Genomic DNA, 72,089 nt, shown 5'->3' on the forward strand with positions numbered 1-72,089 from the left:
TGATAGGTGGGGTGTTTTATGCCTCATCACCGTCCACACAATCACTTCTTCGCAGTCCAATGGAAGTGCCTTTTGGAGCCCTGCTTTGAGTCATTGCAGTTCGGCTTCTTGTGCTGACCCTACATAACCATAATACACAGAGGAAGCACAAAAGTTATTGTTATGAATAAGCAAGAAACCCCACCCCCCAGCATTGGATATAGGATCAAGGCTACCATCCGTAATGAGAACCGGTGCATACTGTGACACCAACTGTAAATAATCAACTTTGGAGAGAAGTTGTTGGTTTAATATTACCGGATTCGAGTGGGGTAGGGGAGGCGTATGTGTATCTTGGAAATGAAGGTGTAGGTCGGAAACCCACCGCATAACATTATGCGTGATGCTATTTGGGTCAAGGGCTGTTTCCCTAAAAATAATTTGGTTCCTATGGATCCAAAGAAAGTACAGTGTGATGCATATCATGCCCAAGACAGCAGTAGCGTCAAAAGGCATGGAGATGCATGTGTGAAGAAAATTTTGAATGGTTTCAATGGGGGTGGAGCCAGTGATGGCCTCAGTGCATAGCCCTAAGGGACCTGCAGCCCAGATTCGTTTTGTGATGTTGCATGAAAAAAAGAGATGCTAGGGTGTTTCGGTAGCGCTAAACAAAAGGGACACCGATTGTTCGCCTGATCGGTCCACTAGAGTTTAGACCGAGTGGGTATCCCATCCTGAAGTAGTTTCCAAGTGAAGAGAATAAATTTGGGGGGGATTTTTAGCTTCCATAATGTGCTCCAAAATTTTGGAGATAAAATAGCAGAAGGCACATGTGAATGGGTGGATAAAACAGCAGCAATGGAGCTGAGTTCAAGTTACTTTACCAATGGAGTTGAGATCAATCACATTACTGAATAGTTGCAGAGAGAGATAAGCACATATATACATCAATTTGCAGTGTGAGATGGATTGAGCATTTTTATTAATACAATACCCATAACTCATTGCCGTTTAATTTTAGCCAGAAACGAATTACTTTGAGCACACTAAATATGAATTGACCATCATTATTACTTTAGAGCTGGAAAAAAAGAACTTTACAATATGTGCAAAAAAGGATAACATGTGAAGCAAATTTTATGACCAACAAAACTCTCTTTGATCAGAGATCAAATTCTGAAATACAATCCAAAATGCTCTATAGGAACCTGATTAATCCATAATCAAAGAACAAGTTATCCTTATCAGCAAGCTTTGTCCTCCAACTTTTTTGTTGAAACACTGCCGGTTTGTCATTCCATATAATCCAAACTTCAGCTATTGGAGATCCCATTTCAATATTGCAGGGTGGTCTACGATCAAGTGGTCGTAGATCAGGCAATCAAACTACTGTGCGTTATCACCCAACAAGCAACCAAGCAACGAATGAGCCGACACGCACAAAAAGTTGGTGATAATTAAGAAGAAAAGAGAAGTCCTAATTCCTTCCATGCCGAGTCACCTCTCTCGCCATTCGAAGTACCACCTCTGCCTTCCCTTTCACCTCTTTAGGGATCTGAAGGAGCACCTATGAGTTTTTAAAAGATGGAATTGCTCATTAAGACTGGTGTTAGAGACAGACCTATTCTCCATGTGATTGCTCACACCCTCAGCCTGCTCATGCACACCACCAGTAATCTGACACAACTCTTACAGGTGTAACCGCCTACTATTCGAAGAAGGGTATAATAGGTTTTTTGCCCACCCACATTCATGCCTACTATTAGAAGAAGGGTATATTAGGTTTTTCGCCCATCCACATTCATGCCCGCGGAACTGCAAACAATACCCGTATATAGCATAAGGGAACATTGGTTAGAGTAATTGTCGTTTTCATTCTTATTTACTTCGTGTGAAGTCCATCTTCACCCATCTTCCGTCACACTTCAATAAGAACTTCACCAAGAATCTGCAAAAGATGAAATTATTCATGTAACTCCTAATCCCAAAATCTTTACCTTTTGAAAGTAGGGTTCCATCTCAATCTCCCATCCTCAATTCCCTCAGCCTTCTCAATTTGAATTGGGCACCTTCTCAATCTTCATGGGATCCACCTTTTGGACCTTCTCAACCTTTTCAATAATTTGATGATTTGATGGTTTAATGCAGAAAAAAGGATGGCTCAGTAGCATTAACTCTCCCATGTTCAACATGCAAGTTTTTTGTTTTTTTGTTTGGGTAAAGAATATGCAAATTTAAACTGTCTATAAATAGGGATGGTCTCATTTTACTAAGACATCAACATAAAAAACCCAAAACATTTAAACTTTGTATCTAAGCATTGTAGTACAATAAAGTTTTCATTCTTCCAAACTCTTTTAAGTGTTCTCAAGTTTTCTTCCCTAAACCGTCAAATTGTGGTGATGAGAAACTCACTTAGCGTTAGGAGTATTAAGTGCTAGTGCGGTTGGCTTGATGAAAGACTCTAATAACCTGCCTAGTACGACCAGGTTTCATAACAATGATCCAACCGGCATCTGTCCGCTGTTTACATGACATGTGTCAAGGGAACAAAAAAAAAAATAATAATTAAAAGTGAGACGACCCACATCCCTTGACACATGAAACAGTGTACATAAAGGGATTGAGTTCCTCTTCAGGAAGCCCAACACGTCTAGGGGGCATCCAACCGTTGAACTGTACCGCACACATGCTTAGGTGTGCATCGAAATATGTGTGACAGAGCCCAACCCTTGGATACCCCTAGGCACCACCCCCTGGGCGCTGAGCTCCCTGCTCCTTGAAGAAGAGCCGGATCCGCTAATCCGTACATTAAAGTGATTTAATCACTTCACGTATCGGGAGATTCCCTGGAAGGAACAGGTGAGTATATCGGCACGAGCCGCACGACACGCTCAGCCCAAATAGAATCTCCGATGCGTACGTTACGCTATACTCAATGTGAGGATTCAACGACAAGTCCGATGACTCATTATGTGGGGTCCATCCGATAAATACACTGCGTAAATCTCGTGCTGTGTTTTCCCGAGAGAGTGTTTCCTTCCCTTCCCTTCCCTTCCCTTCCCCTGATCGATCTTATACCTCTACCGTGACACCGTCAAAGGTCAAGCTAAGAAGAGAAAAGCGGGAGAGACCGAGAGAGAAAAGGGTTTTAAAAAAAAAGGAAAAAAAAGAGAGGAAAATCTGTCCCCATCTGAAATATTGTCACCGGTATGATATTCTTTCCGTTTGATGTTTTTTTAGGTCTTTCATCATTAATTCGTTTTTTCATTGTTAATTTATTTGAGTTTATTTTTCTATTGGTGTTTGAACTCCAAAGATCCTGTTTTTTTCTTTCTCTCCCAGGTTTTTAGTTACTCCTTTAACAATTATTTTCGACCTGATAGTATCTTTAGCTATTGTATCCAGAAATTTTCATTACTCTTTCGGAATTTGAGTTTTGAGGCAGGGGAATTGCTATATAGGGGTGCGGGGATGGTACCTAGTTGGCTTTTGGATGTCCCTAATCTTGACCTCTTAAGCAATTATAATTGTGACTGCAATGCGTGCAAATTTTGATTTTGCTAATAAATGCGATTACTGTGCACGAGTGAGATTGATGTATCATGTAACAAAATGTAGTTGGTTTACTTGATTGCTTTTGTTTTCTACTCGAGGGACTTGTATTGCTACATATTGAGGTGAGAGGCTTATTAACATTAGATTGTGGTGTGCAAGTGAAAATGGGGGTGAAGCAAGTTCTGAAGAGCATTGATGCATTTCCTCGAGCTGAAGAGCATTTGTTGCAGAAGACACAGTCTGGAGCAGTGGGTATGTTTCTTTATTTATATATTGTGTTGGTTCTGTGTACCTTAAATTATAAATAATTCAGCAAATCCTTCGTCTGTTCCACAATTATCTGAAATTATCACTTTACACTTTTATGGATTCTTACAGATTTTATGTAGTTGGTTTCACCCACAACCAAGTTTAAGAGTTTCTGTAGGGAGGAAGGTAGTATCTGTTGAAAGGATTGAAATGACGGGAAATATAACCCAATTCAGGCATTTTTGGGAAAAAGAGTTTCTAATGGAACTCCAAGAATTGTTAAAAAGATGCATGCTGCATTGACTCAAAGGACTGCAAAAATGATTAATCTAGTAACTAAGAGCTGTTTGGAGAATGAGAACTCCAACAGCAATAACTCAGCCTTATCCCAACTAAATGGGGTCAGCTACAGGGATCCTTGCCCTCCAATCAGCTCTATTCGAGGCCATACTTGATGCAAGGCCTAAGCTATGCACGTCTTTCCTCATCACTTCTCCTAAGGTCATTTTAGGTCTGCCCCTGGCTCTTTTAGTTCCTTCAGTCTGAATCAAATCACTCATCTGTATTGGTGCATCCAAAGGCCTTTGTTGAACATGACCATGCCACCTCAAATGACTTTCTTGTAGCTTATCATGTATCAGGGCTACTCCCAAACCAGCTCTAATATGATCATTCCTTACTTTATCCTTCGTAGTTTTGTCACTCATCAATCTCAGCGTCCTCATCTCCGCTACACTGAGTTTATTTATCTGATGCTTCTTAATTGCCCAACTCTCTGCACCATACATTATAGCTGGTCGTATACTACAACAACACAACCTTATCCCAACTAAACGGGGTCGAGTATATGGATCCTTTCAAAAACAAAAGAAAGTAAGAGAAACTTAAAAGAAATTGGATAAGCAAGGTAAGTAATGGAAAATGAAAGATGAAAGTAAGAGAAAAAGGACAGCCCATGAATTCAGGAAAATCTCAGCTACATGGTGTTGATAACGTGGATCCTTGCCCTCCAACAAGCTCTATTCGAGGTCCTACTTGGTATAAGACCTAGACTATGCATTTCATTCTTCACAACCTCACCTATGGTCATTTTAGGCCTGCCCCCTTTAGCTCCTTCAATCGACATGAGATTACTTCTCCTTATTGGGGCATTCCCAGGCCTCCGTTGTACATGGCCAAACCACCTCAGCGACATTCTCGGAGCTTATTGCTGATCGGGCCGACTCCCACATTCACTCTAATACGTTCGTTCCTCACTTTATCCTTCCTAGTTTTGCCACACATCCATCTTAACATCCTCATCTCTGCTACACATAGCTTTGCTAGATGACTCTTCTTAACTGCCCACCATTCCGCCCCTTACATCATATCCAGTCGGACAACAATCCTGTATAACTTTCCTTTAAGCTTTAAAGGAATATGTCGGTCACAGTCACATAGAACTCCGGTCGCACTTCTCTACTTCATCCATCTACTTTAATTCTTTGTGAGACATTATCATCAATGTCACCTTCTTTGTGTATGATAGACCCAGATATCTGAAATAGTCACTTGGCGGTATCTTTCGCTCATTGATTTTCACCATGTCATCGTCCCTCATAGTGTTATTAAAGTTACACATCATATATTCCATCTTTGATATACTAATCTTAAAGCCTCTTGTTTCCAAGGTCGATCTCCACAACTCTAACTTAGCGTTAATCACTGCTTTTGTCTCGTCCACCAAAATGATATCATCGGCAAAGAGCATACACCACGGTACCTCGTCTTGGATGTTCTTGGTTAATTCATCCATGATAAGCACAAACAAATAAGGGCTTAGGGCGGATCCTTGATGTAACCTAACCGTTATTGGGAATGCCTTGCCTTGGCCCCCCACAGACCTCATACTAGTCACCACACCCTCATACATATCTTTAATTACATCTATATACTTACTCGACACCCCTCTTCATTGCAAGAACATGCCAGATTAAATCTCTAGTTACTTTGTCATAGGCTTTCTCCAAGTCTATAAAGACCATATGGAGAGATTCTTCCTGCTAACTCTACATCTTTCTATGAGCCTCCTCAATAGGTAGATAGCTTTTGACATGGATCTACCTGGCATAAAACCAAATTGATTCTTTGAGATATGGGTCTCCTTTCTGAGATGGGCTTCAATAACCTTCTCCCAAAGTTTCATAGTATGACTCGTCAGTTTTATGCTTCTATAGTTATTGCAGCTCTGCACATCACCCTTATTTTTGTAGACCGAAACTACAATGCTTCTCTTCCAACCATCAGGCATTTTCCTTGTGATCAAAATCTTGTTAAATAACTTGGTTAACCAACATACCCTACAAACTCCTAGGGCTTTCCACACTTCTATTGGAAGTCGTATGACTGTCCTATAAAATTTTCTTTTAAGTTTTAAAGAAATATGCCGATCACACAATACTCCAGACGCACCTCTCGACTTCATCAATCCTATTTTAGTTACCTGTGAAACATCATCCTCTATATTACTTCTGTTAGAATATTGGACCGTGGGGTTATTTTAGTATTTTTCCCTATCCAATATTACAGTCGGTTGGTGTGGGGTTGTTTATGTAATTTGTCTCATCCTTCTTTTATTATAAATAAAGAGGCTTGGATGTTCATTAATACATCCAAGCATTGAGCTCCAATTCTCACCTGTTAACATGGCATCAGAGCAGATTTGAGTTTGAGTGAGTTCAAATCCCTCTTTATTTTTTCCCACTTCCTTTTTTTCTTCCATTTCTCTCTTTTTTTTCTCTTTTCTCTTCCTGTTTCTCTCCATTGTTACAGGGCATCACTAATGAGGTGATTCATGGATTTAGTTGCGCCTCTCACTACCCCATTTATTAATGACCTAATTTTCACAAGATCGATAGAAGCTGTGCCCCTTCTATCTGCGATTTTTGAAGACTTCAATTTGAGGACCGATTCCTTTTTATCACTGTGGATCAATTTTCCCTTCTTAGAAGATCAAGACTAGCAGGGACTCATTGGACAAGCTTCTATCTTCATCAACAAAATTGCAGCCTCCATCCCTCCATCGATTTCAATACACAGGGTTTTTTCAAAACCTTGACAATTTCGATCTAAGGTTTCTGGCTGGCTGTTGCTGCTGATTTTTGGAGGAATGTCTTCCCAATGTCAAAGGAGAACTCCATCCTATTCTTGGCCTTATCGGCATCAGTTTGGTTTATTTTTCTTCATTGGTAGCTCTCTGCGATTTGGGTTTTCCAAAACCCTGACTATTGTCGATCTCTCTATTGGTTCAATTTTTTTGGGCTGTTCTTTTGAAGACATTCTAATCTGCACAAGAGGACAACTCGACTCTGGTTTGGTGTGTTTCTGCCAGCTGGTTTGTGAGATTTGCTTTCACCTCCATGACTCCATCTGCATCGATTGCTGCAGTCACCATGGCTGGTTCTGATGGACAAGGTTATATTGAGTTTATTCCTTTTGCTGCTAATACTATAAAATTGGATGGATCCAATTATTTGATGTGGTCTAGGTCCACATATCTTGCTATTGCTGGTAGGGCACTTACGCGACACATTACTAGCACTTCTGAGAAGCGGATTGAAATTGGTTCTGCCCAAGATTGATGGATCTCAAATAATTCCTTGGTTATGTCCTATTTACATGGTTCTATACAAGCTGATCTTGCCAGTGGTTATTTACTCTTGGACACTGCTTCTTAAATATGGTCTGCTACAAAAGAAACTTAAGGACAGTTAGGGAATGATGCCCAAGTGTATGAACATCGCAAAAAGATTCATGACACAACTCAGAATGACCTCTGCATTTCTAAGTACTATACTGCCCTCTGCAATTTATGGCAACAGTTAGATCATTACTTGGATTATCAGCCCACCACTGCAACTGACATTGCTGCCTATCAGAAGCATGTGGATAAAATCAGAGTTTATGACTTTTTGGTCAGATTGAATGTTGAATATGACCAGATTCGAGTTCAGGTTCTGAGCAGGGTTCCTTTTCCTACACTGGAGCAGTCCTATGCCTTGGTCCATTCTGAAGAAAATCGTGGGGCTGCAATGTTACACACTCCCACTACTGACCAATCTGCTCTACGGACTGCTGCCGCTGCTGCTCCTAGTGATTCTTCTAAAGAGACTATGAAGTGTGAACACTGTCACAAGCCCTATTACGCCAAAGCCACTTGTTGGAAGCTTCATGGTAAACCGGCTGATTTCGAGGCTAAGCGTGCTGCTCTGGGGTAGTCCAAAAACAAAACCAATCATACTGAGACTATTACCACAGCTTCTACGACTGACACTTGTCTCTCCCAGGAGGAACTTCAGGCATTCAGTCATATGTTACAGGCTTCTGTTGCATCTACTACATCGACTCCTACCAATCTTTCCACCACTTCAGGTTCTAATTTTGCCCATTCAGGTATTTGGTTTGCTGATCATTGTGCTTCGGTAGTATCCACTCCTTGGATCATAGACTCCGGTGCCATTAATCATGTGACTGGATCCTCCTGCCTTGTTCATCGATATTCTTTCACTTATGGGAAAGACAAAGTTCGGGTAGCTGATGGTTCCTCTCCTCTGTCTCTGGGAAAGGCTCTATCAGCTGCTCTCCTTCTATCACTTTATCCTCTGTTTTATATATACTTAATTTCAGTACTAATCTTCTTTCCATTAGTAGTCTTACTCAAGACTTGAATTGTAAAGTGATTATTTTCCCTTTCCACTGTGTTTTTCAAAAGCTGGCAACAAGGGCGACGATTGGGTGTGGTCAAGTACATGGTGGATTGTATCTACTTGATGATAGTTGTCCTCCTCCACCCAAGCCACCATCTCACATTCAACAGAATTCGTTGGTCTCCTCTAAACTTCAACAATGGCATAATCGATTAGGTCACCCCCTTTTAGGAACTTTATCTCATTTATTTCCAGCATTAGTTAAGGAATGTCATGGGGATGACTTCTTTTGTGAGGCTTGTGTTCTGGCCAAATAGACACGTTCAACTTATTCTCTTTTGAATAAAAGAAATATTTCCCTTTTTAGTATGGTTCATACTAATGTGTGGGGTCCTAGTAGTAAACCTTCCCTTTCTGGACATCGTTGGTTTGTTTTGTTTATTAACTGTAACTCTAGGAGTACATGGATGTATTTAATGCACAATAAAATTGATGTTTTCTCATGTTTTCAACATTTTCTTAAGTTGGTTCAGACCCAATTCAATGCCACTCTCAAAATATTAAGGAGTGACAATGACGAAGAGTATATGGAAGGTCAGTTCCAAAATACCTTGCTGCCCATGGGATACTCCACCAAACTAGTTGTGTTGATACACCTGCCTAAAATGGAGTGGCTCAAAGAAAAAACTGCCACCTATTAGAGGTGGCTCGGGCTCTTATGTTTGCCCGTAATGTTCCCCCCTATATTGGGGGGATGCTGTTCTTACTGCAGCTTACCTTATTAATAGGTTGCCTACTTAGGTTCTTGACTCCCGTACCCCAACTAACCTCTTACATGACTCCTCCTTTATGGTTCCCCCTAAAGTTTTTGGCTGTGTTTGTTATGCTCGGGATACTAGCTCCCCTGGTAAACTTGAGCCCCGTAGCATTTATAGCATTTTCTTAGGCTATTCTCCCTGTCAGAAGGGTTACAAATGTTACTATCCACCCACCCGTCGTACTTTGGTGAGTATGAATGTCATTTTCCATGCCCTTTCCTATTATCATACTCACCTCTTTAGGGTGAGAGTTCTAGTGAAGATGTGTTGACCTTTAAGGTTCCTTTTGAGGCTCCAGTGTATAACCAGCATGAACCCAATCCTCTTGTTTCTCACAATCCTTCTACTGGAGAGGATCCCACATAGGGGGGAGACCTTGGATACTGTTAATGATGAAGTTCCTGTTCAGGGGGAGCTCACTCCAACCTAAATAACCATTAGTGAGTTTTAAAGGAGAACTAATGACTCTAATATAAAAATCTATCAGAGCGGATGTTCCAACAACAAGCAGCTTCCATCCACTGCTATACTAGTACCCATCCAGTTGCCTACTCTGGATCCGGATCATCCTTCCACTCCATGTAAGACCCCTTCTTTTGAGTTACCTATTGCTCTTCGCAAAGGTACTAGGACTTGTACTCAACATCCTATATCTCATGTTGTCTCTTATAATTCTCTTTTTCCATCCTTTCGTGCATTTGTTTCTTCTCTTTCTTATGTTTGTATTCCCTAAAATTGGCAGGAAGCTCTTATAGATGGAAAGTGGAAGGTAGTAATGATGATGGAAGAAATGAGAACCTTACAAAAAAATGATACATGGGATCTTGTGGTCTTCCTCCAGGGAAAAGACCAGTTGGATGTAAATGGTGTTTGTGGTCAAACAGAAGGTAGATGGCATTGTGGACCGATATAAGGCACAACTTGTAGCAAAGGGGTTTACTTAGCCATATGGGATCGACTACCAGGAGACCTTTGCACCTGTTGCAAAACTAAACACTATATTGTGTAGTAAATCTGGGGTGGGATTTACAACGGTTGGATGTGAAGAATGCCTTCCTCCATGGAGAGCTTGAAGAGGAGGTATATATGGATATTCCTTCTGGTTTCTTATGTGACAAAACCAACGGCAAGGTTTGCAAATTGAAGCGTGCTTTGCATGGATTAAAGCAGTCACCTCGTGCTTGGTTTAGAAGATTTCACAAGGCTATGGTTTTTGTGGGATATAAGCAGAGTAATGCTGACCATACTCTGCTTATAAAAAGGATTGGTAATAAAGTCACCATTCTCATAGTCTATGTTGATGATGTTGTGGTGATCGAGAATGATGGTGATGAGATCAACAAGTTAAAGACTTTCCTTGACCGTGAATTTGAAATAAAGGATCTCGGGAAGTTGAAGTACTTTCTAGTGATAGAGGTTACTCGATCTTCAAAGGGCATCTTTCTCTCTCAAAGGAAGTATATCCTAGATCTATTATCTAAGACCGGATTGTTAGGGTGTCATCCTTCTAATACACCTATGGAGGCTACTACGACACTCAAGGAAAAGGAGGGTGAACCGATTGACAAAGGTCGCTATTAACGGCTGGTGGAAAAACTTATCTATCTTTCTCATACACTGTCGAACATAGCTATTGCCTTGAGTTTGGTAAGTCAGTTTATGCATGATCCTTATTCCTCTCATATGGATGCTGTTCTTCGTATTCTTCGCTACTTGAAGTCAGCCCCGGGGAAAGGAATTCTTTTATCTCCTCATGGTCATCTCCGAGTGGAAGCGTATACCGATGCTGATCGGGCTGGTTATTTTGATAGAAAGTCCATATCTGGTTATTGCTCCTTTGTAGGTGGAAATCTTACCACTTGGCGTAGCAAAAAGCAGAATGTAGTGGCAAGGTCTAGTGCTGAAGCAGAATTTCGTGCTATGGCACAAGGCATATGTGAGTTGCTATGGCTTAGAGGTTTATTGCAAGATCTTGGTGCTCCTGTCCGTTTCTCAATGATGTTGTATTGTGACAACAAGGCTGCTATTAGTACTGCTCATAATCCTATTCAGCATGGAGTTTGATAGGCATTTTATCAAGGAAAAGCTTGAAGAAGGATAGATCTGTGTTCCCTTTGTGAAGTCTTCTAATCAAGTAGTTGATGTATTCATTATGGTTTTAAGTGGAAAAGTCTTTCATCCTATTTTAGTCAAGTTGGGCATGTTTGATGTTTATGCTCCAACTTGAGGGGGAGTGTTAGAATATTGGACCATGGGGTTATTTTTGTAATTTGTCTCATCCTTCTTTTATTATAAATAAAGAGGTTTGGATGTTCATTAATACATCCAAGCATTGAGCTCTAATTTTCTTCTGTTAATACCTTTATTTATGATTGAGCCAAGATACCTAAAATATTCACTTTGCGGAATCTCCCTCTCATTAATTTTCACCATGTCATTATCCATCCTAGTGTAGCCAAAGTTACACACCATGTACTCTGTCTTCTTTCTACTTTTCTTAAAACCTTTTGATTCCAAGGTTGATCTCCATAACTCTGACTTGGCGTTAATCGCTGCTTTTGTCTCATCCACCAAAACAATATCGTTAGCAAAGAAACATACACTAAGGAACCTCATCTTGAATGTCTTTGGTTAAATCATCCATGATAAGAATAAACAAATAAGGTCTTAAAAAGCTGATCCTTGATGTAACCCAATTGAAATTGGGAATTCACTAGTTTGGCTCCCCACAATTCTTATACTTGTCACCGCAAATCATACATATCTTTACTTATGTCCACATATTTACTTGAAACACTTCTCTTCTTTTGTACTTGCCAAATTATCTCTCGAGGGACTCTATCATAAGCTTTTTCTAGGTCAATAAAGACCATATGGAGATCCTTCTTGCAATCTTTAAATCTTTCCATAAGTCTCCTAATTAGGTTAATAGCTTCCGTTGTGGATCTTCTTGGCAAAAAACCAAATTGGCTCACCGTAATAATAGTTTCTTGTCTCAAATGGGTTTCAATAACCCTCCCATAATTTCATAGTATTACTCATTAATTTTATGCCTGTATAGTTATTGCAACTCTGAATATCACTTTTAAAAGGGCATACTCAGTGCACGAGGCTCGCGCCACTGCGGGGTCTGGGGAGGGTCATAATGTACGCCCTTACCCCTGTTTTCGCAGAGAGGCTGTTTCCAAACTCTGAATATCACCTTTATGTTTGGGAAATAGGAACTAATCTTCCATATTGCGCTTTAAGTGTTAAATGGTCCGCTCTTTCTTTTCCATTTATACTTCAATGGAATAGTATTACTTTTTTGGAGGAAAAATGCTAGCATGATGGTTACAAGACATGATTTATCAACCATTAATTTAATTTTAGTACATCTGATAGTTATTTTCTACAGATACTACATAGTCATGAAAAAAAAAAAAACAATAGATCCAGGAAATTGGTTTATAACTCTTGAATATTATTTCTCAAATAGCATAGGGGGTTCCAAGTCAGCTGAATTTCTTCCTCCGTTTAATATCAACTCATTTAATTTGTGTTTTATTAGTTGTCTTACAATTTGTAATTTCCCCCCTTTATTTCAATCAGTTGCTTGCTTTTATACCTCACTTTTCAACATTTTTAGTTTATTTGTACTCTCTCTCTCTCTCTCTCTCCATCTACCTATCTTGCATGTGCGTGTGGGCATGTGTGCATTCTCCCTCTCACTCTTTGCAAGTCCGTCTAGATTTTGGGGATTGCTATGTTCAACACTTTGTTAATGTTAGCATGTGGCACCTGTGTTTGTGTCCAGATATCATAGACTTCTATTGTTTTCTTTAGCAGTGTTTTTATATACTTTTTGTGAAGAATTGACTAAGTTGTTTCTTCTACCTCTCTTTTTTCCAGATCTATTCAGTTTTTGTCATTGGAGTATAAACTTTCTGTTCTAACAAATGATGAGTTAATAAGATGACCAAATATAATTGCACTAGAACTTATTTGGTGTACTTCCTTGGAAAATTGATTTATTCCAGGAGATTGGTTACAGCAGATGTCCTCAACTTTTATATTCAAAGAGAATTGTTGCTATATGTTCTTGAGTTGGGTGAGAAACTAGGAAACATATTTACTTTGTGGACCAAGAGAGGACTATGTTTTAACCCGCAAGACATAGGGTGTTGCTAGTAATTGTTCCTCTCTTGCACATTGATGGGTTTCTAGAAGCCTAAGGGATTTTAGGTTCAGAAACTCAGTTGAAAACCAGAATTGCAGTGAAGGGAAAAGACCAGATTCAAGAGAAATTAAATATCTGACGATCATCAACTCAGATTAAAGTTAAACCATAGTCGAAGGTCTGATTTATGGAGGTGAACAACTCCTTATAAGATGAGTCTGATCAGTAGTTATAAAGATATCCTATTAGGGATAGGATTCTTTAAAACAGAATTTCAGAATTGACTACCGATAGCAGAGCTTAATGGGCTTTAATTAATGGGCTTTAATTAAAACAGTAATCAAAAGTGCTTCAAAACACCAACAGATTTCAGCAATAGTATAAGGATACTAATCTGAAAGAGAGAATCAAATCAAATCTCTTAAAGGAGTAGAACTAGAAATCTAACTAGAAGTAGGATTCTAGGAAAACAACACAAAAAACAGAATAAAATAAGATTTGAAATTCGTATGATAAAAAACTGAAATTCCAACAAGTAGGTAATGTAGTTCTAGATTGGTAGGAGACCAACTAGAAGCCAGACAACCGGTATCTAACTTGAATGGTAGTTTGGCTAGGTCAAAACTAGGTAAAAAAGTGTGAGAATAGAAACCTTTCCCTCAGGCCTCTATCTCTCAGAGTTGGTATTTCAAAGATCGAGAGTGGTGCCTCCATGCATCTCTGGCTTGATCACTAGCACCCGTTGGGGGTACTTCTTCCTCTAGTCACTGCCAGGGTCATCTACAGTTCGGGGCTTCACAAGCAATCCATGTTGGTGGACATCCTTTGCTTTGATGGTTGGGCTCTTTTTCCTTTCCCCCAGTTGGCTGCTATTTGGAATGTCTTACCTTCCATCCCAAGAACTACTGGCTCAGGTGATATTGTTTCTTGGTCTCCTTCCTCTTCGGGGCTGTTTACTTCCAAGTCAGCTTGGGATCTCATCCATGCTTGTGCCCCTATTGTTCCTTGGCGCAAGTTGGTGTGGTTTAGAGGCCATATCCCCCCAGCATAGTTTCACGGATTGGAGGGTCCTCTCTAACTGCCTTCCAACACAGTCTTTCCTCATCCACCGGTAGATCCATGTTCCTCCATCTTATCTGTCTTTGCTGGAATGCCACGGAAGACATTGATCATCTCTACTTCGATTTGGTCTGGCCTTCTTGATAAATGCTTGCTAGAAGAAGAAGAAGGATTTTAGCCTTTGAGAGGGAATGGATTTGGGTAGATATGACCTTCGCTGGGAAGTCTACCTGTGATATGGTGGCTAAGCTCGCTTTTGGAGCAGCTGTCTCTCACATTTGGATGGAGAGCAACCTAAGGAAATGCCGAAATGGTCTATGATTTCTAGAACTGATCAACAGATTTGGGACTCCATTGTCTTTGATGTCAAATGTGAAGTGTTTGGGCTCTCATCTAGATGTTTTTACTCCCCAAGGAACAATCATATTGTTGTATCCTAGGGTCTCTCCTCCTCCTTGATTCATCCCCCTGGTCCCTCCGCTTAAGTAGTGTGGGGTTTGTGCTGTAATTTCTCTTCCCCCCCGCCCCCCCAATTCGGGGAGCCCCTTGTTCCCCCTTTTTTCCTAGGAGGTTCTTTGGTCTCTTTCCTTTTGGTAATGAATTATTATTCATCAAAAAAAAAAAAAAAAAAAAAAAAAAAAAAGAACTTGGTTTGATGGTGGATAAGATGAAGAATGGAAGAAAGATCGATGGATATGAACCAAGCATCTCACCTGGAATTAGGATGAAATCTCATCAGCCCTACCTTAGCATCTTACCAAGGGTTGCACTGCATCCCACAACACTATTTTGAATCTCACAGAATATATGGAGCAAAGCCAAGCTTTATTCAATATTAAAAACCGTGGGGGCTCAATGGCCTTACATCTTTTAAATAGAAACTATAAAGTGTACTTACAATAGGAAAGGAACGTGTATTTGAAATAGGAAAGAGAGAAGTAGGGAACTTTATGTGTAATAGGAATAGATGTCCCTTGTAACAAAATAACTAGTTAGAAGAGGTGTCCCACATGATTAAAAACTCTATCCAAAGTAGGAATAAGAGTTCTATTCAGGCAAGACTCTCCTATCCTTAACAACCAATGAAATAGCAAATTAGCAATAATTTATGAAATAAAATATCTCGAACTAAAAGTAAGCCTGTGTTCCTACTTCCTACCCATGATTTGGGCCCATTAAAGTGGTCTATTACAAGGAAAACCCATTAGACTAAAGGCCCACCACATATATAACCCAACCCTAGGCTTATTTTTGCAAAAATTAGCCCAGTTCTGTGTTTTATCTGCATCACACACCCTTAGGTATTTGAAATCTGGTGACTTCTTAGAGTGTACCCTCCCCCGCACATGGGGGACCCTTTTTATTTACTCAAATAACAAATTGAATTTTTCGAAATGAAATAAAAAGAAATTAAAGTTTTTATATGGACTAAGAGGGTGCCTTATAAAGTTCAATTCTTCCCATTGACTGCAAATCGGATGGGATTGTGGGTCAATCACCTACTCTTGAATTTTGTACCTCCCAATTGTCTATATTATTTGCTTGAGTGATGGAGAAACTGTTCTCCACCTTATTCTTCTCTCTTCTCTTGCTTATAAGGCCTGGACTGAGATTTTTTTTTTTTTGGGGGGGGGGGGGGAAATAGGCATGGGCTGATTTTTCACATGATGAGATTGTGCTGGGCTGGTGTCTTGTTGGAGAAAAAATGCAGTTAGAAGCAATGTAAACAAGTGTCGATGCAGTTAAAAGGTGTTTTTTTTCATCAGGGTGGACCTGCTTAGATGGTGGTTTCTAGGGCTGTGGGTCATCTTTTCTATTAGGTTTCTAATGATAGAGAATTCAGAGGGTTGCAGATTGCTATTGTTTTCTGAAATGGAAAACTTTCCTGGGCTTGTGTAGCACAATAACATACTTAGTCCTGTCTTTTGTGGGGATATCTGATGTCCGTGATAAATTCTTTTACTTGGAGAAAGAGGCAAAAGGGGGGTGGGGGGAAGAGAAATTACTCATAGTGCTTTCTAACTACCTGTATTATTGACGGGAAGCAACATGATCCCTCTCCCCCCTGGCACCCCTGCTCCGCCACCTCTCGCTGCACCCTCTGGCGCCATCTCCGGTAATACCTCCACTCCCCTTCCAGTTTCTATTCCATCTCCCACCTTGTCGCATCCCACTTCCCCCCCTGTTCCTTCATCCAGTGATCATCTCACCACCTCCCACACTGTTTCTACCTCTGGCCCCAAACATTGGTCATCCCTGTTCCATCAAGCATCTACCTCTCCTCTCGATACCTCCCTCCATTACACCAAACACCCCTATAATGGCGAGCCTTTTGCCCTCTGCCCAAACTCCATTCTCTCCCCTGAAATCTCTAAATGGACTTCCTGTCTGGTTGGACACTTCTTGGGTGCCTGCCCCTCCTTCAACATCGTCAAAGCCTCCCTTACCAAGCAATGGAAAGTCGCTGGCTCGCCTGACATCCACCTTCTCGACTCTAGTGTGTTCTTCTTCAAGTTCTTCTCTGACGAAGCAAAGTCTCGAGCACTGGATGGAGCCCCTTGGATGGTAGGTTCCAAACCTATGTTCCTCCGACAATGGCAGCCCCATCTCCTCCTCCATAAGGTCGACCTCAACACCATTCCCTTATGGATTAATCTCCCTGGTCTTCCTCTGCAATACTTGACCCAAGAAAGCCTTAGCCGTATAGGCTCGGTAATTGGCATTCCGCTGCGCACAGACCTTCGCACCCTCAAACAGATTCGTCTCTCCTTCGCCAGGCTTTGCGTGAACATCTCGGTGGATTCACCTCCTCCATCGTCTATCTCCATCAAAGAAAAAGACGACTTCTGGTTCGAATAGCCTGTGAGATATGAATGGATCCCTCCCCACTACCAGCATTGCAAAATTTTTGGACATTCTTCAGTAGACTGCCATGCCATGATGTCCCTTGCCATGGCAACCCTTGACTCTGTTCGGAATCCTCTCAACGATTCAATGGCTTCTACAGCAGCACCGCAGTCGCCACCCTAAGAAGCTCATCTCCCCACATCGACGCTATCGGAGCTGCTTGCTTCTGGCCTCCCCCTCAAAGACTCCGTCATCTCTACCGTGACTAGTTCTGATCCTCCCAGGCAAGAGAGTCGTGGACGAGAGCCCTTGAGACACCCTCGCAATCGACGCCGTCTCAGCCGCCGGCACCAAGGTTCCAACAGAATTGATCCTCGTCTTCCTGCCTCCGGCACCCCTGTTTGTTTGACGATGCAGCCAATCCCTATTACCGAGGCCCCTCAAGCTCTTGCTTCGATACCTGCGCTCGAGTCTGCCTCCTCGATTACTGAGAAGGTCTCCTCAATCGAAGAACTTGAGGCAAAGAACCTCGCCATTAGAGCACTCCCTGACATGGATCCATTGACATCTCTGCACTAGCTTTCTACTACCCCCTCTGAGCTTGGAAAAGTGACTTTTTGCTCACCTACCCCCACTGTGATGTCTTGCAGTTCCCCTTGCCAGCTTGAGCATCCTGCAGGTGCTTTTGTTGCGACCCAGACGAAGAACAGCCATTACCCTTCTCTCGCTTCCCCTCTTTCTTCCTCGCTCATTGCTTTTGTAGCCCTTCCCATTTTGGACCACCCTCCACTTTCGGCCTCTTCTTTGTCCTCTTTACACCCTGCTTTTCCTACCTTACTCCTGTTACCCTCTTCTTTACTTGTTTTACCCCCTGCTCCCCAACCGGCCTTTGCCGTTAACCATTTCAAACGACAACGGCCTTATTACTAAACCCCTATCCATCTCTAGCCTTTTTGGGCCTTCCACCCAAGCCCATGACCCCCCACTTAATACCCTACCCAGCTTCTCAGTCCAATCCATGGCCCCCCTCTTAACCCAGGTTCCAACTCAGTCCTCTCTCCACCCCAGGCCCAGCTTCCCGGCCCAACCCTCTGCACCCCTATTAATACAGCCCATCCCTCCCTAGCCCCTCCTAACCTACCCCCTCCCAGCCCAAGCCCAAGCCCTGCCCTTCTTTACCTATTACCTGCCCATTTATCAACCCCCAGCCCATCTTCTCACTCCCTCACCCGATCCGTTTCCTCCCCATCCCTCTTAGAATTTCCCCCATTGCCCCCCTCCTTCAGATCTGTCCCCCTCTCGGTCTGACCCGCCCACCCCTCCCCCCTGCAAGCCTCTTGTCCGCAGCCCGGTTCTTGTCTTCTCCCATCGTCGCTACCGAAGCACCCCCCGGTGCGCTTACTGCTACCCCCTTTCCAGTGCTCATGTCTGCAGGCTTCATTTGGAATGTCAGGGGTCTCAATTCCCTGGCCAAACATCAGGAGATTAGATCCCTCATCAAGTTCACCTACTCTTCTTTCAGTGCCCTTCTTGAAACTTGAGTTTTGCAAGAAAACGCTTCGCGCATAGTTGCCTCTATAGCCCTCTCTTGGTCCCTTCTTTCAAATTACAATCATTCCCCCATCGGTCGGATTTGGTTCCTATGGGACCCTTCCAAAATGAACATGTCCCTAACCCATTCCTCTTCCCAGTTCGTCCATCTTAGCTTTTCCATTCCTAGCTCCCATTCCACTTTCTTTCTTACGGTTGTCTATGCCTGCAACCAAGCTACTGATTGTACTTCCCTTTGGTATGATCTTTCCCTACTCAAAACCTCCATGGACTCCATTCCTTAGGGTTTAGGTGGTGACTTCAATGTGTTGCTATCCCAAGATGAGAAATTGGGTGGTAGACCCATCGACTCATCCTCCGTCCTTGCTTTCAACGAGTGCTTAGAAGATCTAGCCATCGAGGACCTTCGTTGGACTGGTTCTCCCCTTACTTGGAACAACCGTCGCATTGGCCCTGATCGCATCGCCTGCAAGCTTGACTGATTCCTCTCCAACGAGGCTTGGCTCTCCTCCTTCCCCCACTCTCTTGCCAACTTCCTACTCCAGGGTCTCTCTGATCATTGTCCTAGTCACATCCTTTTCCATCCCTACTCCTCCTTTGGCCCCAAGCCTTTCAAATTCTTTGACATGTGGACCTCCCACCATCTTTTCGTCCCCATGGTTCTTAAGGCTTGGCGCTCTCCAGTCTCCTCCCCTTCTCCCGCTTATTGCCCTTGCCAGGAAGCTCTGCAACACAAAAGCTGCCCTTAAAAACTGGAACCTCTCCACCTTTGGTAACATCAATTCCAGGCTTTCCTCCTGCAAATCCAACCTCTCCTCCATTCAGTCCAGACTTCAATCTGACCCTCTCAACTCTGATCTTGCTACTGAGGAAAATCTCCTCTCTGAGGAGTTGCATTCCCTCTCCTCCCTGGAGGAAAGTTTCTTGCGCCAAAAGTCCCGCATCAAGTGGCTCAAGTTGGGTGACTCAAATTCTGCTTACTTTCACAGGTCTCTGAAAGTTAGACTCAACTCTAACTCCATCACCCTCTTGCATTCTTCTGATGTCTCCCCCCTTACCTCGGTTCATGATATCAAATCTGCTACCATCTCCTTCTTCTCCGACCTGTTCAATCCCCCCCTTATCTGCTCCCTCTATCTCCCCTGATCTCATCAACAAGTTCCTCCCTCCCCTTGTTGCGGAATCCCTCATTAGTATTCCCTCTGATGATTAGATGTCCAAGGCCATCCACTCCCACAAATACAACAAAGCTCCCGGTTCGGATGGTTTCAATATGGTATTCTTCTTGAGTTACTGGGACTCCATCAAGGGTGACCTCTTCAAAGGCATTCACAGTTTCTTCTTCAAGCCTAGTTAGCTGCCCTAGGTCAATCAGACATTCATCTGCCTCATCCCTAAAAAAGAGGGAGCCAGTTCTCTCTCTGACTTCAGGCCTATCTCCCTCTGCAATCTCATCTACAAATTCATTGCCAAAATCCTGGCCAACAAAATCAAGGCCGTGATCCCCTCCCAGGTCAGCCCTAACTAGTCCGCCTTCATTTCTGGCGAAGCATTGCGGATAACATTATCCTTTGTTTGGAAATTGTGCGGAGACTCGACCGCAAATCCCACTCTCCAGCTGCCCTTATGAAAATTGACCTCCACATCTGTGGAGTGCTCTCTCAAATGGGATTCCCCCTGCCTTCGTTCGCTGGATTCATGCTTGCATATCCTCCCCCTCTTTCTCCGTCCTTGCCAATGGATCTGCTGCCGGATTCTTCCACTCTCGAGTGGGCATCTGCCAAGGTTGCCCCCTCTCCCCCTTCCTGTTCTCTCTTCCCCTGGAAGTCCTCTCTTGTAGCCTCCAATCCAAGACTGGCCCCCATCTCATCTCTCCCATTCCTAAATGTAAGCATATCAACCTTACCCATCTGGCTTTTGCAGACGATCTAATGATATTCTCTAAGGCCTCTCACTCCTCCATCTCCGCTATTTTGGATTCCCTCCACCTCTTCGAGACCCTCTCGGGCTTTCGCATTAATCTCCTCAAATCCAAAATCTTCTTTTCTGACATTTCCGATCAGGATAGAGACTCCCATCTGCACCTGACCGGCTTGTCCATTGGCTCCCTCCCGGTTAAATACCTTGGCCTTCCTCTCATTCTGGCCAGACTCTTCTATCATTATTGCACCCCTATGTTGGACAACATCCGCAAACGCCTCCAGCTCTGGAAAAGCAAACTTCTTTCCTACGCTGGTCGTCTTGTTTGCATCCGCTCTGTCCTTCAAGCTTCTAACATCTACTGGAGTGGGATTTTCGGTTTACCCAAAGCCACCATCAAGGCGATGGAGCGCCTTTTCTGCGCGTTCCTCTGGAAAGGGACTGACGCTTCTAGATTCCTTCACCCTGTTAGCTGGAAGTCTATTTGCCTTCCAAAATCAAAGGGTGGTCTTGGGATCTGGCGTATCAAGGACTCCAATACTGTTGGTATTCCTAAGCTGATCTGGAAACTCTCCTCCCGTCATGATTCCATCTGGGTCTACTGGGTCTACTCCCACCTTCTCAAGTCTAACTCCATTTGGACTATTCCCATCCCCTCTGATGCCTCCTGGATCGGGAGAAAGATTCTTGCCCTTCGGCCCCTTTCCCTCCGTGGTATCTCCTCCTCTATTGCTCACGGTTCCTCCACTTCCCTCTGGCTTGACCCTTGGCACTCCCTTGGCATCCTTTACTGTGTCCTTGGCCCCAGGACGAGCTACTCTTCTGGTCTTCCAAAAAATGCCCCCCTCTCCTGCCTCATCTCCTCTGGATCCTGGTCCTCCCCTCACTTCAATCCCTCTATTGTCTCTCGGATTTGGCCTGCTCTCCCCCCCTCCCCCCCACCCTTGTGGACAGAATCCTTTGGTTGCCCTCCCCAAATGGCCTCTTCAGCACCAAATCAGCTTAGAACTTTGTTCGAACCGCTGCCCCCATTGTACCCTGGCGCAACCTAGTCTGGTTCAAAGGCCATATACCCCGCCACAGTATTACAACCTGGAGATCCCTTCGTCTTTGCCTTCCCACACAAGCCTTCCTCATTTACCGTCACATCCTTGTTTCCTCTGCCTGCTCCCTTTGCTGGAATGGTCTTGAAGACATCCCCCACCCCTCTTCTTTGATTGCCCTTTTACCTCTACCATCTGGAAAAAAGCCTTTTCCTCCATCTGGCACTGCAACAGGAGACCCCTCCCCTTTGACAGAGAATGGCTTTGGGTGGCTAATTCCTTCTCTGGGTCATCGATATGTGACACCATTGGAAAGCTAGTTTTTGGAGCTGCTATTTATCACATTTGGATGGAGCGAAACCTAAGGAGATGGACTTCCAAATCTCGATCTTTTGATCTGATTTGGAAAGCCATCTCCTTTGATGTCTCTTCCAAGCTCAGCCGTGCCCGCCTTCGTGTTGTCAGGGACTCCCCAAGGAATAGGCATATTGCAGTCTATTGGGGTCTTGATTTGTCCTCTCTTTTTTCTTCCACCTCTGCGTAGGTTGGTTTGTTGTTTCGTTGTTGTTCCCCCCCCTTCTCATTCACTTGTATATTCCTTTCTCTTTCCTTCCCCCTCCTGGGGAATGGTAATACATATTTATTCACTGAAAAAAAACTACCTGTATTATTTTTGGTTCCTTTAATTGGTCAGCAAGATAGTACAATGTGTCCTTCTCTTTGTCTGGTAGGACTTCATCCTTTCTATCTGGGGATTAATAGAGAGCTGGAAGGCTTATTATAATCATCAGATTCATCTCCTTGATATTTGAGTGTGGTATATTTTAAGAAGCCTGAGAAGTTTGTTGGAAATGATTTTTCTATTCTGAAAGTGATACTTTATTGGACAGGATTGTTGTCCCTACTTTTGATGTCACTTCAATGTTTTCTTGTTATGGAAATTTACTGAAAGCTTGATTACCAAGCCACAAACAGTATCCAAACCAGAAACAAAGTTGGAGAACAAAGTTAACCAGCAGATTTCATTTGCATTTTAACTTTTTCGTCATGAAAGGAAAGGCTGTTTGGCTTTGCTACCTAGTTCAAATCCTCCCTCCTTAACCAGACATGCTCATATTTTATGCATGTTGAATGGCTGCTTGAAAATATTTTCCCAACCTCAGTAAATTTATTTCTTCATTTTTATTGCTTAATAGGATTAGATTTGCTTTTCTGTTACTTGAACTTATTGCCTTAAATTTCTTCCTCTTCCGTTTTGTAGTGTCCATTGTTGGTTTAATCATCATGGCTACATTGTTTTTTCATGAGCTGAAGTACTATCTTACAACATATACAGTACATCAGGTTTGAGTCTAACTTTTTCTTTTTGCTCTTTATGTATTATGCTTCACCATTGTTAGATATTCATGGGTTGTAGATGATAAACTTCTCTAGAAGCATAATTCTGCTTGCATCTGGTTGTAGTTAGCAAGTCTGGTTCCTTAGATCATCTGAGTTATCTTTGTGGTTTGCATGTTATGTTTCAGATGTCTGTCGATTTGAAACGTGGAGAGACTCTTCCAATCAATATAAATGTGTCATTCCCTTCTCTACCTTGTGATGGTTAGCATTTCTGATTCTACTTTCAATTTTCATAGTGAGGATTGTGTTTCTTGCTGATTCTGTTGACTAAATATTTGTGAAAAATCTTTCAGGCATCAAAAGATTAATGCGATTTCTCATATGTTGCAGTTTTAAGTATCGATGCTGTTGATATGTCAGGCAAACATGAAGTGGACATTGATACGAACATTTGGAAGGTATGGAAGTGTTTTATTCTTCCAAGATCTTTGCAAATTGAACTTGATATGTTTTCTTTCTGTTTGCCGATACTTAACAAGACTTCCTATTTCTTGCTCTGTTTGGATTAGTGGTTAAGGCATTCATAAAGGAAGGGATACCTATAATCTGGCAGATAAGGCTGCAAGAGAGGGGTTAGGAGCTTGTGGATATTGAACCATGTTGTCATTTCTATTCCTTAGGGGCTCATGTATTTGTATGATTCTTTTGTGATTGCACTCTTGTTCTCTTAACTTTTGTTCACTATTTTTTTTTTTCAATTGTCAGATTCATTTTAGTAAAGGAGTCTTGTCACTTATGAATTTTTTTTATATAGGCGTCCAACAAATTACTGTGTATTTAATTGCCATTAATCATTGTTCTTTGTTTATCAGTGGTCCTTGACATGTTTTTTCTTCTCTCATGAAGTTCTTGTTCTGCTAATGATTTGATACTCCTTCCAGCTACGCTTGAATCATGATGGCCACATCATTGGCACCGAATACTTATCTGACCTTGTTGAAGGGGGTCATACTCACAAACATGGTAATGCTGTGGTGGCTCAGCCATCCATTCTTATATTTGGACAATTTCTGGTAGAGTTTTTTTTTTAAAAATCTTAGCTTCTATGATCAATTAAGTATTACCTTTCCCATTTGTTATGTATTGGTCTTTACTAAATGGATTAGAAGGCTGTGAGCCTGTCACTTTTTCATTGCACGATATAAGTTATGCGTGTGTGAGGTTCCGTTTTTAAAATGTTTTTTCTGGTTCTGTTTATATTTTTTTATTGTCTAATAGGTTTAAGAATGTATATCTCTTCAATAAAACTTGTGTCTTTGTGGCTGTACTGTAGCTGGACTAATGGTAACTTTTCTAAACCCAGTGCCTGCACTCATGTTTATCTGGGTTCAGGCTAAATCCAAGCTGGGTTATGGTATTCTAGCTGCATGTAAATCGAATTAGGCCTGTGTTGGTTAATCAATTGTCACCGTCGGTCTTCAACACTTCAACTGGTCCCATTGCCATATTTTTATTGGGACCAAGTACTCTTTGGGCGACCTCTTCCTTCCTTCCTATTCTCTGATGAGCATAAGGTCATAGACCTTGGGATTGACCAGATTGGACACTAACAATCGTGAGAAAAATTGGTCAAAGTTGACTTTTCACAGATTGTCAGGGTATAATTGCCCTATTGGCCAGGATCAAGTGGATCAGCATTCTCCAGTCCCAAGAGAAATCAGGGGATAGGAAAAAATGCACCCTATCAATCCTGAGATTTAAAACCATGGATTGGCCGTGGCCAAATGTAATAGCAACTAAACTATTTTCTCTGATGTAATCACTTTTTTTTTTTTTTTTTGATGAAACAGAAGAAAATATATTTCTTAAAGAGAACAGAAAGTTTGTACATCATACAGAAAAGTGGGGATGGGGGTTCTAGTAGTGATTGTAAAGAGAGCCAAAGAGCGTAGGGTTCTAAACCAGAGATTGTTTTTATGCCTGATAATTACATTTGAAAAGTTTGAGGTTAGTTCGGCAAGTTCAATATAGGGGGGTAGGAAGTTCCAGGGGATACACATATCGCCTCGGTGATTCAACAAAACCTGAAGATCATAGTTGTTTATCCAAATTTCTTTTGAGGTGGATTTTATCCCTCAAAGCGTGTTTCGACCCCTGCAAGATTCCAAAAAGCTCAGCCTGCATTTTGTCGGTCGAACAAGAGAATCCTGCAGATGTTAAAACACTCTGACCATCAAGCAAAAAGCAATACGCCCATCCTGTTAGTCCTATGGAGGGTTCAAAAAGACCAGTGCAGCATAGGACAGGTAAGTTCATTTCGTGGTTAGATGGGGAAGTAGAGAGAAAATCATTTCGTGTGCATATAAGTGGATCAATTAAAAAAGTATTTATCTGTGGAGGAGTTAAATTTAGATCCCTCATCCATCTAGATATATTTGAAAGGACTGGGTTGGGGTTAGTCGTAGCTAGACCCCGAATTACTTTGTTTCTTACATGCCAAATGAAATAACATGTTATGGTAACAACAGAGAAAAACCATGATGCAGTTGGTTTACCCAGGGCTTTAGATTGAAGGAGGGAAGCACATGGCTGTGCCATACAAGAGCTGCTTAGGTGCTCTGTTCTCAGTCCGAGGGCTCCACAGGCCCAGATACGCTTAGTCCATTCACAAGATAGAAAGAGATGCCAGTGGGATTCATTACGAGCACCACAGAAAACACATGTAGACTCGATCAACCAAGTGGCCTGGCTTTCAGGCTATTACACATCCAAAGTGGTCCAGATCAATGCATGGGATAGCTATGATTTGATCATTTTGCAGGATTTATTTTTGTCATGGATCCAATGCCTTAAGTTGTTTGCTGTGTGCTTCTGCATTTGTAATGAAATAACTTCTGTTGTTACCTTTCTATTGTAGAATAATAACATCTTTAGTTGGATTTTGCATCGAGGTATATAATTGATTGTTTTCTTGTCTTCAACAGATCATGACAAAGAAGAGGATGCTTCTCAAAAACCTCAGTCTCATGGTTTTGACCAAGATGCTGAAAATAAAGTCAAGAATGTGAAGCAAGCATTGGCCAATGGGGAAGGATGCCGAGTATGTCTTGAATCCTAAGACGCATTAGGGTGGTCAATGCATTTTATATCTTTATTTATGTTTTGCTTACACTTCTGCAGGTTTTTGGGATTTTAAATGTTCAAAGGGTTGCTGGAAACTTTCATATTTCTGTTCATGGGTTAAACATATTTGTTGCCCAACAGGTCAGTTCTTGTTATTAAGGTTTTGGGAAAAGGAACGCTAACCGGTGCTGTGTGTGGGTGTGTATCTGCACCCAGAAACAGCCCGGCACAAAAAGACTGCCGCACCCCTGGACCTTTCCACCTTTCCAGGGCAGTGTGGCGGTCTTTTCGCACCAGGCTGTGTCTGGGCGCAGGTACACGCCCACACACAGCACCGGTTAGTGTTCTTTCACCCTACGGTGTTATATTTAAGAAGTATTTTATTTTTGAAAGGAATACAAATCAAATTTATTTAGTGATTTTGATGGGAATTTTTCCAAAGCCATATAAAAATTACTGTGATGTAAGTAAAGAACACTGAAATTGAAACCTGAATCAGTGAATAGTTTGGTTTCAGCTTTGACTGTTATCAGGAATGGAATTAAGGTTTGATTCGTTGCTTGCATCTCTGCTATTTGTGAAAGTATGCTCTCTTGTTGGTGATTGTACATGGGCAGCATATTGCTGGTCTGCTGTGGTGCACTCCAGAGTTTAGAATAGAATCTAGATGATCATAGAGGTAGGGACCATACTTAGAACCCGGATCCAAAAATTTAAAATTTGAAGGAAAATCAGAGAACTGGACAAAATCTAGAAACTAATGCAATTTGGAAGAAAAACCAGTTATTCTGGTATGTATCAAACACGACCTGAGAGCTGTATTTATGAGTAAATAGGTTACTGACTTCAGAAATCTGAAAGAAGAAGAAACAGTAAACTGAAACTTAAGAGTTAAGAAAGGACTGAACTCTTTAGAAACCAAATAAACCAAGCTCTTACTTTGTTAATGGAGTCGCCCAGACCTGTAGAGCAGTCTAAACCAGGAAAATAATATTCTAATGGACTTTGAATGGTACAACAGTTTTGTTGCAGAGAACTCCCAGAAACGGAGCAGAGTTTGAACTTGCAATGTATAGAAGATCAACCTCAGGTCTGAAACCCGAAATCGATAATCTTAACAACAGAACCTTAACTGCCAAGTCTGAGAGGAAACTAAAAAGTATCGAGAGGAGATATGTTGTAAGGAAGAAGGGTGAAAAGTGATCAGAAAAAGGGTATCCGCCCTTGTGATAAAGAAGAAGAATAGAGGTGAAATAAGGAAGAAATAAAGACTATCCATCTTGGTGTACTGGGAAGCCAACTTAAAGCTTCTCTGTTCCAATGCTTGTGCATCTAGCTGATGGAATGCTTGGTGGCCGACTGGCCGCCTGATGCAATTTATCTTTGAAGGTAAGGAGATTATTGGTGCATTCATATTTAAGAGGAGGTCCACTTGATAATCTCTCAATGATTTGTCGAATAATTTTTTGCAACTCTCAATGAGTCTCAGAGTTGCAAGGGGGGAAGAGGAGTGCACAACTACAGTACCAGTCACATAGGGCATAGCCAACTAAACTTCTATTCAGGTTTGTTCTCTCCAGATGAGCTCTCCACTACCCCCTCCCGCTCGACCTCCCATTTCTCCGTCACCCAACCCCTCCCCAACCATTGTTAGGCCTAAGCCCTGGTCCTCCCTCTAGTTCTGGGCTCTCTCTTCACTATTTCAAACCTTCCATTGACAAGTCTTCCGTTCCGCGTATGCTCTCTGCCCTCAAAATCTTTTTTCTCCAGAAATTTCAAAATGGAAAACTTGCCTTGTCGGCCATTTCCTTGGCTCTAGGCCATCTTTCTGTATTTTTAAATCTTCTCTAACCAAGCAATGGAAAACTCAAGGTTCATTGGATACTTGTCTTCTGGATAATGGTTTGTTTATATTCAAGTTCTTCTCTGATGAAGCCAAAGCTCGAGCTCCTGACAGGGTTCCCTGGCTCGTTGGCACTAAGACAATCTTCCTCTGCCAGTGGGATCCATACATGCAACTCCACAAGATCGACTTCAGCTCTATTCTCCTTTGGGTTGCTCTGCCTGGTCTCCTCCTTCACTGCTGCAGTCCAGATTGCCTCAGCAGAATTCGGTCATAGGATTCCTTTACTTTGGTGCTCGCATTTTGAAGATGGACAAGCTCACCTATGCCCGAATTTGTGTTGATGTCTCAGCAGACTCTCCCCCTCCCTCCTCCATCTCTTGTGGAAGAAGATGGTTATAGCTTTGAACAACCAGTTAGATATGATTGGCTTCCTCCTCATTGTATTCACTACAAGATCTTTGGACATCATTCAAAATCCTGCTTTGGTAAGGCTCTCCTAGCCTCCTCGTCTCTGGTGGTTGACACTTGACTCTGAAGACACTGGTGCTGCCCCAGCTGGTTCGTTTTTTCCTCCAACGGTAGACCCTCCCGCCCCTGCTCCAACTACATCTCCAGTGCTAGCTCCTGTCTTCATTGATCGCTGCCAATACTCTATCTCATCTGCCTCCATCGACCGACGCCAAGACCCAAACTCATTGGACTCGCTTCTGATCCCTTGGTCTGCTCTCTGACCAACACCTCCATCTCACCCTGTCACCTCCCGTGATCCTAGCCATGGCTGAAAGAAGTCTCACCGCCACAATCGTCGTCTTTGGGAACAACCAGCCTCTGGTTCTCCCCTGGTTGGCTCCATTGCTCCTTCCTTGTTCCCGAGATGAGCTCGATTCTCAACACCGTTGAAGTTAATTCTCTGTAACCTTGTCTCCTCGAACCATCGCTCTCCCAAGCTTCTCTTGGTTTGTTGGTAACTTAACAACAGCTCTCATTGCAGTTGCCACCAATGTTGCAATCAAAGTCAACATCGTCGTAGATGCATTCACATCTCCAGGCTTTTGTCTCCTCTCAAGGCCTCGTTGATCCATTGGTCCCAAGTTTTGGAACTGCTGGTTCTACAAGTGGCCCTCGCTCTACTGGTTTGACAAGGTGTTCTGGTTTCCTCCACAACAATGGTCCGTTGGCCACTAAGCTCCCAGCTCGTCAGATCTCACATGTCCTTGCCTCCAGCGCATTAGCTGGCTGTCAGGCGATGCATCGATCTTGCCATAGAAGCCACTCCCTCGAAGGTATACCTTCCCCTACCATTTGCCCTAATCCCCTTCACTTACGATTGTCATTTGTCCCTTCTCCTTTCGCCCCATCAACAAACCATTTCCCTTTTTGGATAAACCGTTCCCTGACCTTCCCCGTTACATCCTCTCCACATCCCCTTCCCCCTTCTACCAATCCCCTTCTTCTCGACCTTCTCCTTTTTCCCATAAACCCAATCCCTCTTTTAACCATGGTCCCCATCCTAACCCCTGCTACATATGTCCCTCCTCTCGAATACAATTGTCAAGGTGTCGCCTAGGCGTCCAGGCGCCTTGGTCGCTTCTTGATTTTTAACCCTCTCCAACGCCTTGGATCGTCTAGACGCCGTGGCAACTATGCTCTCAAATCTAACCTCCGTCCAACCTGCCCTTTTTCCCATGCCCTCCCTCGGTCCAGCCTTTTTGATACTTGTTTTGCATACTGCTCAGTGCTATGTCTATGGCGGAGTGACAATAGTACTATAGATTCTATATGTAACTTTTAGGCCACCCATCTTTTATTGTTATGCGAAAACAATTACCCCATTTGTTTTTTTATTTATTTATTTTTGATGAAACCTATTTGTTTATTTTTTTTGTTCTTCTTCATATGTTTGTAAACCATGTAGTTTTGCTAAACATTATCGTTCATCTTTTCCTTATCATGGTAATAGATCCATTGTTCCTTTCAATATTGTACATTCTAATGTTTGGGCACCCGCTCCCTCTACCTTTTTGTTTGGATATCGTTATTTTGTTTCTTTTGTTGATGACTAGTCCCGGTCCACTTGGACTTTTTAATGACAAAATAGTGATGTTTATAATGCTTTCAAAAATTTTATCAGTTGATTTTTACTCAATTTGGTACTCGCATCCAAATAGTTTGTTTTGATAAGGGGGAAGATTACATTTATGGGGGGCTCCAATAGGTTTTTTATTAACAATGACATCATTCATTAAGTTGCTTATGTTGACACCCCCAACAAAATGGGGTAGCTGAGAGGAAAATTTACCAATTGTTGGAGGTCACTAGGAGTCTCCTCTTTGGCATGCATGTCCCTAAGACCTTTTGGTTTGATGCCCTTCTTGCTACTACCTTCCTAATCAATCAGATGCCAACTCAGTTCCTTGGCTCCAAATCCCCTCTGGAAATCCTTTCACCTCAAGCTCCCACTTTTTACCTTCCTCCTAAAGTGTTTGGGTGTGTCTACTATGCATGTCAATAAATCAGCTCAAATAAAGCTTGACCCCAAAGCACTTGTATGTCTTTTCCTTGGCTATTCCTCCTCTAATAAAGGGTATAAATGCTACCACCATTCATCCCGAAGGCAACTTCTCTCCAAAGATGTCACCTTCTTGGAGTTTATTCATTTCTTTTCTCCTCATCAACATCCTCTTCAGGGGGAGACTAATGAGAGTGGACAGATTGCTAATGTCATCCCCTTTCTTTCTCCTTTGCCTATCTCTCTATTCTTGCTTGATATTGGGAAAAGAAAGTGGATGTTGTTGACATTGATACTCATTCAAGTGTTGATGCTAGCAATGGAAAAGAGGTTGTTGTGTAAAAAAAATGAATGCTTGAAAGGAAAGGGAAAGAAGACCGGCCCAGAGTCCTCTTTGGATCTACATCCTGAGCTCCACCTTCCTGAGTCAGGTAACACTTTTTCTCCTCATTCTGAGTTAGATCTTCCCATTGCTACTTGAAAGGGGAAGAGAGCTTGTACTAATCTTATAGCCAAGTTTGTTTCCTATGATGCAATTTCTCCTACATGCATTGCTTTTTCTACTGCTCTTGCTACTTCTTTCATTCCCAAAAATTTGTCTGAGTTTATGTCTGACCCAAAATGGAAGAAGGCCATGTCTGAGGAAATGATGGCCCTTGAAAAGAGTGGTACTTGGATAGTTGTAGATCTCCCCAAGTGGAGAGTTCTAGTTGGATGTCGGTGGGTCTATACAATTAAGTATTGATTAGATGGTACTATGGAAGATAGAAGGCTCGGCTGGTGGCCAAAGGGTACAGTCAGGTGTATGGCATTGACTACCAAGAGACATTTGCTCCTGTGGTCAACCACAACTCATCAGTGGCAACCAATAGAGACTGGCCGTTGTATCAATTAGATGTAAAGAATGCCTTTGTCCATGGTGACCTAGAAGAAGAAGTGCATATGCAGCCTCCATCTGGTTTTAAGTTTCCCTTAGCAGAAGGGAAAGTGTGCCTCCTTAAAAAAAACACTTTATGGCCTCAAGCAGTCTCCTAATGTTTGGCTTGGGCGATTTAGACAAGCCATTCTAAGGAATAGGTATTCCTAGAGCCAGGTTGACCACACTTTGTTTATCCGGCGAGGAAATGGTATGGTCATAACTCTCATTGTTTTTGATGACATTGTAGTGATTGGGAATGACAATGGCGAGATAAGTAGATTGAAATCTTACCTGGCCAACAGTTTGAGATTAAAGATCTTACACTTTTGAAGTACTTGCGAATTGAATTATCAAGATCAAAGAAGGGAATCAATATTTGCCAGAGAAAGTTTGTATTAGATCTATTGAAAGAGACAAGAATGTTGGGGTGTAAATCAACAAACTCCCCAATTGTTCAAAATCACAAGCTTGGTGAAGATTGTTGCTCTCCTCTTATAGATGCAGGGAAGTACCAGAGATTGGTTGGGAAATTGATCCATCTCTCCTTGACTTGACTAGACATGACTTATGCAATTGGAGTGGTGAGCCAGTTCATGCATGCTCCCAAGAGTGGGCACTTGGATGCTGTTTATCGCATTATCATATACTTGAAATCTTCTCTAGGAAAAGGTCTCCTATATGCCAGACATGATCATTTGAGGATAGAGTGGTACACTAATGCGGATTGGGCTGGTTCAGTTTTAGACAGACGATCTACATCTGGTTACTATACCTTTGCAGGTGGTAATCTGATTACATGGAGGAGTAAAAAGCAACCAATTGTTGCTAGATCCAGAGTAAAGGCAGAATTTAGAGCCATAACTCATGGAGTGTGTGAGCTCATATGACTAAGGCGGTTGATTCAAGAGTTGGGGTTTGACACTGAGGGACCTATGCGGCTTTATTGTGATAACAAGGCTGCTATAAGTATTGTTCATAATCCTGTGCAACATGACTGAACGAAGCATATTGAGGTTGATCGACACACTTCATCAAGGAAAAGTTGGATTCTTACATTTGTACTCCCTTTGTGAAAGGTTATCAAGTTGCAAATATCTTCACGAAGGGTCTCATTCATAGCCAGTTCAGTACCCACTTCTACAAGCTGGGAATGCATGACATTTATTCTCCAGCTTGAGGGGGAATGTTAGAGTTTGTGTTGTAAAGGGTACTTTTGTCACTGGCTTGTTATAAGTCATTCTAAGTTGTAATTTTCTCTTTTTTTTTTATTTATTTATTTATTTTTCATTTTACCTCCTCAGGGAGGCATATGTAATTTCAAGATTGTAGTTAATGAAGCAAATAGGTGAGAGGAGTCCATTCTTTCTCACAGTCTCACCACGATTTCTCTCTCAACTCTTCTTCTTCCTCCTCATCTCCTTCTCCTAGCTGTTAATCCTTGTTTCTTTGTTAGAATCAATCCATACCTAGTTTCTAACTGCAGTATGCAAACACAATTACACAACACATTTTACAGATAGATAAAGATTTATCCAATTAAAAGCAATATATGTCAAAAAAGGCATCTTATTTTGACACATGTATATTATAATATATTGCATCTTGTGCTTGCATGGGATGCTTCTTGCCTGAATGTAGGCACCCAAAATGTGCTGTGAGTGGCTGAATAAAGTGCGTCACCCAGCTGAAGTTCTTGGAGTCAGGCCCTCTCCTCCCAACACCCGAAATGAGTGCCTTGCTTACCTTCAACAATAATTCTATCCTTTAGGAACTTGTCAATTTGGTTTCCATTTAGGTCATCCCTCAAATTTATAACAAAACGACAATAATTTCTTCTGATCATCCTACTTTCCATAGTAAGTGTTTTTTTCAAGGGGATCCTGTGTCCTTATTTCTCCCCCTTAGAATATATGAGCTAGTTGATGTCTATTTTTAGTAGGTAGTGATACTTCTCTTGAATATGAGATGTCGTCCAACTTGATGATTAATTTCGTTTACCATGGATAGAGTTGTAGCTATTCTGTGGCTTAATTGTTGCTGGTCAACCAACTCCTGGATAGTGTGCTCCCATGTTGAATTACCAATTATCTGTACTGAGTTCTGTGTTGTGTGGGTATGTTTAGAACAGTAAACTGAAATTTGTCTAATTTAATGAAAAATGTCACAAAATAACATATTTTTGTTAATATATTTATGGTATTTATACATATTTAATATATATGAGTTATTCGGCATTTGTACATCAAAGCAGTGCCATCGGATTTAATTCAGACCCACTAAGTGGAAAATTTTGCTTATAAACAGCTAAATTTCGAGTAAAGGTTGAAAGAAAATGCTGTCTTCATTTATACAATGACCACAACTATAAATTTATTGAATCTATAGGCAGTATTTGCTTTCCTTACTAGATTACAGACTTTCCTTTGCAAAAGCATCTCATATAGAAAATGATCTGCTGAAGTTAGTGTCAATATCATATTTTACAAAAGCATCTCATATAGAAAGTGATCTGCCGAAGTTCGTGTGCATATCATATTTACTTGTTCTTTGTTCATTTCACATTGATTCGTTTTGTCATCCCCCCCCCCTCTCAGATCTTCGAGGGAGCTATTCATGTGAATGTGAGTCATGTCATTCATGATTTATCATTTGGGCCAAAGTACCCCGGAATTCATAACCCACTTGATGGAACAGAACGGATTTTGCGGGGAACGAGTGGGACATTCAAATATTACATAAAGGTGTCACTGTTGTGCTTTTGCTTGATCTACCTATGCTTCTAACATATAGCTGTTTTGTTATATTATTGGATTTTTGATTACTTTTTTTTGTAAATTGGAGCCTCCATCTTCTAATTTCCCCTTTGAAAAGCCCAAATTTTAAAGGTGGGTGGTTAAAGCATTATAGACACCTGAATTTCCATTGTCGTCCTTCCATTACTTATGATAATAATGCTTTTCAAATTTGGCCATATTTACAATGTAATACTGATGGATTTCTAGAAGCCTAAGATTACTGGGTTCAGAAATCCAATGAAACCAGAATCGCAATGACTGGTTTAGAAACCAGATTATAAGAGAAAGTTGATAACTTGGATTCAGAAACTCAGATGGGCTTAAAAATTCTGGTTGAAGGTTAAAAGTATGGTAAAAAAAGAACTCCTCAAAAGATGAGTCTGGTCTGGAGTCAATAAACGTATCCTACTAGGAGTAGGATTCTTTAAAAAAGAATTCAGATGTGGATATTGATGGCTCCTAGTAGGATTCTTTAAAACAGATTTCAGATGTGGTTATCGATGGCGGATCTTATGGAGTTCAAACCAGCAATTGAAAGAAATTTAAAACACCGGCATTTTTCAGAAATAATGTAAGAATACTATGGTGAAATTGAAAATCATCTGATCTTAAAATACAGAAGTAGGAATCCAACTTGAAGTAGAACTCTAAGAAATCAGCACAAAAATCAAAATTTGAAACTGTGGGGGTGTTTAGAATGCTATCCGATTACCAAATGTGAAATCAGATTTGGAATCACAGATGGAAACAATGGAGAAAGTGAAATTAGAGCAAGTAGGGTATGCACAAGAACAGAATAGAAACCAAAATACTGACCTGATTTGATGGTTAAAAAGATGAAGAAATGTAAGAGAAGTAGAAGGACTTGGACCAAGCATCTCACCTGGAACTAGATTGAAATCCCATCAGCCCTGACCTTAGCATGATGCATTTAAGATTGTCCAATTGGGTCAATCAGTCCTCATAAGACTTTATTTTGGTTCATGGTTGGGTTCTATGGACCTTGGGCTTCTTGTTTTTGGGTTTATTAATATAATGAGCTTTATTTATAAGCCAATAAAGTGGGGATAATGTTAGTACACGGGGTTAGTAGTTAAGTTGAGTGTTTGAGTTAGATTACGATACTTGTTCGCTAAATTGAGTTTTGTTTTGAGTTTATTTACTTTATTGAGTGTATTAGAGTGATTTGGGTCCTTTTATGAGTCAAATTAAGAATTTTAGAAGGTCTATATTCGTGTAATACATCCCCCATTAATTAGAGATGATTTGAATAAAGAATATGATTTTTTTCTAAAAGTTTTGGTGTTGAGCAATGCATACAGGATTGGTATCCCAAATCTGATTTCTTCTATTCCCTTCTCTTCTTCCTCCCAAGAAGATTGATATCATCTGTCTTTCCTCGTTCAGATTTCTTCTCTTAACAATGTAGTTTTTCCCATATCTCAGATCTGATCACAGATTTGATTATTGGGCCTGCTTGCATCTAAGATACATAATTTGGATTTTCAGATTGCATTATTTGGTATTAGAGCCAAACCTGAGGCTACATCATGTAAGTTGATTCATACGATTTACTCGTCTCGATTCGAGATGGTCTCTGTAAACTGCAAACAGAACTTTGTGATTTCCAAACAAGACTTCTTGGTTTCAGGACAGGTTGTAGGGAGATGCTGATATTACTAATTGCTTTGGTGACAAGATGTCGAGCATGATAGAATCTTTAGAAGACGGATCAAAGGTGGACAACGAAAGTGATAATCAAGATGAATAGAACAGTCTGATCAAGATTGGAGTTGGGGAATTAATCGATGGTTCGATTACAGATGTAGAAACCCCACGATCAGATTCCAATTGGAGAGATATCATTTGCCAATGATCATCAGGAGATCGTTACAGTTGATCGTAAGATACACTGGATCATCAACTCATCAAAGCGAATAATGTGGATGCCGATTGAGTGGTACCGATTATCGCATTTTATAAAATTCGAGGGCGAGTTTTTCTCAACATTGGTGGAATTGATGCAGTTAAGATTGTCCAATTGGGTCAATCGGGCCGCACACTACTTTCTTTTGGCCATTTTGAGGAGAACCTAGCTCAGGAAATCCTGTCGGAGGGAGCCGAAGGCTTTTGTGAAGATCAATTTTCATGAGGGCTGCAGGAGAGTGGGATTTCCTATCGAAGCCCTCAACAATTTCGGAGCAAAGGAGGATACTGTCAGAGATGCTCCTACCAGATATGAAGGCAGATTGGTTGGGTCTGACCAGGGAGTCAATAACTAGACGGATACGATTTGCCAAAATTTTGGCAATGAATTTATAGAGGAGATTGCATAAGGAGATGTTCCTAAAATCAGTCATGGAAGAGGCACCTTCCTTTTTAAGAATGAGACAAAGAAAGGTGTGGTTGATACCTTGGATTTGAGAGGGATTGGAGAAAAAGCTACCAATGCTCAAGATAAGATCAACTTTGATGGTATCCTAGCAAGACGAGGAGCACGATTGGGTTTATGAGAGAGAACACTTCGCAAGAGATGGCTTGGATGTAGCCATAAAGATGACTAGGGACAAATTTGTTGATGAGCCCATCAGGGGGGAGAGGGGGGGGGGAGTGGAGGAAGAGATTAGAGAAGGAGACAACTTCTGTCTTGATGTCAAGGACAGAGAGGAGGGGGGAGCCATCAGAAGCAGTAAGCATGGAGATGGAATTTGAGTTATTGCGGGCTTTGAGGGAGCAGTGAAAGTAAGCAGAGTCAGGGTCTCCAAGCTCGAGCCATTTGATTATGGACTTTGGGTGGAGGAAACTCTCTTCTTGGGAAGAGAGGTGTTGGGTTATGTACACCAGAATAACCTGGTGTATTCTGGTCCTTTGGGTGTTTTAATTATGATTTAATTATTTACTGCCGACTCTTTTTGTAAGAGTCAGCTAGAGTAGGGGCAATTCTGTCCTTTTGTAAAATTTCCTTCATTATAAATAGAGAGCTTGTTTGATCTATTAAGATCATTCAAGCATTGCGTTCTAATTGTTCTGCTAACATGGTATCAAAGCCAATTCATCTAATCTAGGTTACATAACACACCCCGTCGTTTCTCTCTCTTTCTCTCGGCCTCTTCTTCGTCTTCTTTTTTCTGCTTTTTTACCTTGCTTAAAGGGCAGCTCTAATGAGGTGATCGAATGATCTAGTGCTGCCCTCCATCATACCTCATCAACCGATGATATAAAGAAGTGTTTTTTGCGATAGCTGTTGCCCTTTTTTGATTCTGCGATTTCTGGAGTTTCTCTCCTTGAAGATCAAGTCTCATTATTACTAGAGATTGGTTGTTCGTATTGGAGATCCATTCTAGCAGTCCTGAACAGCATCTATCACCAGTCTACATCAACAATTGAAGCCCCCTTCCCTATATCGATCTCACTTTCAGGGTATTCCAAAACCCCGACACTCATCGATTTTAGAGTTAGGGTTGTCACATCTTGCTGATTTGTTGTGGAGAGTTCTATCCATACCAGAGGAGCACTTGACCTTGATATCAGCCTCATCCTTGGAGTTTTTACCAAAAATTCAGGTTTTCCTTTTTTGGATCGATTTCTCCTGCATATCGATGTCCTTTTTCTGGTTCTTCTTTGGCTGGCTGCATCGATCTTCTGTTGGTTTTATTGAGTTATTTATCTACTCCTTGCTGGTTCTACTGATTGGTTTATGCAAGTATGTCAGACCTTACTACTGCTACTTCTGGGATTGATGGACAGACAAGGACTGTGTATCTGCCTCTCGCTGCACCTATTAAACTCAATGGAACAAACTATTTAATATGGTCCGGATCCACTTATTTAACCATTGTTGGTCGAGGACTTACTGGCCATATTAGTGGCACTGACACAATGCCCACCGACACTGGTCCTCTTCAGGATCGATGGGTTTCCAACGAACTATGGTGATGTCTTATTTACTGCATTCTATGCAACCTGATCTCTCTACCAATTATTTATTATTGGATACAGCCCATCAAATTTTGAGTGCTGCCATGGAAACTTATGGGCAGGTAGGGAATGATGCTCAGGTGTATGAGATTTGCAAGAAGGTTCATGACACCACACAGAAGGAATTATCTGTTTCTAAATACTATGCTGCCCTCAAGAGTTTATGGCAGTAATTGGATCACTACTCAGACTTTCAGCCTTCCACTATCTGTTTCACCTCGAGTATGGATGTTGTCTTCTATGAACATCTTTCCTATTATCCATCCCCACATCTTCAGGGGTAGAACATTAGTGAAGATGTGCTGTCTATAGAAGCTCCCCTTCAATATATTCATGATGAGTCTGCTCGTGTTCCTCCCACTATGGATCCCATACAGGGAGAGACCACAGAGATAAATAATAGTGACATTCAAATTTAGGGGTAGCAAACTCCTATTCAGAAAACCATTGAAATTTAGGGGGAGCAAACTTTTGTTCAAAAAACCATTAGTGCATTTCAAAGGAGGATTGATGATTCTACTGTGAAGGTCTATACAAAGAGTTGGACCAGAACTAAGCAGCTTCAATCCACTCCAGCACCAGTGCCCATCCAATTGCCAATCCCGGATCCAGAGCCTACTCCTCTATCTGGTGAGATCCCTTCTCCCGAGTTATCTATTGCCCTTCGCAAAGGTACTAGGGCCTGTACTCAACATTCCATATCTCATATTGTTTCATATAACTCTCTTTCTCCATCTTTTCGTGTTTTTGTTTCTTCTCTTTCTTTTGTTCGTATTCCTCAAAATTGGTAGGAAGCTCTTACCGATGGAAAATGGAAGGCAACAATGATGAAAGAAATGACAGCCTTGCAGAAAAAATGATACATAGGAGATTGTGGTTCTTCCTACAGGGAAAAGACTAGTTGGATGGAAGTGGGTATTTGTGGTGAAATAGAAGGTGGATAGCTTTGTGGATAGATATAAGGTACGACTTGTAGCAAAGGGGTTCACTCCATACGGGATTGTCTACTAGGAGACCTTTGCACTTGTTGCAAAGCTGAACACTATCAGAGTTTTGTTGTCATATGCAGTGAACTTGGGATGGGATCTCCAACAGTTGGATGTGAAGAATGCCTTTCTCAATGGAGAACTGGATGAGGAGGTATATATGGATATTCCATCGGGGTTCTGTTGTGACAAAACCCAAGGCAAAGTATGCAAGTTGAAGCATGCACTTTATGAGCTGAAGCAGTTACCTCAAGCTTGGTTTGGGAGGTTTCACAAGGCTATGATTTCTGTGGGCTATACACAGTGTAATGTTGATCATACTCTGTTTATAAAAAGGGTTGATCAGAAGATCACCATTGTCATAGTCTATGTTGATGACATTGTTGTAACCGGAAATGATAGTGATGAGATCAGTCATCTGAAGGCTTTTCTTGGGAAGGAGTTCGAAATCAAGGATTTGGGCAAGTTGAGATACTTCCTTGGAATTGAAGTTGCCAGGTCTGCAAAGGGCATTTTTCTCTCCCAACGGAAGTATATCCTAGATTTGTTGACCGAAACTGGTTTGTTAGGGTGTCATCCTACCGATACCCCTATGGATGCTAATGTCAGACTTAAGGAAAATGAGGGTGAACTTGTTGATAAGGGTCGGTACCAAAGGTTGGTGGGGAAGCTGATTTATCTCTCACATACTCGTCCAGACATTGCAATTGCAGTAAGTCTTGTGAGTCAGTTCAGGCATGATCCCTACTCTTCTCATATGGAGGTTGTTTTTCGTATCCTTCACTACTTGAAGTCAGCCTTTGGAAAGGTCATTCTGTTGTCTCCTCATAATCACGTATGAATAAAAGCCTATACTGATGCTGATTGGGTTGGTTCTCCTGACTGCAAGTCTATCTCTAGGTACTGCACTTTAGTAGGTGGTAATCTTGTCACTTGGCATAGCAAGAAGCAGAATGTGGTTGCTCGTTCTAGTGCTGAAGCAGAATTTCGTGCTATGACATAAGGTATTTGTGAGTTGTTATGGCTCAAGGGTCTACTACAAGATCTTGGTATTCCTGTTAATCTTCCTAAGAGGTTGTACTATGACAACAAGGCTGCAATTAGCATTGCACCTAATCCGGTACAACATGGTCATACTAAACATGTTGGGGTTGATAGGCATTGCATCAAGGAGAAGTTGGAAGGTGGTGTGCTTTGTGTTCCTTTTGTGAAGTCTGCAGATCAGCTAGCTGATATTTTCATTAAGGGATTATCAAGGAAAGTGTTTCATCCTATACTAGTCAAGTTGGGCATGTTTGACATATATGCTCCAACTTGAGGGGGAGTATTGGATTATGTACACCAGAATACCGTGGAGGGTATTCTGGTCCTTTGGGTGTTTTACTTATGATTTAATTATGTACTGCCGACTCTCTTTGTAAGAGTCGACTAGAAGTAGGGGCAATTCTGTCCTTTTGGAATTTTTCCTTCATTATAAATAGGGAGCTTGTTTGATCTATTAAGATCATTCAAGCATTGCATTCTAATTGTTCTGCTAACAAGAGGGAGGGAAGCTCCAAGATGAGCGCTTTTTCTTCCTCGGCCAGAATAGGGTTAGAGATGTCAGATTGGAGATGAGATTGGATTGTAGACAAATTAGCTTGGCAGGAGGAGATGAGGGAGGAGATATTGCCAAAGGAAGAAAAATTCCATCTCTTAAGAGCTCTTTTAACATTCCGAAGATTGTTGGCAAGGGTAAAGAGGGGAAAAGCATGGCAGTGGACAGGGATATTCCAGGCATCACGAACGACAGAGAGGAATTGGGGGTGAGAGGATGACATATCAAATAATTTAAAAATTTTGGGGCCAAAGGAGATAAAAGGTTGGATGAGGAGGAGGCAGGGGTTGTGGTCAAAGATACTATGGATAGAGAAGGAGGCATGGGAGTTAGGGAAGGTGGACACCCAAGCTTCGTTGACTAGGGAGTGGTCAAGTTTGCAAGCAATGCAGTTTGGCCCCTCTTCTTTATTGTGCCAAGTGAATTTGGAGCCCGACCAGCGTAAAACATTTACACCAAGATCTTCTAAGAAGTCATTGAAGTCACTGACAAAGGGAAGATCAATAGAATTTCCACCATGTTTTTTATAGTCCATGGATTTTCCTTCCTTTTGCTGCATTTTGCTCAAAGGGTTGAAGGGAGATAGTGCATCAAGCTGTTCGCAAGGGCCAACTTGATCCTCTTCCCTAGGGATCCCAGATGAGGGAACCCTAGGAGAGCCATCGACTCCAACTACTATCCATGTACAATCCATACTGGATCTGACCAACTGCCCATCCTACCTCCTCTACGTTCTTGACAGCCCAAGACTCTATTTTACCACATTGTAATCCCAACTAAGGCACCATGGGAGAGGTCCTATGGAAGGACCAAGCTCTTTGAGGTCATGCCAAAGGGCAGCTCTATCAGAGGCCTGATTGAAAGCATAGAGTGCCATTGACCACAGTGAAAAGGAAAGAAGAAGAACTAGGGAGGGAGTCTTGAGATGGAGAAATTGAGGGGAAGCTGATAAGGAGATGAGAAGTTTGAAGAGGTTTAAGAGGACCCAAATGTGCCGTTGGGACAATGGGCGTAATTGTTGAGGGAGGACCAAGAAGGGGCAATGGCAACAGAGATGCGAGAAGCATTGTCTTGAAGGACTTTAGTTTCCAGGAGGCGTGGGCTTTGATAAGGGATCGGATGTCAGCTTGCTTGGCTAGGGATTTGGGACCCCTGGTATTGCAAATAAGACCTTTAGACATGAAAAAAGGAAAAAGGGAGGACTAACCAAACGGTTAGGAGGACGGGGAGGGCAAGGTTTTGTGCCTACGGTGGAAAGCACAGATGGGAACCAAGGGGGGGGGGGGGGGAAAGAACCATTAGCCAAGGAGGGGGAGGGAAGGGCAAGAATGCAAGATGAGAGGGTGGACGGGAGGAGGGGCGAGAGAAGGATGGTTCAGGTTATTGGAGAGACTTGGGTGGGTTAGGGAAGAGGTTGGGAGAGTAATGGTGGGGTAATTTTGGAAATTTTGATTTTCGGGTAGGGCCACATGAGGTTGGGGCGATAGAAGGGTAAGTTGAGGATGGGGTTGGGCCGGAGTAGATGGAAGATGGTTTGAGAGAGGCACGTGAGGGTTTGGTTGTTGGATGATGGGTGACATAGATTTATCACCAAACTGGGCTTCTTTGCCTAGGAATAAGTCTAGGGTTGTATACATGTTGGGCCTTTGATCCCATGGGTTTTTAATGTAATAGGTCACTTTTATGAACCTAAACTATGAGTAATAAGGTTGCATATGGGATTGCTTAGTTTAGTTTCCATATTTGGTTTTATTTTTAAAGTCTTTTGTTTTCACATTGAACCGAGTCCAAGCTGGTCCAACCAGTGGTTCAATTTAAGTGATTTTAGTAGTTTTCTTTTATTTGCTTTTAAGCAATGTAAATTGAGCTGGATTAGGACTTATAAGTCCAGCCATGTTTTGAGTCTATTTCCTTCAGTATTTTAGTTTCCTAGTTAGTTTAGGTTACCTAATAGGTTAAGGATTGGATTAGGCCTTTCCTTTTTAGTGTAGGAGTCTATTTTTGAGTCTTTTATATAAGGTTGTAAGGGGGGCAAGCATTGGACACGAATTTCGATTAATGAAAAGCTTTTTGCTGCTCTTCTCTTCTTCTCCATTGAAGATTTGTCTTGTGTTTGATCAAGGCTGAAGGAGTCGGTGTTTGATCCGATTAACACCTTGTAGTGGAAAGCCCGGGTGGATCGGTTGAAGGAAACTGTGCTTGATCTGATTGACACCTTGCGGTGGGAAGCCCGGATGGTTCGAATTGGTTTCTTTGTCTTCTACATTGCTGTCTAAATCAAGTTCTATTTTCAAGCATTGGTTTCAAGGAGTATTCTACTTCAACAATTTGTTCAAGTTTGTTCTTCAATCAACAAGTAAATTGGAACCACATCCCAAAGCCTTAGAATCCACCTTTTTTCTCCAAACCTACATTCTGTCCAGACCATTCAAGTTGTGGGAATTGGCCCAAAGTCTGACCTAGTGTTCCCCCAACCCCTTGGAGAACTCGATCCAAGTCTGGTCCTACTCTGCCCAGCCAAACCCTAAAAACTTCACTTTTTTCCTCTTTCAAAACCTTAACCCTAAGCACCATAACTTGCTGCCAATTTTATTCAGCAATCTTAGGCTTCTTATTTGTTAACGTAACCTTCACTGAAAGACTCCCCTATTTCATATAACCTTAACTATACTTTCAAATCCTAAACCTCACTAAACCCTAACACTAAATTTCACCTTTTTCTATTAGTTTAACCCTAGCCAAATCTCCCTTTGAAGAACAGATCCTGGTTTTGGCTTCTAGTTGGATTATATTCAATCTAGAACACCCATACAACAACTATTATATTTTTTCCAAAAAAAAGGTTTTGTGAATAGTAAATTTACCTAAAATTGAAGAATGTAGCCAAATATGGAGGAATATGGAGCTCCCAAGTCTCTTTGTAGTGAATCCAAGTAGCAAATGGTGAGATTTGTCCAAAAAAAATGAAGAAAGTTACTCAACCTTAGTGTTTTTCTCCTTCTCCAGCCCAAAGAGCTCTGTTTCGACCGAGAGAGTCCGAAATTTCGAACTAAAGGTCGAGACAGGGTTCTTTTATAAAGCAGTTTTAAGTTAAAAGCCGATATCTCACGAGATTTTCGAAACTCATGAGATATCGGCTGAGATTTCGATCGAGTTTTTCGAAATATGACATTTTCATATTTCGTGTGATAACTCGTCTCGCATGTGTCCAGATTCCGAGATTTTGAACTATGGTTGTTATGCTATTATCAAACTTGCCCAAGCATGCCAGGCCCTTGTCACTTATCTGAATCGAGCTTCTACTGTTGTGGGTTGGGCCACCCATCTTGTGGCTGATGATGTCCTATATCTTGGTCGGCAGTTTCATTCTGTTTCTTTTTGTTTTGTTCCTTGTAGTATTAATGGTGAAGCTCATTATCTGGCTGTTAGAGCTTCCAATTTATTTCTATTGCATGTATGGTGGTTTACCCCTCCCCCTTCTCTTTCCCTCATTGTACCCCATCCATTGGGCAGTTTTCCAAAGGGGCTTTTAGTAATAAATCATGGTAGTTTCTGATTAAAAAAAAAAGTTGCCCAATGCCCAAAAATAATATTATCTTGGTTATCCTTCAAATTTCAAAAAATCCTTATCGAATGATGATGGGCCTTTCAAAGAACCATCGTATTTTTTAGTGCCCCCAGAATTATGTTCATTTCCTACTTTTGTTGGCTTATAGCTGTTGAAGTTTGGTTTCGTCATGTTCTAAGGTCTTAGGCTATTTACTTCAGTGATTAAAGAATCTAATATAGAGAGAGCAATAAGGTTCAACCCATGGAATTTTGAGATTCTGTGGATGCTTGTAATGTTTATTTTGTTACTATTGTATCTCTTACGTTTTCATTTATTGCCATATAGGTTGTTCCAACTGAATACAGATATCTCTCCAAAGAAGTTCTTCCAACGAATCAGTTTTCTGTTACGGAGTATTTTGTCCCCATGCACGAGTTTGATAGGATGTGGCCAGGTTGGCAGTTACTTTGAGGCCTATACTTCATGTTTAGTCATTCTGTTGCACTCAAATTATTCTTAATTAACTACTGTGCCCTTTTATTCTACAGCTGTTTACTTTTTGTATGATCTTTCACCAATCACTGTGACAATTAGAGAAGAACGGCGCAGTTTTCTGCATTTCATCACACGACTTTGTGCGGTACTTGGTGGTACATTTGCTCTAACAGGTTCCTACTTGTACCTCTTTCCAACATTTTATACTTGCTTGATGCTGTTCTTTGATTGTTCATACTAGATCATCCCTTGGACCCTTACTTCATCAGCTTGTCTGGAGCATCATACCCCTTGTGTAGTCATTTTGTTATTAGGGTACAGAACTCAGATTCCATTCTGTTCACATCTAAGTTGCCTCATTATGAAGGGGCTGTTCGTCTTGTCGAAGTTGGCTAGTATACTTTTTGCTTAAATTTTCTGAGACTTTTTTGGGCAAAATCATTTGCATGCAGTTAAATTTCTGGTCGATAATGGTGATAGAGTTGTTACTGAGACCCTCATGCTCATAGAACACATTAATTTGTATCTGCTTTCCTTAGCTACTAACATGTATACTTGATTTTTGCAATTCCATCAACTGAATATTTATTCAAAAGGATAGACAAAGTGTGGATGTGGAATTTAATTGACAATGAGTGTATGGAGGAAATATATGATAATGTGGATTTGGATTTCCTGAACTTTGTCAAGTCAAGAAATTCTTTTGAAGATAGGTTGCAGGGGTGCATCAAAGGTGGTCAATGACTCCACTATAAATTCATAGGATGACTGGAAGTTATTAGATGAGGTAATGCTATACTCATCCACAACAATGGTCAACAACTTTATAAAATTGAGTCACTCAACTTATTTAGGGAATTTAGGGTTGGGAGGTAGGCAGCAGTTGGAAGTGTCTCACTTGTCATTTTCTGATCTCAAATATCTTTTTGGGGTTGGGAATGTTGAACCTGATGGACATCCTTGGTTATTGAGGACATCAGTATTGAAGGTTAGTGTCTATAAATTTCGGGAGATAGAATTCTAGGCTTTTATAGTACCCTGCTGAAAGGAAACCTGAACAAGAGTAGTTCTGACACTGATGATGAAGTTACAAAGAAGCTGGAGAGTTGGTTACGAGCTACGCCTATGTCAAAGTCCTGATCAAATTTTTTCCTTTATTAAATCTCTCTCTGTATTTTTCTAGTTTACTTTAGGTTGGTGTTCGGTGTTCCAGGTCATATGATTATTTCATCAGAATGGTGGAAAGGCTACAGGGGAAATTTCTACGTAAACCAGTATTGGGGAGAACAAAGACTCAGAGATTGTAGTGGAATCACGACATTGGAAAGACCTATTGGGAATTTACAACTAAGGTTCTGATTGGGCTGCGTCCAGCAGGTCCTGGTATATTCAGACAGGAACCCTATTAATGATTCCTGGTAATGTAGTGTAGAGCGATCCTGATTTGGGAATTTGGGGATAAAACTTTCTGAAATCTACTGTTTTAAGTGACAAATAGAAGTTCAACAGAATGGAAAAAAAAAAAAGTTCAATGTGGAGGTTAAACAGAATTTAGATGATGGATTTTTTAAGAAGAATTTTCAATTTTCTTCAGTGCCTTAAAATCGGAAGATCACATGTCAAAATTGCGTCGACCATATAGGATATGAATATATTAGTTGCCATGGAACTAAATCTTGGTGAAACTGACCTAAATCTCTGAGTTGTCTCGGTTTTGGGCCTGGCTGAAACAAAACCAAGGCAGACCCAGGGCCGAAAACCCGAAGTGAGATCCAGGCACATCTCGGTTTCAAGCCTGACCAAAACTGGGTCCGAAACCGAGATCTCTATCCTTGTTAGTTGTCCAATGGGTTCTTGGTATGCTATCAGTGGATTTTGACATATCTGACTGATGGATTTGAAGGTTAAGGATTGAAAAGTAATTCCGATTTAAATTTAAAGTTAACAAACTGCAATTGCTGAATTTGATTTAGTTCTGTGAGAATACCAGTCCCTAAACACCAGTAACCAAGCAGGAAGAGAGAAGAAGATTGAAGAAGGGGGAGAGAGACTGCCAAGGAGATCAGCAGACTCGATAACCTTGGCAGTCCCCTCTACCGAGTTGTTTATATTGTGAAATTGCAAAAAAACAAGGAAAAGAATCCTACAGAGATTACAATATAAGTCATCTAGTCAAAAAGGAAAGAACTACCTAATCTAACTAGGAAAGACAGAAACTAAGGCTACCTAAAGTAACCAGCCACGATAGGGATACTCCCCCTATTATGGTACACTCTACTTTGTACCCCACAGTACAACAAGCAATCATTAACACTCCCCCCCCCCCCCCCACACACACACACCCAAGCTGGAGTATACAAATCACCCATGCCCAGCTTGGAGCAGACCTTCCTGAATGCAGAACCATACAGAGGTTTGGTATAGACATCACCGAGTTATCAGTAGAAGAAACAAATGAAGTAACAATCAGCTGGTTCATGATGACATTCCTTAGAAAATGACAGTCAACTTCAATGTGCTTAGTTCTCGCATAAAACACTGGGCTGAGCAGGCATTGGAACCGAGGTAGAAAGCATAGTCTTCTTAAGCCGCTAATATACCTGCTGTGGAGGAGACGTAGATGGAACAATAGGAGCAGTATTGAGGAGAACAAGGTCAGGAATGGGTGGGCCACAATCAATATTAATAGCAGATGTAGCAGGCATAGAATAATAGGATGTAGTTTGAAAGAAAGTGTAATCAGCACTGAAATTGCTGATGAATATCAGGGTCATAGCACCTGTACCCTTTCTGAGTCCTAGAATAACAAAGAAAAATACATTTGACTGCCCAGGGGGACAATTTATCAATATGAGGTTGTAAAATATGAACAAAACACACACAACCAAAGACCCGTGGCAAGACAGTAAACAAAGGAGCGTAGGGGTATAAAATAGAAAAAGGAGATTGGTTGTCTAGAACTGAAGAGGGCATCTTGTTGATTAAATAGCGTGCCGTGAGAATGGCATTGCTCCATTACTGTTTAGGAACATGCATATGAATCATAAATTAGCGAGCAATTTCCAACAAGTGTCTATTTTTACAATTGGCTACCCAATATTATTGTGGGGTATATGAACAGCTTGTTTGATGAATCATATGATGAGCTAAGCAAAACTTGGAGATTTTCCACTGAGATTATATATTTGAATGCATTATTAGATTTCAAAATTTTAATGGAAACATCAAATTGAGTTTTTATTTCTTAATAAAAATTTTTAAAGACAACAAGAAATTCGGAACGATCTTTCAACAAATAAATCCAAGTCAACTGGGAATGATCTTCCACAAAAGTAACAGAGTAGAAAAACTTAATCTATTATTGATGACACGACAAGGACCCAAAATATAGCGAAAATAACGATCGACTCCTAGACCACTACAAGAAGGAAACAACGACCGATGATGTTTGGCAAATTCAAAGGCTGTACACACAAGACGAGAGACGAATTTGCAACTTGGAACCATCAACTGAAGCTTGGACAAGGATAGATGCCTTGGCGAAGATGCCACTGAAGAGGAGAGGGTCCACTAGTAGATGTAGCAGCAGCAGTCGACAGTCCATTGCCATCCAAGTAGTATAAGCCAGCCTGTTAAGGATCGCCACCAATCCTTCTCCTTGTTTGAAGGCCCTGAAAGGCACAATAACAGGCATAGTTATTAAGGCATTGTCTAGGCGATGCCTAGGCATCCAGGCCCCTTGGGCGCCTCGGTGGCGCCTTCGTCCGCCTTGTTGGTGTCGCCTTGATTTTGCCCCCTCTCCAACACCTTAGTCGCATTGCCGCCTTGATAACTATGATAAGAGGGTAGAAAGTAACAGATCAGTTAAGTGATTTAGTAAGGGTTGGCTAATAAATAAAAGACTTAATGGTAATTTGGGAACATGAAGAACAAACGATAGTGTCATGGAAATGGTAGGAGATACCGTTCCATGACCTGTAACATGAGTAGATGATCCATCAACAAGAATAACAAGGGAAGAATTTTGAACTAGTGATACGGAAGAAAATAAGTCAGACTTGCCAGTCATGTGGGAAGATGATCCAAAATCAATAATCCAAAAAGTGGTGGTATGGAAGGCTGAGTTACTTGTGTGTGCTTAAGTGGTTGTGGAAGTGGATGCAGATGACTCAAATTGTTGTAGACACTTCAGTATCACTATCTGATTATAATCATCTCGAGGGACAGAAATAGTGGAAGAGGCTCGAGATGTAGATGCATGTGTAGTGTTGCTAGAAGTCATGCGCTGAACAGAACTATTAGTCACAGCTGTGTTGACTAACTCATTTGCCCAGTCTGGTCGACCATGTTAACCCATCATTTGTCAAAAATATGGTTGGACTTGCCACAGAAAGTACATTGTCGAGAAGACCTGTAAATTTGTTGTCCACTTGTACCATGACCACCTGGTCGACCACGACCTCTTCATTGACCACAGCCTCTACCAGATAAGAAATCTCGTCCCCGGTCAGCTATTAAAGCTGATCCCCACCCCAGGAGTAGGGTAGGAATCAACTTTTGGTGAATTAACCAAACGTTGAAGACGAGAAAATGTTTCATTTAATGAAGCTACTTTTTCACCTGTAAGGAGTTGACTTTTAACCAATTGGTAGTCAGAATGGAGGGCCAGCTAGGAATTTTGCAACATGGAACTCTGCATTTTGAAGTTTTAGTTGTTTTCGATCAGTAGTAAGAGGTGATGGATCTGGAGTTCTTCAATAATGCCCTTATAGCTGCTGAAGTACTCTTTCAAAGACTTATCCGCTTGCTTGAAATTGAACATCTTCTCATAGAGCTCATAGGTTTGGGATATATTCTTCTGCTAAGAGAAAGTTTCTTTTAAATCATCCTAAAACCCTTTTGCAGTAGTGTGGAACATGACATTGGCAGCAATAACAAGGTCCATATTATTCCACAAACAAATTTTGAATGTGGATTTTTCACGCATCCATTCTTCATAGGCAACTATGGCAGTGGGATCATTCAAATCAGCTGCTGGAGGGTCAGAGGTAAGATATTTCATCTTCCCTTTGGCATGAATGTAGACTTGAACAGCTTGGGTCCATAACAAGTAGTTAGATACACCATTAAGCTTGATACTGGTAATCTGAATATGAACATTGTCGACTGGAACCTTAGGATCAGCCATCATGCAAACGGGTAATATAGGAATCAAGGGGAGCATGCAAACAGCGACTAACAGTAGTAATAACACAATTAAGAAGTAGTGGAACTGATTCGTTTTTGTTTTCTCGCATGTTGTGTTGTCCCATTGTAGAGGCACTATTTCCCTTCGCCATCTTGCAAGATGTTTCCAACTCTGCTCACAGTTCGATAACTCACTCTGAAACCACTTTGTAATGGACAAAAAGTTTTGAAAGCTAGCCTGTGCAGCACCCACGCGCCTTAGTGAGCCGGCAGCAGCTGTTTCTTCAAACCGAGATCTAGATATCCAGGTTTCGGGTGATAATCAAGTAGTAGAAGGTAGACAAGGTCAGATGGACCTGAAAACTGGATCGAATTTCCATCTAGTGATGGGGAAAAGGGTGAGATGATCAGTTGAGTAGGTCAAAATTAATTTGACAATCACCACTTCTGAAAAATCACCCAAAAATAAGGATACCGGGGGTGGTAGAGAAAAGTAATTGCAGAAAATCAAAACACCAGAATTCCTTCAAACCTGGATCCAGTGTACCCTAGGATGAAAACAACCAAGCCTCAAAAGATTACCCACATTAGCCGGCTGGATAGAAATTAATTTCAGAACTCAACATCTTGAACCATGAACTCCAAATTTAGAAGCCGCAGTCATAATAGGCATGGATATTGATGTCTGGAAGCAAGCTTCCTCATAAACAGAAATAGATAGATAGAATGATGCCCTAGTTTAATTCCAAATCATCAATAACTAGGGCAATATGCAGTAGATAGGCAGCATAGGTTGCTGCAACCAGGAACCGAGAAGAATTCTTCGACAGACTGTCAAAACAGTAATGGAAAAAGAATGATTACTGGTATTTAAAGCTCTGATACCGTGTGACAATACCAGTCCCTTAACACAAGTAACCATGCAGGAAGAGAGAAGAAGATTGGAGAAAGGAGAGAAGAGACTGATGTAGGACAGGTTTGGGAATCCACATCTTTCATCACAATCGGTCTTATTCCAGGCAAAAGGGTATGATTTATTGGGGTTTACGGGCTGCTGTATTTGAAAGAACAAATTGAAGGCTCTTGAGAAATGACAATGGAGGTTGGGAGAAATATGATGGAATAAACAATAATGGATTTGGGGGATCAAAACAGGGATTGTTTTCTGTAGATATAGAGTTTGAAAGAGAGGAATGGGATAGAAGAAGAAGAAGAAGAAAGAAGAAGAAGAAAAAGATAGACAAGAAAGAAGATCATCTTGGCTTCACACCACCTTGGATTCACTTGAAGAATTCCATAGAATCACTCATGCTTTCATTCCTTCCTTGCTTCTTCCATCTCCAAATACAGTCTTTTTAAACCCAAAATGAACAAATGAAGGAATTAACTTCCTGTTACTATTTTTCCTGCAATAACTACTCCCCAAAAGCTACTTCTCCAGCAATAACCTCATTTACAACATTAGTACATAAAAGTTCTGATGCCAAATAAAAATGCAACAAAATAATGAAAAGAACTACACATAATGTTGGTCATCTAGTCATAACGAAGTGACATGTGGCTGCATAAATCCTTGAGTGATGTCCTCATCAGAGACTGCCAAGGAGATTCGCAGACTCGATAACCTTGGCAGTCCCCTCTTCCGATTTATTTATAATGTGAAGTTACAATGCAAAACAAGGAAAAGAATCCTAAAAAGATTACAATACAAGTCATCTAGTTAAAAAAGGGAAAGAAGTACCTAATCTAACTAGGAAAGACATAAACTAAGACTACCTAAAACAACCAGCCACGATAGGGACACTTCCCTTTCGAGGTACACACTACTCTTTACCCCATGGTACAACCAGCAATCCTTAACAACTTTAACAGTGTCTCCTTATGGCAATAGTTTTGTTTTTGGTACTAACTTGTTAAATGTCATCTTACCTAGTTGTAAATAGATATCTAGTATTGCCAGCAACGTTGGGTCATAGTTGTCGTGGCACCAAAGAATGTAGATGGAGGTGCCTAGGGAAAGGCCAAGGCACCGAAGGAAAATGCCATATTTGACGAAAATGGGCCCCATTTCAGGTTCTGATTCTAGTTCCAAGTATGTGTTTTTTCCCCCCTTTACGTGTTCTTCTTCTCCCTTCCCCTCATCGCCCCACCCTTTCCTCCTTATTTCTTGCTTCTGACATGTCTGGGTGTCTTGTTGCCTGGGCGTTGCCTTGTTGAAGCCTTGAAACCTATGGTTGGAGTTAGCCGAATTGGTGCTGCACTAAAACTGGCATAGCAAATGTTGACCTGGACCAAACTCTATTATGATTTGGAAAACAGAATTTGTATCCGGACCCTACTAGTTGTGGGCCTGTGGTTATGTTTCCTATTGCTTTTATGTTTTACTTCTTAATATAAATAAAGTAGGCTGGCGATAGATTGATATATCTATCACACATCCCTTTTCTTTTCCTATCTCTCTCGACTTCTCCATTTTCTTTTTCTCTTATCTTCTCTATATTTTTGTTTCTTAATTTCCGATTCCATTACATGGTATCAGAGCACCAATAATCTGCAATTACAACTTCTCAATCCCTGTTTTGAAAGGTTCTAAGTGTTCTCTTCCTTAAGGTATGCAGCTACCTTGTTTTGCTGCAACTATTACCATGAAGATCTAGTTATGTTAATGGTGAACTAGAATCTTCCTTTATATGCTATTGATTTGAAGAATACTGCATGGAGGTGATCAATTAACTGTGTTTTCTACAAGGGCTGGCAGTACTCTGTTATTGTTTTCTTTTCGGGGTAGATTCAGATCTACTTATTATCTTTGTTCAAGTCAATGTATCACTTTATTATTTCCGAAATTGATTAAGATGTTTGTAAGAATACTTGACACTTTTTGGACCTGGTAAGAGCCCCAGTTAATCTATCATTGATCTTTTCCATAAGTATATGCGATAGTCTGTTTTCTGGTTTTTTTCTTCTTCTGGAATCGACTTGTTGATTACTAGGGATCTAACCTTCAGATCCATCAGGGATTTTAGGGCATTGTTGCCCTCCTACTAAGGGTGACTCGATACAGATTTGATGTTATTCTGAGATCAGTATGGCGCCCGGGTACTGTTTTCTACTAAGGGCGACTCGATTCAGATTTGATGTTCTTCATATTAGTATAACTTGGGTTTATTTGTTGAAAGATTGTTCCGAATTCTTGTCCACGTTTAAATTCCTTTATAACGAAATAAAGACCTAGTTTGATACCTCTATCAAGGTTTTCCGATCTGATAATGCTCTTCAGTATGTACAGCGTTATACTGGAGAGAGAGAGAGAGAGAGAGAGCCATGTACTCTTTAAATAATTTTTTATAAATTTATTTACAAGACAAAAAAGACCTTTTCAAAAAACTTCGTCGTATCCTGTTATTTAGCTTTCTCTCTTTCAGTTCAAGAACTCAACTCAGATCTGTCCCTATACTGTTCTGATTCTGTTTTTGAAATTCCCATATTGCTGCTATGTTTGCTTTTAAATTATTATATTAATTGCTTGTTTTGATATATGAATTTCTGAACTCAGATCTTAAAGCTTCCATACCCTGTGCCCATACTAATTTTACCATTGTTTTTTTCAGATATGTTTGTTCTTAATTAAGGTTCTTCTGCTACTTATTAAGATTGGTTCTGATCTGTTTTCTGCAGTCTAATAGCCCCCAAGAATACTAATAGGATTTCAGGTTCTACTAATCAATTTATTGTTGTTTTGTTCTTACTTTCAAGTTTCCTACTTGTGGAAGGATTGTTCTAGATCTCACGATCCAGCCATCAGAATTTGGTGAAAACTTTGCATACCTGTTCGGCCATTTAAACTAAGAAATCTATTGAAATTTTATGCTGTTCTATTTTGATCTACTGAAACTATTATCTTTCTTTGTTTCTGGTTGTTTTCCTATTTCCTATTATCATGTGAGCTAATCTCCTACTGGCTTTTCCTGGTTGGGGATCAGTCTTCATTAGTGGGGTAATATCTGAAGACAATAGCTTTTGTGCCTGAAATGGTTGGGTGCAGTGAATCGGCAAGCTACTATTCACCTGACTGGATTGGGTGGATCGTGTTTTTCATGTTTTCAGTACATATGTGGAACCCATATTTTCTTTTTCTGGAGGTTCATTTTTTGCCTTCTAATGTAAGACTCCATTGGACTTGCCTAATATCAACAGGAATGCTAGATCGATGGATGTTCAGGCTTCTTGAGGCATTAACAAAGTCAAAAAGTAAAACTAGACTACGGTAATCGAAGAGCTTTGGAATAACGCTTACTGCAAGCAGCAAGGCTGTCCAGGTCCAAGGGTTTCACCGGTTCATCAATGCAATATCTCCCATTTTTGGCACAAGAGCGTGAAAGCAAAAATGCTGAGCCACTAGAAAAACTGATGCAACTTTACTGCCAATCTCTGTGTTCCAGTGATAGTCCGCTTGAATTATCTTCTCTTTGTGTAAAATTATACTCTTTGTTTTTCCAGTAACATAGTTTGGTCTACAACGATGCTCTTTTGGAAAAAAAGAACTTTATTTAATTATTTTATGGGTAGCAAAAGATGAGTGGAAATGCATATTTTATACCTTAACCATATAAAACATTGAGCACAGATAAAATTTCATTTTTATTTTCCAAAATATAAATCATTGAGACTCCATTTGATTTCAGTTAAAAATCATGTAAAGAGGAAATTTATCAGATAAAATCCTAGTTTCTAAAATCAGATAAAAAAGAGCGAGTCCAATTGGGTCCCTTTTTTTTGTTTGTATGACTTGAACTGGAATCAAACCCACCAGCATCTGATTTTCAGAATTGGGCAGCTAATTCTCATTTTCTTTAATAATTGATTCCTTATTTATTTATGTAGTTTTTTTTGTTCGACTTGTAAAGTCAGTTTCCCTTTTCAGTTGGATTCTTTGTGGTCTGATTTAGAAAACTATCGATAAAATAAGTATAAAAATGGTTTCACCTTCAAATTTTCATGATAAAGGGTTATACATGGAAACAATTCCATCTATCTAGAAAGATGCACATGCTAAAAAGAATCAAACATTCTTCGTAAGCCTATTAAGGGACCTCGGAATCAGTGTTAAGCCAAAATCAAGGCTACCATTTTATTTTCTTCGGCAAGAAATAAAACATCATCAGCTAAACATCAAACCAAGAATCAACATTGCCTGAAACACAGATGGGAGAGATCTCCCATCCATGGTTCTAAGTATCGGTATAGTATCGTCTGTATTAGGTGATATGTATTGGTTTTGTTAGTAGTCAATATCGATATTGTATTGATAGTATGATACGGATAAGGGGTAAAATGGTAAAAATATTTGTTTTTAAAAAAAAATCAGGGGTATTTTTGTCTGATACAGCCGATCCAGGTCGACACCGTATTGGCATCGTATTGATTTTGTAGCTCGCCGATACCCGTTCCAATACCATGCACTCATCTCTATAATAGGTTTGGAGTATTTTTAGGTGAAATTACATGGATACCCATGTTTGGAGCTGTTATAAGCCACGTGCATTTAAAAGTCTAGTGTGAAATAGAATGGGAGCACTTTCACTTTTAAAACTGAAATTTCACTATCTACATTATTATAGTCTACACTACTCTACGTTATACTATATTATACTACATTATTCAGAACTAGAAGAAGGGAAAATTAATTATATCTGATCTCGACCCCTAAAGTGGATCCAAAAGGAAGGGGTTGTTGGCTCTAAAAATGAAGTCTTAGATTATTTGGAAAGTTAAGAAGCATCAAATAGATAAACTCAGTGTAACGGAACTGAGGATGCTGAGATGTATGGGTGAAGTTTCTTTGCAGCCTTCGGAACCATTGTAGATTAACAGTTGCAGCAAAGAGAATAAAGGGAGTTCAACTTGAAGACCGTAGAGAGAGAGAGAGGGAAGAGGGAGAGAGGAGGGAGAATCCTAGATTGGGTTTGCAAACCATGGTTAGAGTTGGGTTGGATTGAGTTGGGTTTTGAATTGTCTTTAATTTTGACTGTTAGTTTAAAGATGGACAGGTGTCACATTTTTAAGGGGAAAATTGAGAGAAATTGAAAGATTAGTAATTTAGACAATAAAAATCGATAGAGACAAAAGAACTTTGATCAAGAATAATGCAATTTATTATAGGAAATGTCTTAATGACACCTCTATAATTGTATTTAGAACTTGACATCGTATTTTAATTGCCAGTTATCTTCTCAAAAGTTGCTTAACTTAGGGGTGTATAAAGGGTTTTCAAAAAATGTCGCATGCAAATATTTCAAGAATACATGTGAAATGACAATATTTACCCTAAAAAATTGTGTAATACTAAAAGAGAAAAAAATAAGATTACAATTTATTTGATAGGTTGGAGATTTCGATAAGAAAATACTTTTATTACATTGCAAAATAAGGAATGAGACACAACGTACATATATTTAGACAGACACACAAACACATTGCCCTAAACCTACAATTATCCCTCGAATAGGAACAATAACAACAACAGACATCATACAACGAGAAGTGCATTAGGTGACACAAGTAACATAAATTGAAGTAAGCCGCAGTTTGAGGCTGTACAGAAGCATCAATCCCATAGACACAAAGAAAGAAATTGCAGCGAGAGCAACTCCCACTTGAACCACCACTTGAGCTACGGTTGGAAACTTGTTATGCAGAAATATCCCAACCATGTAAATCAAAGAGGCCAGCATAAAAGCAAACAAAATGAAGCGAAGCATCAATGGAACATGTGGGCGTTCTTGATAGTAAAGCACCAAAAGAGGTGTTGCAGCTGCCAACCATATACCGATATCCTTCTGTGCTAACATGATATAGTTAGCTTCGGAAGAGAAAGCAAAATTAACATTGTTGGGATTCAAGTTTGTGGCTAGGTTGTTGTCTGAGGGTTGTGCTTGCATTTCTATGTCACGTGAAGAAAATGCGGATGATGCATTAGTGGAGATGGGTTCCATTTTTTTAGAACTTCTACTTTAAGTTGTTTTTGAGGGTAACACTATCGGTATTTATATAGTAGCGCCGGGAGGAATGGAAATGAGATGTTCCAAAACACAAAGAAAGTGTAGTAGAAATTTCATATCATTGCACCTTGTTTTTCCATCTTTTGTGACTCCATAGTTTCAACTCTTTTATATATTTTTCATGAACCGCAGCAGTGTTTTTTTTAAAATTTTTTTTTTGGGGTTGGGGGGGGGGGGGGGGGGGTGGGGTTAGAAAAGAGATCATTTATTAACACGTGAAAAACTCAAGGTGTATAACTTACATAGCTCTGACAATTGCATCGGTTCATCGCCTCTAGTATTATCATTGACCCTTTAATGAACCAAAAAGATTAGTTTGTCTCGTGAGACATCGTTGATATAATTCTTTTCGTGACGAAGAATTTCCTAAGTATCCAATAACTTAGATTTCTCCTATCTTCTTCCACGTGACTTAAGAAGCATCAATGGGCCATATGCATCTCTCTCTCTCTTATTTATTTTATTTTATTTTATTTGTAACAGCGACATGAGGACACACTATGGAACCGACAAAGGCATAAAAACCAAGGAAAGAAAAGAAAATCTTAAAAACTATAAACAAAAAACCAAAAATACAACACCAAGGAGGTGAGACAAAGTGGCACTCTTGAGTAAAATAATTACAAATTCAATCATTCATGACCACCATGGGAAGGGTCCTAGCTGCGACTGCATCTAGGTTGCGCTTTATTACTTATGAAGAAGAAAAAGTATGATAGGTTATGCATTGATATGCTTTAAATTGACTGAAGTGAGAGTCAAGACGAAATATCAAGTTACCAATTCGTTGTGATTCTCTCCTCTCTACTTTTTCATATGATAGAGGATCAAATGAAACATATGATAAAAAAAACAAGAAAGAAAGAAAGAAAGAAATCCAACCCAAAAAGTGTGGGAATTCAACCATTTCTCCCACATCATATCATTAATTATATCTATTCTATATGATGAGTGGGTCCATCATATAGAATAGTTATAAGTTCTAGATTGGTTCATCATCTCTACCGCTATAGTCTGAGCATAAATTAATTCTTATACTCTTTGTCTTATAGCCTACGGGGATGAAATACCGTTTTTTCTTTTTTTTGACTTTTTGTCTGGTTTGACAATGTCGCCAATTCCAATCAGCTTATGTAAAGGACGCTTCTTCAATTAATTCGGTTCATTATCTGTTCACTGAAACTCTTCACTAGAGGGGGTCAGTAAAGAAGGAAGAGTAGATGACACGAAATTTCTCCCTCTCTTAACACATGTCCTACGAACGCAATCTAGCTCACTTCTATATTTCTCTTACCTATAAATATTATTCCAAAGCAGACCAAGTTTCACGTACCCTTCAGCCACAGCTTGAGCTTGCAAGATCTAAAGAAGAAAGCACAGATGGAAGGATTTGCCAATTCTGCATCGTCGTTTGCACTTCCTCCACCTCTGCTTCCTTCTGAAGTTGATATTGAAATCCAAGCAACAACATCCATAGCTGATCACAGCCCAATTACCACAAACCTGAATCCCAACATTAATGTCAGTTCTGCGTCATCGTTTGCACTTCCTCCACTGCTCTGCTTCCTTTTGATGTTGATATTGAAATCCAAGCAACCCCTTCCTTCCATAGCTGATCACCATAGCTGATCACAACCCAATTACCACAAACCTGAATCCCGACGACATTAATGTCAGTTCTGCTTTGTCTTCTGGAGCCGCCGATCATATCAATTTAGCAACGATGGATATCAGTCTCTGGTCAGAAAATGCAACATCTCTTGTGGTGCTTTACTATCAACAACGTCCACAGGTTCCCCCGATGCTCCGATTCGGTCTTTTTGCCTTCATGCTTGCCTCCTTGATCTACTTGTTAGGTATCTTTTTATACCACAAGCTTCCATCCGTGGGTATACTGATGGTTCGAATCGGAGTTGCTTTTGCTGCACTTTCTTTCTTTCTGTCCATGGGGATGTTGCTTTTATAGATCAACTCCAACCAGCAGGTTGCTCCATCCAATTAAGTCGTTTGTGCCATGCCATTGTGGTCGTCGACTACTACTACTACTACTACTACTAGTCTTCTTCTTGTTGTTGTAGTTGAGTGAGGGTTGTGGCTTTTCCTGTATTAATATTGTGTGTGGCTTCGTATAAATATTGTCTCCTCAATATGTAATCCTTCCCTTATGGGTATATATATACACTATAACTTGAAATGGTACGTTAATTTCATATGGTGATATAAATATCCGGATCTAATTTCATAAGGTGAGATTATAGATACATGAATTTGTATTTTGTACCCATTTATGTTAAATAGAATATCTGATCATATCCTACTCGAATTCGGCTCAACCTATACAAATGAATACATTATGCATCCCCAAATCCTTTATTTTTATCTAAAATGACAAATATAACCTCTAATTAATGGGGTTGAAAAATAACAAATAAGGGTAATTGCGACACTTTCGTAGGTGTGGAATAGACTTTCGTTCCTAAAGAATATTTGTGAAATATTAGGGACAAAAAACTGTTATTGGGGGTTAAAAAAAATTCCGTCACCATAGAAGCCTTTCGAATTTACATCAGCCAGGACATATATTTTTTTGGGAAAATTATAAGATTTTACAAAAAAGGGTTTTGGTTTACCAACTTACCTATCAAATCTTTTTCTTAGGCTCCATTTGTTTCGGTGTTTTACTTCGAAAAATTTTACATGTGGTAAAAATTTTCCAATAGTTGGTTTTTCGATGGAAACTGCAAATTACAAAAAGGGAGTGTCTGAATGATACACCCTAATAGGTGTATTTAGAACTTGACACATTCTTTTAATTGCCCTTTGTCTTATTCTCAATTTTTTTAAGATAAGGATATAAATGGATTTTGTAAAATAAGTTGAAAGTGACACATCATTAGGTCATTAACAAAAGTATCATGTAATGCACATTTTTTTAGTACACATGTGAAATGACATTATTATCTTCATTGGAAAAAAATTGTGTCATATTAAAGGGCTAAAAACATAAGGTTACAATTTATTTGAGACCTTGAGAGGCATCAATAAGAAAATTCCATTACAAAACTATCCAAAATAGTGTCCCTCACTCCCTCTCTCACCCACCTATTATATATATATTTTTATATGTTTACCCTTACTATTGAGAGAGAGAGAGAGAGAGAGAGAGAGAGAGAGAGAACCACAATCATTTTTTTAGTACAATTTTTCTTTGAGACTAGAAAACCACTCCCCCTCTCCAGAGAAATCGTGCTCTTTTCCTCTTATCTCTACTAGTTGAGTGTATGATCAAGGTTTTAAAAAAATCCAGTTGATTATGGAGGGGCTTGCATTCAAAAAAATGCAAAAAGAGGGTGGACAGTTTTGTAAATGAAAACCCAAAAGTAACTAATCGTGTAATTTTCCCTTTTATCTATGTGCAACACCCACACGAGGAAAGTGACTAGAACCCTGTCTATTGGACTGATAAGGAGTAAGAACATAATAACCAAGGAAAGGGAAGGTCTATCTTAGCAACTAAGGCAAAAAAAATGTTGCAAAATTGAGGGAAAAAAAAAATAGAATTCAACCTTTCTATTTTTCCTTTTTTGGTAAGAAACCTTTCTATTCTTTGAGGACCACCATAGGAAGGGTCCCAGTTACTATTGGATCCAGCTTATAATACGCTTCAATTTGACTAAAGAACTCCACCCTCATTTCTTGTACCTTCTGTTAAAGGGGGCTTTGCCTCTTCTCTTTTTGACTTCATGTAAATAAATTCTTATTTTTATAAAAATTAAAAAAATTCAACTAGAGTGACTCAATCGATATGAAATACATAACCTTTATCTAATCAAACCGCTGATCGAGTCGACCCGATTGTAGGATGTGGCAAGGTACTTGAGCAAGGGGCTATTGACGATTGTTTCCTACGTTATTTATATGGATATGATGATGCGGTGGAAACTTCAAATTATTTCGTTCTTATTTATATATTTCAAAAGAAAACAAAAAATTAATTAACTAATAAAAGAACATAACAAAATCATAAAGATTCTCATACGGATCGAACCTCTCCACTTTTCCTAGTCTAGCTCGCTGTGAAAGACAAGAAGTAAACCTCACAGTAGAATTGTCATGCCTCTAATAAACAAACTTTTCAAACTCTGTAATTTTAAAACGATTCCAAGGCCATCCGACATCCTTAGCCTTAGGTTATGTTTGGATGTCAAGAAAAGAAAAAGTCAAAAAAAAAGAATTTAAGGAGAGAAATAGACACATAAATCAATCATTGCACTATCTTCTCTCATTATGTTTTTTCTTTTCTATTCTTGACATCCAAACATAGCTTAAGGGATAAACCTAACCATCTTCTTAGAGGTTGTCCTTGCTTCTGTTGACTAGTATCCTAATTGCCAATCTACTTCAATCCCTTAAAAAAGACCCTGACTTATGTCTCGATCTCACCTCCTGTAAACCATTATCGAACTCCGTAAATATAAACCGCCTTTGATACAAGATAAATAGAACCCAATCAGCCCCATTGGTTGAGGAATCAAAACTACCAGCAAATAGGACTTTACGCATTAAGATCACACTCCAGAGGAGATAAGGAGGCAAAATCAACACATTGTCTCACTACTTGTCCAGTACTACTAAACGCTTTTTCATCTGTCTTTCTCTCTCGCAAGCAAACACAAGCACATTAACGAGTTTGCGTAAGGAAAAGACAAGTCAACAGCTTGTTTGGTGTCTAGTCATTTACAATTACAAATTTATGCCAAAGATATATGCCTTGTGAACATGTAAATCAATATGAAAGTTGAGCTTGTTTCCGGCCTTATTTATAGGGCTAGAAGAAATTGAAGTGATGAGATTGAGTTAGAGCGAAGGAGATGCAGAAAGAAACTTCATTTCCATTCTACCTTGTTCTTCTTATTCAGTGGCCCCACATCTTAGAAAATGTGTTTTTCCATGAAACTATGGAAATTTATCTTCTCAAGTGCACTTTACTCTCTCTCTCTCTCTCTCTCTTTCTTGTGTGTCTACCTTAGAGCATGGGGAGATGAAGTAACTAGAACTAGACTCGTCCTATAGTTGATCCGATGATGTATTACTTTGGCTTGCTGGTTGGGATTGGAGCACATATAAACTGCTGTAAATAGCCAAGATTGAGAGGAGGAGGTACAAATGACCAGCACATGCAAACACCACGAGTTCCACATCTCTCTCACTTTTAGGGCTGATGAAGGGGCCTTCTAAAAGGATCTACTAAATTCATTGAGTTGTGCCAGAAAAGTCATTGTCAAATGCTACAGATCATAGACCAAGAAGAGCCCTGGCTCACCTCCTCCTTCAAGGAGTGAGCTCATTCCCTCCTTGTACACTTTATATCAAGTGATCAGTTATGACTTATTCCTTCTTCTGTTGGGGGTACGATGTCTTGTATCCTGTCACTTGGTTTGTGGGTTGATTATGAAGGACCATTAAGAAGCCGAAGGCTTCAAGGCTCGGAGGAATCGATGTACTTGCGCATTAGTCTATTGTTCTGGTGGGACTTCAGCAAACTAGGGGGTTCATGCGGGGGTTTCTGGTCGGCTTCCGGGAAGAGGCGATCAGCGACTATCTCCAATCGAAGGAGTACGCTGATGTGTGCCACGAGATCAGGAAACCTCCCTTCGCCGAAGGCTTTGAGGCAGGGCGGGCTGGTCTCTTGGCCGAGATCAAGGCGGTTTATCTCGAGCTCAATCTCGAACGTTTTGACGACGACGTGACTACCTTCGCTGGGGAGTTGGGAGATGAGGAGGGAGCCGAGGTCACTCAGGCTCTGCCCCTTGAGGAACCTGCACAGGCCGACGTCTTCCCTCTTGACGCTGAACCCCAAGACCCCCTGGCCGAGCCTACCGCCATGGATACCGCCGAGGTTGCCTCCAAGTCCAATGCCGAGGAGGCTGAGATGTAAAATTTTTTTGTTTTTTTTTTTTTTTTTTTGTGGGGTCGAACTGCCCACCTTGTAACCATGCCGAGCAGTCGGCTTATAATGAATACAAAAATCTATTTTTGTCAGAATTTGTCCAAGTGTTTTAGCTCAGCACTCTTAACCTTCTCTTCCTTGTGTACGTTGTTCCATTTGAGGTTGTGGTCGAACCGCCGAGTCGTTCCGCTAGTCGAGCTTAAGGACTTGTCTATTTTTTACCCATGCTCCACGTGATCGGCGGCTCGGCCATGCCATGCCCGAGGTCCATGTGATTCTCACATTGGTTGGTTAATTCGCCATTCCCCTCGGTCCGATTGGACAGGCTATCATATAAGCGGACGGGTGGCCGAGCAGCCTTCCTGGCCGAGCGTAATGCCTTGGCTTAGTTTCAAACTTTATTAGGCTGGCCAAAGGGGGAGTTTGCTCTTGAGAGGTCAGCCAAGTCTATGAGGACCGGTCTTACGACCTTGGTTGCCGACCTATGAGGGTCGGTCTTCGAGGTCGGCCAGGTCTATGAGGACCGGTCATACGACTTGGTTGCCAACCTATGAGGGTCGGTCTTTGAGGTCGACCAGGTCTATGAGGACCGGCCTTATGACTTGGTTGCCGACCTATGAGGGTCGATCTTTGAGGTTGGCCAGGTCTATGAGGACCAATCTTATGACTTGGTTGCCGACCTATGAGGGTCGATCTTCGAGGTCGGCCAGGTCTATGAGGACCGGTCTTACGACTTTGATTTAAAAGCTTGCAAATACGTTAAGTGGTGAAGAAAGACTTTATTTAATTGAATCAAATGTCGGGGCTGAAGTCGAATACAAGCATGCTCAGCTATTGAAAAAACTTCTTCAAATTTTTCGAGTTCTAAGGTCTGCTCAGTTATTGAAAAAACTTCTGTAAATTTTTTGAGTTCCAAGGTCTCAGTACCTTCTTGCCCATCGGAGTCTGCAAGCAATATGTCCCGGGGCGAATTTGCTTGGAGACTATGTACGGGCCTTCCCAGTTTGGTGTTAACTTTCCTTGCTGCCTTGGCTGGGACGCGCTAAGCTTTCTGAGGACAAGGTCCCCTTGACGGAAGTGCCGCTCTTTTACTCTTGAGTTGTAGTACTTTGCCGTCCTTTGTTGGTATGCCGCATTCCGGAGTAGGGCGCTTTCTCGAACTTCGTCGAGGAAGTCAAGGTTGGCTCTCAGTCCATCTTCATAGGTCTTTTCATCAAAATTGAGCACTCGGTACGACGATGCCATAATTTTGACCGGGGCTAGGGCTTCGGTCCCATAAGCGAGGCGAAAAGGACTCTCCCCGGTTGGTGTTCTTACTGTCGTCCTATATGCCCATAGGACACTTGGGAGCTCTTCCACCCATCTTCCTTTGGCCTCATCTAACCTTCTCTTAATGCCGGCGAGCAATGTTCGGTTGGATACTTCTACTTGTCCATTTGCTTGCGGATGAGCTACTGAGATGGGTCGAAAGTCAATGTAGAAGTGTTCGCAGAACTCTCGGAAGGCCGGATTATTGAATTACGTGCCATTATTTGTGATGAGCACTTTCGATAGTCCGAACCAGTAGATGACCTTATCTCGGAAGAATTTCTCCATGTTCTTCTCGGTGATGGTTGCAAGGGGCTCGGCCTCGACCCACTTGGTGAAGTAATCGATCGCCACTACCACGTACTTCCTGTTTCCCGATGCCGGGGTGAAATCTCCGAGAATATCCATTCCCCACATAGCGAAAGGGATTGGGCTCAGCATTGAGGTCAGCTTTGTTGCTGGTCGGCTTGGGATTGGTGCAAACAGTTGACACTTCTCACACGTCTTCACATACCTCATGGCCTCTTCTTACATTTTTGGCCAATAGAATCCTTGCCGAAGTATCTTGTATGCAAGAGCTCGGCCACCCATGTGACTCCCGCATATTCCCTCATGCACCTCGGCCAAGGCATACTCGGCTCCCTTCGGTCCAAGGCATCGGAGGAGAGGGGCCGAGATTGCTCTTTTGTAGAGCACTCCGTCGATCATGCTGTACTTGGTAGCTCGGATCTTGACCTTTTTTGCTTCGTCTCGGTTCTCCGGGAGCAGGTCATTCTCCAAGTAGTTGACAATGGGGTCCAACCAGGTCGGTCCGTCCTCTTCAATGTGCTTTACGCTTTCTTCTTGTAAGGAGGGCTTCTCCAAGATTTCTATGTATACTGATCGGCTCAGATATTGGAGGTTGGCCTCGGCCAACCTTGACAAGGAGTCAGCCGCGGTATTCTCTTTTCTCGATATTCGAGTCATCTCAAAGTGCTCGAGTTTGGAAATCAGATCTCGTGCTCGGCTCAGGTAAGCTATCATCCTTTCGTCTTTCGCCTCATAGTCTCCATTGACCTGGTTGACCACGAGTTGGGAGTCTCCTCGTACCTTCAACCGCTTTACGCTCATTGCTTTGCTGACTCGAAGTCCAGCTAGGAGGGCTTCATACTCGGCCTCATTGTTCGAGGCGGGAAACTTGAACCTCAGGGCATATTGGATCAGAAATCCTTCGGGGCTTACCATTATCAGGCCGGCGTTGATATTCATGGTCCAAGTCGGGTCGGTCGTAGCCCCGACCTCTTCTACTATCTTTTCTTCCCCGACTTCAAAGTCGGGCCCTGTGCATTCGACGATGAAGTTGGCAAGGGCTTGTCCTTTTATCGTCGTCCTCTGACGATAGCTTATATCGTATTCACTCAGCTCAACCGCCCAGGTGATCAGCCGTCCCGAAACGTCGGGTTTGTGCAATATCTTCTTGAGTGGCTGGTCGGTCAGTATTGCGATCGGATGAGCTTAGAAGTACGACCTTAGTTTCCTTGCGGCCGTAACAAGAGCGAATGCTACTTTCTCGAACCTGGAGTACCTTGTCTCGGCATCGACAAGAACGTGGCTGATGTAATATATGGGTCTTTGAGTTCAACTTTCTTCCCTAATCAACACCGCGCTGACCGCTACAGGGGTAGCGGCTAAGTAAACTTGAAGCTCCTCTTTTGGCTTGGGTCGGCTGAGAAGAGGTGGGTTCTCCAAATATTTCTTCAGCTCTTCAAAAGCTTCCTGGCATTCGTCCGACCAGATAAAGTCCTTTGGGTTCTGGATATTCTTGAGAGCCTTAAAGAATGGTAGGCCCTTGTCGCCTGATCTCAACATGAACCGTGCCAACGCCGCCACTCCTCCTTTTAGCCTCTGTTCTTCTCGGATCGTCCTGGGAGGGCTCATCTCTTAGATGGCCCTGATTTTTGTCGGATTGGCTTCGATGCCTCTGACAGAGACCATGAAGCCGAGGAACTTTCCCGAGGTCACGCCGAATGCACACTTGGCGGGATTCAGCTTCATTTGGTTCTTCCTCGATACGCCAAAGGCTTCTTCCAGGTCGGCCAAGTGGTGTTCGGCCTTTAAAATTTTCACCAACATGTCGTCCACGTAGACTTCCATGTTTCTTCTGATCTGCTTACGGAATATATAGTTCACGAGCCGCTGGTATGTCGCTCTGGCATTTTTCAATCCGAACAGCATGACCTTGTAGCAAAAATTTTCTTGGTCAGTTCGGAATGCCGTGTATGACTCGTCCTCCTCATGCATCATAATTTGGTTGTAGCCGGAATACGCGTCCATGAAACTCAGCATCTCGTGACCTGCCGTGGCGTCGATCAAGAGGTCGATTTGAGGTAGCGGGTACTCATCTTTTGGACAAGCCTTATTGAGGTCGGTGTAGTCAACACACATTCTCCACTTCCCGTTCGGTTTAGGGACCATGACGACGTTAGCCAGCCAAGTCGAGAATTTTTCTTCTCGGATGAACCCTAATCGGCGAAGCTTCTCCACCTCTTCTTTGATCGTGGTTTGTCGATCAAGCATGTAGTTCCTTCTCTTCTGCTGAATTGGTTTTTGACCTGGATCTACGTGGAGCCGGTGTTCAGCTATATGCCTGGGTATGCCCATCATGTCGGCGGCCGACTAGGCAAAGACATCGACGTTTGCCTTTAAGAAGGCTCCGAGCTGATTCCTTTGATCTTCATTCAGTAATGATCCGAGCTAGACCACCTTTGCTGGGTCATCTTCGCTGAGATGAAATGGGGTCAGGTCTTCCACGGGTCGTCCTCTCCTCTCGATAAGCTCATCCCGCTGATCCTCGGGGAGGTGTTCGACCCACATTGCCATTCCTCGGACATTACCTTTGTTTTGCTTGACAAAAGTAGCATAGCACTCCCGCACCTTCTTCTGGTAGCCTCGGACCTCGCCGATACCGTTCTCGATGGGGAACTTCATATTCAAGTGTGTCGGGGAGATGATGGCTTGGAGAGCGGTCAATGAAGGACGGCCGAGTATGGCGTTGAAAGCCACTACCGACCGTACTACCATGAATTTGACTTGGATCGTCGCCTGGCATGGAGCTTGCCCAATCGTGACCAGTAGGTCGATTGAGCCCTTGATGGTCGCGGCAGCTCCCTAGAACCCGTGAAGTGAGGTGCCTTTGGACTTGAGTGCTTCGTCGCCGAAGCCAAATTGTCGGTACGCTTCTAGTGACATAAGGTCCACGGATGCGCCGGTATTGACCAATTCACGGTGGATGGGTCTCTTCGCAATTTCTACCTGCACCACTAAAGCATCATCATGAGGTAAACTTATACCTTCGAGGTCGGCCTCGGTAAAGGAGATCGTCACCGCTGGCTTGAGCTTCTTGGTGGGCATCTCGGCAACTCCGATGAACCGTGCGTTTGCCTTAGCCTTTCGAGTAGTCTCTTGTCTGGGCCCTCCGAGAATAGTGTATATGGGGGCTCCCTTGTCACTGCTTGGCCCGGACCCGTCCTCTTTCTTCTGAGTTCAGACTTTGTCTTCATCTCGTTCGACTCGCCTATTTTTCGGCCTCTGCTCAGCTCTTCTTTGATCCCGCTCGTCAGGCCGCCGACCCCCACGCTCTTCTCGGCCTCCTTTGACATATCGCTTCAAATGGCCCGCTTTTATCAGCTCTTCGATTTCTCTTTTCAGCTGATAACAATCCTCGGTGTCGTGACCGGTGTCCTTGTGGAACTGACAATATTTGTTGGGATTCTGAGATGACCCCGCTTGCATCGGTCGGGGTCGACGGATGTACCCACCGTCCTGTATTTGCATCAAAATCTCCTTGCGCGAGGTATTCAGTGGGGTGTAATCGGGGCTCCGCGCTCGATCCGACCTGTCAGCTCGGTGATCCGTCCTAGGCCGTTTGTCTTCCCTACGATCGTCTGTTGTCGGCCTTTTCTTGTCGGGTTGGCCTTCGTTTCCCTTCCGGGCCTGGAGGACCTCAGCCATGTTTATAAATTCATTGCATCTCTCCAAGAGCTCGGCCAGGTTTCTGATCGGCTTTCGGGCCAAGTCCTTGATGAGGTCCATGTCGGCCAGTCCGTTGCTCATAGCCGTATGGGCCATGGCCTCACCCAAATCCTTGATGTCTAATGATTCCTTGTTGAAGCGGGAGACGAAAGCTCGGATAGACTCGTCGGGCCTTTGCTTCACGCTAAGGAGGTTGACCGTTGTCTTCTTATGTTTCATACTACTCTGAAAGCGTGTGATGAAGGCTCGACAGAGTTGAGCGAAGCTTGTTATAGAGTTCGGTGATAACCAGGAGAACCATGAGGTCGCCGCGCCCTTCAGGGATGCAGGGAAGGCTCGATAAGAAACGATCTCGGTTCCACCGTACATGGTCATCATCGCATTAAAGTAGTTGATGTGATCCGTCGGGTCGGTCGTCCCATCATATCGGTCAAACGGGGGAGTTTTGAACCCGGTCGATAGCGGCGCGGTCATGATCTAAGGAGGATATGGGTGACGCCCGACCAACGAATAGGCATCCGGGGTCGCTTGTTTCTTCAACCTCTCCACTTTCTCCCCCAAGTCTCGTAGCCGCCTCTCCAGCTCGATTTCAGGTGCTCGGCCAACCAGCTCCTCGGCCCGAGGTTGATAGGGTCGGTCATCCCGTTGTGGTCGGCCATTCTGGTTAGCTCGGTCCGCACCATCCTTCCTTGTTCTTCTTTCCTCCTGGAAGTTGGACCCACGGGGGCTCCCCTATTGTCTTCTTGGGGAGGCAAGCTTTGACGTCGGGGGGTACGACGAGATCCTTCTCCTTGTCTCGCAGCGCGCCTTTCATTCGACTATTTCCCTTGTTCTCGGACTCTCCTCGGCTGTTCGTCCTCTCCTCTCCGTCCAGAAAATACCGACCTCCTCGCTACCGAGCCAGCTGGTTTGATTTCCTGCCCTATTCCCGGGCTTCGGCGATGCTCTTGCTCATCCCGTCGAGCGCCTCTACTTGGGCGCGGAGGTGGAGTCTTCTGACGAGACGGGTGTGAGGACGCAGCTCGGCTAGGCTCGACCCTACGCCGGCCACCATTTTGCTGTAAGTTTCTCTCTGCGTGGAACGGGGTTGGAGGGGGCGCAACCAGTGGTTGGCCCATCAACCCACCTCGGGCCATATGGTTCATGAAGGTGCGCAGCATCTCGTTGGTATGGAGCATCTGCAACTGCAAGTCCATAACTTGTCGATTATTTGTCGGGGCTTCGGGGTCCAAACTCTCCGGCAAGGGCGGCGGCGCTGGTAGGCCCATCCCGTCCAAGCTTGGCTCGGCCTGTACCCGGTCAGCCGCGGCCGTGGTTAGTACACCTCCCCCATTCCCACCCTCCGGTGGGGGAATGGGATTGATCGTGGTGCCCATGATGGGCTGCGCACCCCCTGCCCGAGGGTGTCTTCTGTTTATCCCCTGCCGAGAGGCTTCGGGGGGCGGTGATCGCCTCGTCTGCCCAACGGGTTGTGGCTCATCCATGCGGGAAGTCGAGCCATGCTGCCCTGATCTCGTGTGCACCATTATTATTGCTCTTGAAGTTGGTAGAAACGATGATGCTTGCTGATGTCGTTCCCACAGATGGCGCCAAATCTGTTGCGTGTGGAAATCTTCGACGCTTGGTTCATCCACGGATGAGCCTGCAAGGACCAAGTGATGAGCACAAGAGAGCCGGTGTGGCTCCGGCCTAGGACTCTCCGATGCTCAAGTTAGATCACCAGTGCAACAGCGAACAACTAGTAAAAAGCCAGATGAGGAATGGTGCTCCATACCTGGGTATTTATAGAGTGAGGATGAGATGAGGCGGTTGGGAGAGTCCTAGTATGGTAGGAGTCCTTCTTTCGGAAGGTTCTCTCGCGTAGAGCGGAGTGGAGAGCTATTATCGGGGTCGGGCTCTTATTAAGGTAAGAGTCCATGTAGAGTGCGATTCCATGTTGCGCTGGGATCGTGGCTCGATCCTTATCCCGTGATTCTTGGGATGCGCTGACGTGGCCCGGAGATCCCCGGTGGGGTGCTATGGCAGCTTCAGTGGAGGAGGGCTCGGCCTCGGAGGTCGGCCCAGGGGGTCGGCAAGGGAGGTCGGCCCGAGAGGTTGGTCTCGGCTGCAAGCTCGGCCAGGAGTCTATGGCTGACCTATATGAGCTCGGCCTCAGCCACCGGCTAGCTCGCGCGAGTCTGGCTCTGTCAGGTGACTTATCGGAGAAGGGGTCGGCCCGATTTCCTGCTCGGCCCAACTCGGTTCTCGGACTGTGGTCGGGTCGGCCATGTGGCAGCCTCTGATAGGAGGGTGTTTTATGCCTCATCACTACGATTACTCAGATGCTAAGGAACCCAGATTGTACTCCTACTGAACTCGTTTTTCTCTAATCTCTCCCTCAGGGATTTGGACGTTTCCCTTTCTCTCTCGTCCCATAGAGATAGTACCTACTCTCATCAGCCTTGCAGGAAGAGTAATTTATTCCATTTCTGTGTTTGCTCTCTCTTTGGGTTCAAGAGAAGAGATCTTCTTCTACCTCAAAGAGAGAAAGATCCTTGAAGATTTTGTTGGATAGTATAGATATCTTGCTCCTTTATTACTTCGCCCCCCGCTTTTGTTACTCGTAGGAGGAAGTGAAGGATAAGGACTATGAGGGTAAGGGAAGGTGTTGAGGAATCTGTACTCAGGTAACGCTAACAATCTCGCCGTTGTTTTCTTCTTTCCATAGATTCTTTAAGACTAGAGAATAGAAGGTAGACACGTTGAGGTTAGTGGTTTACTCTCCTTCTCTCTACTTCTGAAACCGCCAAGGCACCTCTCCCAGAAATTCCCTATCACCAAAATAAAAATCTGGATGCACTATACCTATTTGTTTTGTTGCCTCTGATATATTAGTGTATTAGAAGAGCACAAACAAAGAGAGAGAGAAGAAGAAGAAGAAGAAATCAAGAAATCAAGAAATCAAGACATAGATAGAGAGATGCAGCAGGAGGGTGGAGGAAGAGGGAGAGTTGAGCAAATGAGTAGTCTGCAACAGCCAGATCGGAGGGTGAAGCCATCAACAGGTGAAAATCAACAACAACAACCACCACAGCAGCCACAGAAATGTCCTTGTTTTGAATCTCTGAATACCAAATTTTGTTATTACAACAATTTGGCATTTGTCTTAGAACCCAAAGCCAATGGTGGGTGGCGGTGGCGGTGGTGGGTATGTAAAAGAAGATGATGATTTGGGGAAGATGAGGGCATTTTGGGGTTTTTAAGAACAAGTATTTAGGGGTAAAATAGTCTTTTCAAATTTAGTTAGGGTAATACATAAATGAGGGCAATTAGATCTTTTCATTTATAAAATTAAAACAAAAGGTAAAATGATCATTTTCAAATATTTTAGGGCAACAAATAAGTGAGGGTAATTAAATCTTTTCAGATTTAAGAAAATAGAATAAAGGATAAAATGATCAAAATTTTGACATCTAACGATGGTATTTAACGGATTGGACCTATATGGCATTTGGGATATAAAAGTAGGGGTGGTACATGGAATATTGAGCCGCTTAGAGAGGTACAAGAAATATTGGGTGCATTA

At 41.8% G+C, this 72,089-nt stretch overlaps 1 protein-coding gene across 1 annotated transcript; it reads left to right on the forward strand.

The window, feature by feature from the left end:
• Positions 1-3,080: 3,080 nt before the first annotated feature.
• Positions 3,081-54,837, forward strand: LOC122641016 (endoplasmic reticulum-Golgi intermediate compartment protein 3-like). Its single transcript, XM_043834329.1, has 12 exons — positions 3,081-3,189; positions 3,697-3,789; positions 23,130-23,212; positions 23,395-23,470; positions 23,600-23,667; positions 24,151-24,232; positions 26,194-26,309; positions 26,390-26,473; positions 34,201-34,347; positions 44,858-44,966; positions 45,061-45,180; positions 54,392-54,837. Exons 2-12 carry the CDS (start codon positions 3,702-3,704, stop codon positions 54,463-54,465), a joined length of 1,047 nt encoding a protein of 348 aa, XP_043690264.1. The 5' UTR covers positions 3,081-3,189; positions 3,697-3,701; the 3' UTR covers positions 54,466-54,837.
• The last annotated feature ends 17,252 nt before the right edge of the window (positions 54,838-72,089 follow it).

The sequence above is a fragment of the Telopea speciosissima genome, chromosome 9, assembly GCF_018873765.1.
Source record: "Telopea speciosissima isolate NSW1024214 ecotype Mountain lineage chromosome 9, Tspe_v1, whole genome shotgun sequence".
NCBI lineage: Eukaryota > Viridiplantae > Streptophyta > Magnoliopsida > Proteales > Proteaceae > Telopea > Telopea speciosissima.

Bases quoted from the DNA above. Each gene is read 5' to 3' on its own strand.
- LOC122641016 (XM_043834329.1), top strand. From the start codon at position 3,702: ATGGGGGTGAAGCAAGTTCTGAAGAGCATTGATGCATTTCCTCGAGCT. The intron at 23,213-23,394 runs GTTTGAGTCTAA...GTTATGTTTCAG, and splicing joins CAACATATACAGTACATCAG to ATGTCTGTCGATTTGAAACG. The intron at 44,967-45,060 runs GTTGGCAGTTAC...TTTATTCTACAG, and splicing joins GTTTGATAGGATGTGGCCAG to CTGTTTACTTTTTGTATGAT.